This window comes from Marmota marmota, unplaced genomic scaffold (genome assembly GCF_001458135.2).
Source record: "Marmota marmota marmota unplaced genomic scaffold, marMar, whole genome shotgun sequence".
Taxonomy (NCBI): domain Eukaryota; kingdom Metazoa; phylum Chordata; class Mammalia; order Rodentia; family Sciuridae; genus Marmota; species Marmota marmota.
In genome coordinates, this window is record NW_026000142.1 from 24,885,947 (window position 1) to 24,953,356 (window position 67,410).

General features: G+C 36.6%; 1 protein-coding gene across 3 annotated transcripts; it reads left to right on the plus strand.

The window, feature by feature from the left end:
• Window positions 1-11,756: 11,756 nt before the first annotated feature.
• On the plus strand, window positions 11,757-55,654 carry Pus7 (pseudouridine synthase 7). Of its 3 annotated transcripts, XM_048786148.1 has the most exons (16): window positions 11,758-12,208; window positions 13,819-13,903; window positions 14,025-14,126; window positions 18,584-18,728; window positions 24,037-24,054; window positions 25,585-25,696; window positions 26,480-26,557; window positions 34,069-34,197; window positions 34,819-34,944; window positions 42,307-42,368; window positions 43,511-43,671; window positions 44,682-44,808; window positions 46,479-46,580; window positions 51,816-51,945; window positions 53,339-53,430; window positions 54,566-55,654. In XM_048786148.1, exons 1-16 carry the CDS (start codon window positions 11,808-11,810, stop codon window positions 54,700-54,702), a joined length of 2,007 nt encoding a protein of 668 aa, XP_048642105.1. In that variant the 5' UTR covers window positions 11,758-11,807; the 3' UTR covers window positions 54,703-55,654. The 3 variants fall into 3 exon arrangements, with proteins under 3 accessions (XP_048642106.1, XP_048642105.1, XP_015343853.1); XM_015488367.2 differs by lacking the exon at window positions 24,037-24,054; XM_048786149.1 differs by lacking the exons at window positions 34,069-34,197; window positions 34,819-34,944 and having other exon boundaries at window positions 11,757-12,208.
• The last annotated feature ends 11,756 nt before the right edge of the window (window positions 55,655-67,410 follow it).

Here is a 67,410-nt window from a genome sequence, read left to right on the forward strand (position 1 = left end):
CTAGGAGCTGATTGGAGGAAGAGCTTTCAACACCTAACATGCAAAGTTGCCCAGTGGAGGCCCCCCATCACCTGCTGATTGCCAGGGAGGAGGAATGGGAGTTCCTAGCAGCAAGGGTTGGTAAAGGAACCCGGGATTTGATAACTTCATAAACAAACTAATATGGAAGTACTGAAAGCAAAATGAATAAAAGAAAAGAATGGAGACGGACCTCAACGGATCAACGATCCTTTATTAAGCATCGGAGGGGCATATTTTTCAGGAGAGAAAATGGCAACTGGTTACAGTAGGGGTCTGAATTTTACAGGGTTCAGTGAAACTGAATCATAGCAGAATGTGTTGGTTGGGAAGTCTGAAGAATAACAGTAGACACGGGAAATTTTGAAAATCCAGGCCCATTGCCTTCCTTCTCTCCCTAGGACCCATTATCCTTTTTTACTTCGTGGGGGTTGGTTTTCCATGTCCTTCAAGTTCATAAAGATCAAAGCAAAAGAAAAAGCAACCTTGGAGGAAACAAATCCTTCAATGAGGAGAAAATTGAAATATACGTATTGGATATACTATGAGTTACAACTGCCAACATAAAATAAGAATAGGATAGTATTTTATTTTATTTTTTTAAACATATTATTTTTTTTTAAGAGAGAGAGTTGGTTTTTTTTTTAATATTTACTTTTTAGTTTTCGGCGGACACAACATCTTTGTTTGAATGTGGTGCTGAGGATCAAACCGGGCTGCACGCATGCCAGGCGAGCGCGCTACCGCTTGAGCCACATCCCCAGCCCTAGGATAGTATTTTAAAAGGAGGATTCAGAGACCAATTATACACACATACACACACACACACACACACACATACAGAAATGAAAAGCCCAATGCCTGAAAGATAGATGGTGGGAAATATCCTGGCGGGGCGGGTGGTTGGGGGGAGCCATTGAACAAAATAATTCAAGAAAGTTACACAAAACTGAAAATCATGTGTTTCCAAATTGAAATGCACCAACTGTCTTGCACAATTCATAAAAATTGATTTATTCCATGGCTCATCCCTCTGAAATTGTAGAACATTGGGGACAAAAAGACTTTCAGAGAGAGAAACTATTCACTAATCCAACTATAATGTATAAATATAAAGCTCTAATTAAAATAAGAAGAAGAAAGAAAGAAAACTGATCATTTACAAAGAATAAAAAATCAATCCAGAAAAAAAGGTCCAATCGATAACTTCAGTTATTCAGGAGGCTGAGGCAGGAGGATGGCAAGCTCCTCAACAACTTTGTGAGACTCTATCTAAAAAAATAAGGGAATGGAGTTACAGTGATGCTGCCAGTTACCAGTGCCGAGTTTTGCTTCCTCATGTGTTGAAGTATGACATTAGAGAAGCACGCAGAGGCAAGCATATAAATCAGGGTTTATTTAAAAAGGGGTAACAGACTTCTTCTGGGAAGAAGAAGGGGGGCCAAAGGTGGTATCCTAGTATCCCAAGAAGTGAGGGTGTTCTGCCTTTTTAATCTCCTAGGCTTCCTTTGTTCTCCTGCTCTGTTTTCCCCATCTTTCTCTTTCCTGTGTAGTGACTAGGCCCAAGAGATGTTCAGTGGGATCTCCAAAAGGTGAGAAGTAGATGAGCTGGAAGGGCCAAGGTGGAGTGATAGGGGCAGGAAGTGGGGTGTAATTAACAACTCCTTATAAGGAAGGACAATCCCTGGGACAGGTTACCTTAGCAACAGGTTAGAGCAGGGGCAGGTTATCTTGATAAGGGTAGAGGAAGGGCTCTGAAGGAAATAACATTTCTATTCCCCCATTTTCTGGATCTGACCCTTGCCTATCTGCCTGTCTAATTCTGGCTTCAATAGCACAGTAGTAAAGTGTTTGCCTAGCATGTTCAAGGCCCTAGGTTTGAACCCAGCACCACCAAAAAATAAAATAAAAAGGACTGGAGATTTAGTTCAGTGGCTAAAATTAAAAAAAAAAAAAAAGAAGAAGAAGAATCAATATTGTTGGATTTCTCAGAGCAACAAAGAGGACCAAAGAGTAATTTCATCAAATATCTAAAGGAAATTTATTTAAAACTAGAATGCTATATTTGATTAGTAACCCATCACTCGAGTTTGGGATTAGAATAAAGGCATATTCAGACATTCAAGATCTCAAAACTTGACCTTTCATTTACCTTTTCTTTCTCAGGAAACTACTGAAGGTTATGTTCCCCTAAAATGAGAAAGTAATCAATGAGAAAAGACATAGTGTCTTAGTCTGTTTTCTGTTTCTATAATACCACAGACTGGATATTTTATAAAGAATAAAGGTTTGGGGGCTTGGGTTGTGGCTCAGTGGGTAGAGTGCTCACCCAGTATGTGTGAGGCACTGGGTTCGATCCTCAGCACCGCATAAAAATAAAATAAAGATATTGTGTCCATCTATAACTAAAAAATATTTTTTTTAAAAAAAGGAAGAAAGGTTTCATTCAACTCACAGTTACTGAGACTGAGCAGTCCCAGATTAAGGGGTAGCATCTGGTAAAGGACTTGCTGGTGTAGACTCTGCCAAAGTCCCAAGGCAGCACAGACCATAACATGATGGTAAAAGCAGCTCAGATCTAAGAGTCAGAACAAGATGATCTTTATTAACAGATCCATTCTTTTAAAGGCCTTCCTGGTACACCTTCTTCCCCCCCACCACCCTTTTGTGGTCCCATGGGTCAAATTCAGAGCCTCTTACATGCTAGGCAAGCTCTCTACCACTGAGTTACATCTACAGCTCTGGTCTCACCTCTTAATACCTCACAAACAGGGATTAAATGTTAACACAAGTTTTGGTTGAAACATTCAAACCATAGCACATAGATGTAGGAAACAGGGAAATGAAGTGAGATTCCCTGTCAACAAGTGTGTACTAGGCATGGATTATTGCAGGTCAGAAGGCTCCAAAAGAAGCTTCTCCAGATAGATGAAACTGATAGAATACCTCGCCTAATCAAACATCTGGAGGGGGAAATTTAAACAATCATTAAGGAATAGGGGGTTGGCTTAGTAATAAAAAATAAACCAAGAGAATATTAACTACAGCAAAAATAAAAGCCTATGCAGGAGAAAGAGAAGTAATTATAGTTTCCTACTTGCCCAAGATGAGAGTGATAGTTACGTCATTATAATGAAGTAAACACAATCTAAAGAAAGCATAATATAACTATATTGAGCAAATGGAGGGATGGAAAATATAGTGGAGAAATGAGAAGGAAGGAAAACTAAGGCTTTTTTTGGCCATTATCAATAGATAATGCATAAAAGTGAAAAATTTAAAAATAGCAATACAACATGTTATATAGAGATGGAGATAAATAATCAGTTAAGAGAAGAAAAATGACTGCCTTTGAGAAGGTGGATACAGGTAAGAAGAGGGGAGGAATAAGGATACAGGTTTTGCTGTTTCATTGCAAACTTTGCAATGTGTCTATAGAATTATTTGCCTTTTAATCACAGACATGCATAAGTCTGATAAAAATTTAAAGATTAAATCAAAGGAGAAAAGACACTTCCCTGAACTCAAAATTTTGCCTCTGAAAAAAATCATAGACATGGAAACAAATAAGTTAGGATTGAGTATAAAGCTTAACAACAGAAATGTTTGTAATGACTGAGGGAGTACAGAGAAAAATTAATTGCTATCTGGGGTGTGGAAAAAGACGTCTAAGATGGACAGAATACTAGGCAATCATAGGTTGAAAGAAGATATATGATAGGCACTTAGGAATGCATATACTGCTGGTGTAGAGTTAGAAGCAAGATACTCAATATCGTATATAATATAAATGAAGTTTTAAAGTAGAGAACATTTGACTGTTAAATGACTAGTAAAGTGTGTTAGAGTAGGGGAGAGGCTTTGAATGCTTCTGAGTTATTTTAACAATAAAAGCCAATGGAGTCATCCATTTTGGAAAACAGAAAATTAAAGATGCACATTTCACCTGGACCCTATGTAAGGCAGGTTTGACTAACATGCAAACAATTTTTAAGTTTTAACCATGGACCCAGCCAATAGCCAAAGAAATGTGAAAGGTCTTTCCCCTAAACACATTTGTGAAGAGTTTGCACACAATCTCAGAAATTTTTAGAAAAATTTCATGTTTTTAGATCAGTTTTAGTTTATAGCACAATTGATAATTAGTTTCAGAGATTTCCCATATATCTCCTTCCCTGACACATGCATAGCTTCCTCCACCATCCACAGCCCTCACCAAAGTGGTACCTTTGTTACAATTGATAAGTTTACATTAATACATAATTATCACCCAAAGTCCATAGTTCACATTAGGGTCCACTTGGTGTTGTAGGTTCTATGAGTTCTAACAAATGTACAATGACATATATCCACCATTATGTTATGATAGAGTGTTTTCATTATCCTAAAAATTCTCTGTGTTCAGGTACAGCGGTGCATGCCTGTAATTCCAGAAACTGGAAAGGCTAGTTCAAGGCTAGCCTCAGCAAAAATCGAGGTTCTAAGCAACTCAGTGAGACCCTGTCTCTAAATGAAATACAAAATAGGGCTAGGAATATGGCTCAGTGATCAAGTACCCCTGAGTTCAATCCCTGATACCCAAACAAAACAAAACAAAAATTCTCTGTGTTCTGCATGTTCATGCATCCTAAACTAGGCAAACACTTTTTTTTTTTTTAATTACTGACTCCATAGTTTTCTTTCTTAGAATGTCCTATGGTTGGAATCATGCAGTATGTGGCCTCTTCAGATTGGTTTCTTTCAATTTGTCCTATGCATAGGTGGTTCCTCCATGTCTTTTCATGATTTGCTAGCTTTTTTTAAAGTGGTATGGGGTGGATACCTGGTTTGAACTCAGGGGCACTTAACACTGAGCCACATCCTCAACCATTTTTTGTATTTTATTTAGACAGAGTCTCACTGAGTTGCTTAGAGCTTTGCTCTTGCTGAGGCTGCCTTTGAACTCATGATCCTCCTTCCTCGGCCTCCTGAGCTGCTGGGATTACAGGCAGACACCATTGGCCTGGCTTATTTAATTTTATATTTTTTAAACATTTTTTTTGACGTTGATGGACCTTTATTTTATTCATTTATTTATATGCGGTGCTGATAATAGAACCCAGAACTCACACGTGCTAGGCAAGTGCTCTACCAATGAGCCATGACCCCAGCCCCTCATTTATTTTTAAAAAAATTTTAAAAATTTTTTGTTATGTTTATTTATTTTTATGTGGTGCTGAGGATCAAACCCAGTGCCTCATGTGTGTGAAGCAAGTGCTCTACCACTGAGCTACAACCCAGCCACATTTAATTTTTAAAAAATATTTTTTTAGTTGTCAATGGAACTTTATTTTATTTACTGATACGTGGTGCTGAAACTCGAACCCAGAGCCTCACACATGATGGCAAGTGCTCTGCCACTGAGCCACAATTCCAGCCCCCCTCATTTATTTATTTATTTGGTACCAGGGATTGAACTCAAGGGCACTCGACCACTGAGCCACATCCCCAGCTCTACTTTTGTTTTTTATTAGAGACAGGGTCTCACTGAGTTGCTTAGAGCTTCGCTAAATTTCTGAGGTTGGCTTTGAACTCGCAATCCTCCTGCCTCCGCCTCCCAAGCCGCTGGGATTACAGGCGAGCGCCAGCGCGTTCGGCTCGTTTATTTTTTATTTCTTTTTAATATTTTAGTTTTTATTTATAGTTGGACACACTACCTTTATTTTATTTATTTATTTTTATGTGGTGCTGAGGATCAAACCCAGGACAAGCGCTCCTCCGCTGAGCCACAACCCCGGCCTTCATTTATTCTTAATACTAAATAATATTCCACGGTCTGTATACACCACAGTTTATCCATTCACCTAATGAAGAATATCTTGGTTCCAAGTTTTGGCAATTATGAATATCCGCGTGCAGATTTTTGTGTGCCTAAGTGTCCAACTCCTTTGGGTAAGTAACCAGAAGAAAAATTACTGGTAACAACATATTTAGTTTTGCAAGAAACTGTCAAACTGTCTTCCAGAGTGGCAGAAACATCAGCAATGAGTGAGATTTCCTGTTGCTCCACAACCTCACCAACACTTGCTGCTTACAAGTCAAAACAATGAGTTATCGCTACACAATGATAAAGCGCCCCTGGATTCAATCCGCAGTATCAAAAAATAAAAATAAACAGAAGCATAAACTAGCTACCATCAGATTTCTTGAAGAGGATCCTATGGGAAGCAGTCAGGGTAAAAAGTGGGGAAATGGTCCTCTTGGATCCGCAACATTCGAGGGACCCATAGAACAAAGAGTACCTAAAGTGAAATCCCTAACAATGAATAAGGCAAACTCTATTTTAGACGTCCTAAAGATCTAATGTGCTCTTTGGTGCATTATAAAAGCCCCTTTTTTGCTCCGGCGCCACACCCGCGTACCAAGCAGGAGAGACTCAGCGGGTCAAAGGGCTGAAAGTTGGCCGCCGGGCGCGCGCGAGTCCCCTTGCCTGCGCCGCCAGCTCCGGGTGGGCGGGGCCTCGGGTGGGCGGGGCCTCCCCGGGGAGGGGCGGGGCTCGGGCTCCAACCCGGGGGAGGGGCCGGCAGGCCGCGGAGCGACGCTGCGCCGCGGGTGAAGACGTCCCGCCCGGCCGCCGCTCCTACCCGGCGCGGACCNGCTCCGGCCCACGGGCGCTGCTCCCGACAGCCGGCCTCTTGCTCCCAGCGGCCCCGCCAGTTGTCTGGGCGCCGCGCGCGCTCTCCTTCCTCCCGCCGTGGCTCAGTTCGCCTGAGGGTCCTCTTCCCACTCCTCCCCTTTCTTTGCCTTTCCCAGAACACTCCCAAAACTGTTCTTCCTCCGATGGGAAAACCTGCCTTTTCGCGAAAGCCGGCACAGCTCCTCACATCGCCTGGCCAAGCTTCTACAGGTCCAGCCCACGTGCTTTCGTCCTTGTATTCACACCTCAGCGTGGTTTTAAGCCCACTAAATGCCGGGCAGGCATTCGGGGATTACTCGATCTGTCTGCATTTCCCGAGCAGGGTCGGGTTAGGAGTGTTTTCTCCAGCCCCCTGCTCAGCGTTTGTTCAGTGAGTGGAGGGAAGTGCTGTCATGCAGGCTGAAACTCAGCCCAGAGTCCTTACCGCCAGTCCTGCACTGAGAGGTTCAAAAGTACATCGTCATTGCCAAAAAGAAGGGCTGGAGGGAGCTTAGTTTTTCAAATATCTGGCCACTTTTTTTTTTTCCATTCCGAAAACACAGGGTTACTGAGATCCTCTGTATTCGTGTGTGAAATAGTATGCCCCACTGCGGGGAGGCCGGAGGGGGGAGTGTCTTGACTATTGAGGGATCTCTCAAAAAATCACACTGAACACCAGTATAGAAAAGGGATGGGTGGTCATTCATGTTCAGTCATTAGAAAATAGTCAAACGTCTGAATTAGTTAATTTTTAAAAAATATTTATTTTTTAGTTTTAGGTGGACACAATATCTTTATTTTACATTTATGTGGTGCTGAGGATCGAACCCAGTGCCTCATGCATGCTAGGCGAGTACTCTACCACTGAGCTACAACCCCAGCCCTGAATTAGTTAATTTTTAAAAAGAATTCTTTCAGTTGTAGATGGACACTATACCCTTATTTATTTTTCTTTATGTGGTGCTGAGGACCGAACCCAGTGCCTCACACTTGCTAGGTGAGCTCTCTACCACTGAGCCATAATCCCAGCCCCTGAATTAATTAATTTTTGAACAAGTCTTTTTAAACAAACTTTTTTATTTGTTGTAATTAGTTATACATGACAGTAGAATACACTTTGATACATCATATATAAATGGAGTATAATTTCTCATTCTTCTGGTTGTACATGATTGTAGAATCCCACCGGTCATATAGTTATATATGTACATAGGGTAATAATGTCTGATTCATTCTATTATCCTTCCTACTCCCACACTCTCTCCCCTTTCTTCACTCCCCTCTTCTTAATTTAAAGTAACTATTCTTCCCTAGTTCCTTCCATTATGAAATACCATCCGCATATCAAAGAAAACATGTGGCCCTTGGTTTTTTGGGATTGGCTTTTTAAACATTTTTCCATTTCTGGGGATTGAACCCCAGAGCCTTGTACTCTACCATTGAGCTACATCCCTAGTCCTGTTTTTAAATTTTATTTTGAGACAGGATCTCCCTAAGTTACCCAGGGGGGCTTTAAATGTGCCATCCTCCTGCCTCAGCCTCCCAAGTGTCTGATGTTACTGACCACTGCAACCAATCAAGCCTGAACACATCTTTTTTTAAATGATGGGACTATATGGTATTAATGAAACTCAGCTTTTCCCCCAAGGAGGAAAGAACTAACAGTCCTGCTTGTATTTCCTGTACCTAAGTTTGCTCCTGCCCCAGGTCCTTAACAGATATTGACTCAGCTGCCTAAAACCCTCACAAAAATCTTTTCATGTCTACTTTTTCTTTCAAGTCCTTTACCCAAAGTTTACCCTCTTAGACTTCACCAAAGACCACCCCTTTTAGTCTCAGTCCCTATGCTCTGCTTTTTTTTTTTTTTTAATTTGTGACTTGTTTGTTCTTTTTAAAAAAATTTTTTTAGTTGTTGATTGATCTTTATTATTTATTTATATGCAGTGCTGAGAATCGAACCCAGTACTTCACACATGCTAGGCAAGTGCTCTACCACTGAGCTACAACCCCAGCCCTGTGGCTTGTTTGTTCTGAGATTAATTTTTATTTTATAATTTAATGTCCTCAAAGGCAAGGGCAGGAAATTTTTTTGTTTTTCTCAAGTGCCTACCATAGTACATCCTATACATTAGAATGTACTCAATAAATTATCAGTAGAATAAATACTTTTGGTAGACTTAACAATTTTGCATATTAAGATGTAGTATATGCACTGTCTTAAAGTGTTCCTCCTTGTAAAATCTAGAAAGACAATTTGCAGGGGCTAGAGGATAGGTGCATTTAAAAAATGGAAGTTGTGAGGATTTTGAAATAGGATTCAGACTTGTATAACTCTTTTTCAGATGTTCACTTTGGAAGAAATAATGTTAAGGTACTTTTGTCATAGTTGTATTAAAAATTGGAAAATGCTGAACTTGATTTTTTTTTCAAATATTTATTTTTTAGTTGTAGTTGGACACAATACCTTTATTTTATTTATTTTTTTATGTGGTGCTGAGGATCGAACCCAGGGCCCTGCAGGTGCTAGTAGAGCACTCTACCACCGAGCCACAATCCCAGCCCTGAACTTGATTTTTGATGTAGAAGATGTTGAAAATTTAATTGGTGAATCTAATATTTGGATGGATTTTTTAAATTAAAATACTGGTAAAATTATAATACTTATATTTGGGGGGAGGGGGTTACTGGAGATTGAACCCAGAGGCACTTTACCACTAAGCAACATCCCAAGCCATTTTTATTTTTTATTTAAAGACAGGGTCTTACTAAATTGCTTGGGGCTTTGCTAAGTTGCTGAGGCTGGCCTCAAACTTGTGATCCTCTGCTTCAGCCCCCCAAACTGCTGGTATTACAGTTATGTACCACTGTACCCACAAAATTGCAATACTTACATTCTCATTTGGCTCATTTACAGTACAAAGAGAAACATTTTAGAATTTTCTCTTTTTTTTAATATTTATTTTTTAATTGTAGTTGGACACAACACAATGCCTTTATTTTCATGTGGCGCTGAGGATCGAACCCTGGGCCTCACCGCCTCTACCGCTAAGCCATACTCCCAGTCCCCATTTTAGAATTTTCTGGAAAAAAAAAAATGTATAAAACTTTAAGTTCATGGGAAAGTATCAGTGGATCAGCATCTTCCTGGTTGTAGTATCAGTCTTCTGTAGAGATTTTATTAAGAGTTTAAGATATTATTATGCCACATATGGTGGTATACCCCTGTAATCCCTGCTACTTGTGGGTCTGAGAGACAGGATTAGAACTTCAAGACCAGCCTGGGCAACTTGATAAGAACTTATTCCAAAATAAAAAATAAAAAGGACTGGGGATATAGCTCAGTGTAGAGAACTTGCCATAGAACCAGGATTTAACCCCTAAGGGGGGGAATATTATAAAGCCCCCCTCTTTGTTTTTTAAGTCAATCACTTTACATCTGCAAGGTTGAAAATCTTGGGATTTTTCCTGAGTGCAACTGATTGATTTCCTTAGGCCTCTTACCTTGGTAGAGTCAGAGTTCAGTATTTCTGGTTGAATTCTTTTGGGTCTCTTCCATGTTCACAAGGTCACCTCTCTCCTCCCTGATTCCCCCCTAATTTAAAAATTTATCCCATTTTAGTTTTTTTTTTTTCATTTATAATAGTTTCTGCTTATGAAAATGACATTCATTTGAGTTCTTCTAATCCAGAAGTTTGCACAACTGTTCTAGAAAATATGTTCTTAGTTTCTAGGACCATAATTGAATTTAGCAAAACAGATATTAAATGATTTATAATCATTGATGCTATATACTTTTTTGGGGGGAGGTACTAGGGATTGAACTCAGGGGCACTCAACCACTGAGCCACATCCCCAGCCCAATTTTGTATTTTATTAGACAGGGTCTCACTGAATTGCTTAGCGTCTCACATTTGCTGAGACTGACTTTGAACTCGTGATCCTCCTGTCTCAGCCTCCCGAGCTGCTGAGATTACAGGCATGCACCACCCTGCTGACTCCCACACCTTTACCATTCTTAAGTGTACAGTTCAATAGTGTTAATATGTTCACATTATTTTCCGATTGATATCTAGAACTCTTTTTATCTTGTAAAATAAAACTCTTTACCCATTTATACAACTATAGCCCATTTCCCTTATTATTAAATGTGGTATGGCATGAATAGGCTTTCATCAATATATGCATTTTTATACTGTATTAAATACACTATTTCATCAGTTTTTGAAAGGATAATACATGTGTTTGAAACAATTGAAATAAAATGCCACAGTGGTATTCAGTAAAAGCAGCAAGTTTCACACTATTGTCACCATCTAACTAGATTCTGTCCCAGGAGTAATCACCTTCCCCAGTTTCTAGTCAGTTGTTAACTTATTGTTTAATTTAACAGGCTTCACTGTTCTTCATTTTTTGTTAATATAAAAGCACTGAAATGAGAATTTGTATGGCTAAAACTTTAAGCACTTTCTTAATTATTTTAAGATAAATCCTTCAGGGGTTGAGGTTATAGCTCAGCAATAGAGTGTTTGCCTAAGTATGTGTGAGGCACTGAGTTCAATTCCCAGCACCACATACAAATAAATAACAAAAATAAAGGTCTATTAACAAATAAATATTTTTTTAAAAAGGTCATCAATAACTAAAACAATATATTTAAAAAAGATAAATTTTGCAAAGAACTATTTTAGTTCAGGCATTGTGGTATACACTTGATCCTTGTTACTTGGGAGGCTGAGGCAGGGAGCAAAACTAGCCTAGAAAACTGTCTCAAAGTAAAAAATAAAAAAGGTGGGACTGTAGCACAGTGATTGAATGTTTGCCTGGCATGCGTGAGGCCCTGCATTCAATTCCCAGTACTGCCAAAAAAAAAAATATTTTTTTTTTCTGGATCACATATATATTTTTAAGGTTTTTGATGCACACAGTCAGACTCTGCATAGAAGTAATGTGTTTGTTTTCTATTTCTCCAAAAATATATGCCAACATCAAGAAAAATTATTTTAATAAATGAGTTTTTAGATCTTGTGAACAAAGTTGACTGCCTGTATGCTGAAATAACTATAGGTGATTGTTAATTTCTACTCTTTTCTCCTTCCTGAAAGGTTCTCTTAAATGTTTTCTTGGAGTCTTAAAGATGGAAATGACAGAAATGACTGGCATGTCTCTGAAACGTGGGTGCCTTGCTATGGAAGATGATGACAGTGCGGCCCCAGCTGAAGAGACAAAAAAACAGAAGGTCTCTGAATGCTGTCTGACCAAAAGACAAGATGGGCTGCAGAATGACTGCTTACCCAATAGAGAAAATATGCCTGGGCCACCAGAACCTGTAAGTGCCAAGAGAGGCAAAATGACTTCTGATGATCAGTTGGAGGAAGAGGAAGAAGAGGAGGAAGATGGCCTTTCAGAGGAGGGGGAGGAGGAAGAAGAAGCAGAGAGTTTTGCAGACATGATGAAACATGGACTTACTGAACTTGATGTAGGCATCACCAAGTTTGTAAGTTCTCATCAAGGATTCTCGGGAATTTTAAAAGAAAGGTATGGTTAGTTTATGTATAGTTATTTTTAATTTATTTCTTTAGAAAGAAGTGAATAATATATATGATCTTCCACTTAGCTTTCTGACCCCAAAGATTATTTATGCTTATGGTCAAAAAAAGAATAGAATGAAGGAGAGCTTCCTAAATGAGTAAATAGTCTTGAATTTTCTAATATTTAAAATATTAATATTTAAATAGAAATCTTGGTGTATTCTTATCAAAGGAAGATCCTTCCCAGAATTCTTGGAATAAAGATAAGTAATTCCCCCAGTGATATGCACTTTTAAATCAGTGGATAGATGCTGTTCACTTTGTTAAATTGTTTTAAAAGATTTCATGTTTTCCCTTGAATTTGATTTATAATCTTAAAACACTTTCACCTGAATATACCACATCTGCGTAGAAAGAAGGCAGTCTTGGGGCTGGTGATATGGCTCAAGTAGTAGTGCGCTCGCCTGGCATGCGTGAGGCACTAGGTTCGATCCTCAGCACCACATAAAAATAAAATAAAGATATTGTGTCCACCTAAAGCTAAAAAATAAATATAACAAAAAAAGAAAGAAAGAAAGCAGTCTTTGGAAGCAGATGGATCTGGTTGTGAATCTACTTCAGCCATTTAATAGATACTTAACTCCTCTAACCTCATTATCCTCCAAAAAACAGATCATGATTCCATGGAGTTGTTGAGAGGATCATAAATAAGAGATGTAAGATATTTAACATAAGAGATAATGTTGGGTGGCTTACCAGTAAACTTATTGACTTTTACTTTTTGGGGTAAGGGTCCCGGGTTGAACCCAGGGGTGCTTAACCACTGAGCCACATCCCCACCCCTTTTTTTGTATTTTAGAGACAGGGTCTCGCTGAGTTACTTAGGGATATGCTAAGTTGCTGAGGCAAGCTTGGAATTCGAAATCCTCCTGCCTCAGCCTTAGAGGCATGTGCCACTGCCCAGGTGACTTACTGACTTCTGATTTAATTAACCATTCATTTTATTTTATGATTCGGTTAAGTATGATCTGTCTGTAAAATCACAGGTTAACATTAATAAGCTTTTGTTTATATGTTTCTCAGTATTTTGCTCTGGAAGAATATTCTAGAAGCTTCTGATAAAACCTAAGGCACCATGTGATTTAACATTCAGTATCCCAGCAACTCAATGCTGAAGCAGGAGGATCACAAGTTTGAGGCTAGCCCAGGCAATTTATTGAGACTGTGTCTCAAAATTTAAAAAGATTGGGGGTATAACTCAGAGGCAAAGCCCCCCCTGAGTTTAATTCCCAGACTACAAAAAAAAAAAAAAAAAAACCCAAATTTCAAAACTTCCTATAACTTTACACTAAAGTTTTGTTTTTTTGTTTTTGTTTTGTAGTTGTAGGTAGACACAATATCATTATTTTATTTGTTCATTTTCATGTGGTGCCGCGGATTGAATCTAGTGCCTCACATGCTAGGCTGCACTCTACCACTAAGCCACAACTCCAGCCCCTGAATTTTTTTTTTTAAACCCTTTTACACAATAGTAAGACTTGCTGTTTATAAAATTTATTCTAAAATTGTAAGAACTAAAATGTTAAATCTTTAAAAATTTGTGTTATCTTTTATCAGATACTCCGACTTTGTTGTTCATGAAATCGGAAAAGATGGACAGATCAGCCATTTGGATGACTTGTCTGTTCCGGTGGATGAGGAGGTAGATGTAGCTCTCTAGCAACAGTCACCTTCTATACTAAAATAGAATTTGCTAGAGATCGTAGATATTGTGTCTTTGAATTCTGTTATGATTCATTGTGAATTCTGTGATTCTTTTATAGGATCCTTCAGAAGATGTATTTACAGTTTTGACAGCTGAAGAAAAGCAGCAACTGGAAGAGCTCCAGCTTTTTAAAAATAAGGAAACCAGTGTTGCCATTGAGGTAAGTAGTACAGAAACACTTGCAAAGGTTATAAGGGTTTTTGGTTGCTTCAATATTTGCGGTAGATATTAATAAGCATCAATTGAAAAACAATACAATGTTTAAAAATGAGTGACCTTGCCCTGTTTCATGTAAAAGGGCATTTATACTAATAAATAGTTTTTCAGGGTTAAATTATGCTATAAACTATAGCAAAAAAAAAAAGTTATCTTTTTGTTAAAAAAAAAATATGAACACAAATCAACAAAGAAATCTATTACTTAGAACCAGAAAATGACAGCTATATTGCTGCAACAGGGCTTCTCACCCACCCCCGTGGTGGCTCTAGCTTCAGCAGCTTCTTGGTCTCCAAATGGGGAGGGAGTAACTGGGTGAAGGAGGTAAGGACACACTTTCTTCAGCCCGTGTCTGCTTCTGCTGTTTGAGAAAAAGAAAGTTCAGCTACTAAATAGAATAGTAAATGCCATTTTATTTTATTTTATTTATTTTTAGTTGGACACAATACCTCTATTTCACTCATTTATTTTTTTTATGTGGTGCTGAGCATCGATTCCAGGGTCTCGCACATACGAGGTGAGCGCTCTACCACTGAGCCACATTCCCAGCCCAGTAAATGCCATTTTAAAAGCATTTTTTTCTTATGGAAATTTTATTCTCCTAAGTTAGTGCTATCCGGTGGAATCATGATGCCAGTTTTTTGGCTTGTTTTGTTGTTTTGTGGTACTGGAGATCAAAGCCTCACACGTGCTCTACCATTAAGCTATAATCCCAGTCCCTATATTTTTAATTTAAAATTTTCCAAGTTGCCACATCTTTTTTTAAAGTAAGAAAAAGTGAAGTTTTTACTGTAAGGGTATATTTAATTTACCCTATTATATTCAAAATATTATTTCATTATATAATCAATATTTTTAAAATTATAGAGATGCTGTCCTTTCTTTTTTCCCTTTATTGACCTGCTGGATTTTAGGGTGTTTGAAATTCCCCCTCCCATCACTTCCAATTAGTAAGAGTTTACTGCAACTTTTCACATGTCATAGTCTGATTCCAACACTCACCTTTCCTGTCCCTCCCCACCAAAATTCCGAAGAGTATGTGATATTACAACTTCGGGATCTCCAATTACTGAATTTACCCATAGACAACATCCTTGGCAATCCCACGTAGAATTCCTAGGAACAGGTTTTTAGTTTTTATGTTTCTGGGCCTCGTATTTGCTAGCACTCTATGTTGAGTGGCATCCCCAGCCCTAGAATAGGTTTTAAGAACAATCCAGGAGGATATTCCACGTTTACCTTACTTGTATAATACAGTGGTGTATCAGCTTCATAATACTCATTTTTCTGCACATATGACAAAATTAATTCTCATTTTAAAAACTATGTTTTTGCAGTCTGCTAAATTTTAACTTTTAAAGGGCATAAATTTTAGGCAAGTTTTCTCATCTCTAAAATGAAACTGAAAACCAGGTGCCATAGCGCATGCCTGTAATCCCCGCTGCTTGGGGGGCTGAGGCAGGAGGATTGCAAGTTCAAAGCCAGCCTCAGCAAAAGCGAGGCGCTAAGCAACTCAGTGAGACCCTGTTTCTAAATAAAATACAAAGTAGTGCTGAGGATGTGGCTCATTGGTTGAGTGCCCCTGAGTTCAATACCCAGCACCAAAAAAAAAAAAAACGGGGGAGGTGGAGGGCTGGGGATGTAGCTCAGTGTGAAAGCACCCTGGGTTCAGCTCCCAGTACAAAAAAAAAAAAAAAAAATCCAGGCTGGGGCTGTAGCTCAGTGGCAGAGCACTTGCCTAGCATGCGTAGGGCACTAAGTCCAATCCTCAGAACCACATAAAAATAAACAAATAAAATAAAGGCATTCTGTCCATCTACGACTACAAAAAATGTATTTTAAAAAATCCAACTAAAATGAAGAGGAAAGACTGAATTTTTGAGGTCTAAAAATGAATTCACAAACACAAACTATGATTCCAACTCATTGCTATTAGAGTTTCAGATCTAGACTCACTTATTGATATGAAAACTCATTGATCTATAATTAGACTGTTGTTGTTTGCAGTACTAGAGATTGAACCCAGGCCCTCATGCACACTAGGCAACCATTCTACCACAGAACCATGTTCCGAGCACTTTTTTTATTTGAGACATTTTATCTTTTATTTTCATCATGCTAAGTTGCCCACACTGGTCTTGAATTCACAATCTTTCTGCTTCGACCTCTCAAGTAGCTGAAATTACAGGCATGCACTACTGAGCCCAACCAGTTTGTTTTTTGTAAAGCATTGTCAAGTTTAGTCAGTAGCAGTTGTAGTCTTTTTGTCTTATAGATTGTAGATGATCAGCTGGTCATGAAATCAAGTTAGTATGTCTCGCGATCAACATTTTTTTGTGGGGGGATACCAGGGATTGAACTCAAGGGCTATATACCACTAAGCCACATCCCCAGCCCTATTTTGTATTTTATTTAGAGACAGGGTCTCACTGAGTTGCTTTAGTGCTTCACTGTTGCTGAGGCTGGTTTTGAACTCATGATCCTCTTGTCTCAGCCTCCCGAGCCATTAGGATTATAGGCGTGCTCCACTAAGCTCTGCTTTACAATCACCATTTTTTTAATTAATTTTTTAAATTTATATATGACAGTGAAATGCATTGCAATTCTTATTACACATATGGAGCACAATTTTTTCATATCTTTGGTTGTATACAAAGTATATTCACACCAATTCATGTCTTCATACATGTACTTTGGATAATAATGTCCTTCACATTCCACCATCATTTCTAACCCATGCCCCCTCCCTTCCCTCCCATCCCTCTGCCCTATTCAGAGTTTGTCTATTCCTCCCATGCTCCCCTCCCTACCCCATTATGAATCAGCCTCCTTATATCAGAGAAAACATTTGGCATTTGGTTTTTTGAGATTGGCTTAACTTCACTTAGCGTTATCTTCTCTAACTCCATCCATTTATCTGTAAATGGCATGATTTTATTCTCTTTTATTGGTGAGTAATATTCCATTGTGTATATATGCCACTTTTTTTAATCCATTCATCTATTGAAGGGCATCTAGGTTGGTTCCACAGTTTAACTATTGTGAATTGTGCTGCTATAAACATTGATGTGGCTGTGTCTCTGTAGTATGCTGTTTTTAAGTCCTTTGGATATAGACTGAGGAGAGAGATAGCTGGGTCAAATGGTGGTTCCATTCCCAATTTTCCAAGAAATCTCCATACTGCTTTCCATATTGGCTGCATCAATTTGCAGTCCTACCAGCACTGTATGAGTGTTCCTTTTTCCCCACATCCTCACCAACACTTATTGTTTGTCTTCATAATAGTTGCCATTCTGACTGGAGTGAGATGAAATCTTAGAGTGGTTTTGATTTTGCATTTCTCTAATTGCTAATAATAGTGAACATTTTCATATGTTTGTTGATTGATTGTATGTCATCTTCTGAGAAGTGTCTGTTCAGGTCCTTGGCCCATTTATTGATTGGGTTATTTGTTTTTTTGGTGCTTAGCTTTTTGAATTCTTTATATACCCTAAAGATTAGTACTCAATCTGATGTGTGAGGGATAAAGATTTGCTCCCAAGATGTAGGCTCTCTATTCACCTCACAGATTGATTTTTGCTGAGAAGAAACTTTTTAGTTTGAATACAATCAGCATTTTTTAATGGAAATAAATAAAATAGAAAATATCTTTGTATTCAGTACAAAGAAAAATGTTGGCATTTTTTGGTGAAGTCTTTTTTTTTTTTCAGTATGACCTGTACACCCATTTTTGCTATTAAGTAAAATTAAAATGTGTTTCTTAGTGTGAGATGCCCTCAAAAACTGAAATGTTGTGTAACCAATAAATTTACATTTTGTTTATATAAAGAATTTTCTTTATTTTGAACCAACGTACTAGAACCTCACTATAAAATAATTGAACATAGAATAACATTCAACATGAGGCAGCTGTAGACTAGACTGTCCAAGGGACAAAAAGGCCTGACTTGCCTACAAATTTACTTGTGGGCCCTAAAACATTTGTCTAGCAAAGACACTTATAGGAAGCATCTGTGGTCAGTGGCTCCAGAGTCTAGTAGCCTAATTTCACATCAGCTCTCTGCCCTCCCAACTATACAGCTTTGGACACATTCCACAATAGGTCTCAGCCTCATTTTCCTTATCTTGAAATAGATGTAATGATGGTGTGATAGTGAGATTATGGGATTAAATAAGACAGTGAATGTAAAGAGCTTGGGATAGTGCCTGGCAGATGGACACATGTGATCAGCAGGCCCTTATGATTTGCCATATTGTGGAGCTCTAAAATATTTCTGAAATTGTACTTAGGCCCTTTTCTTATTTTGCATAGTTAATGAGCCGTGTTTTTAACTAATTCATTGTATTATTTCCTTATTTAATGTTTGTTAAAGGAGTAGTGTTACTCTGTGTTTTTAATAGGTTATTGAGGACACCAAAGAAAAAAGAACAATCATCCATCAAGCTATTAAGTCTCTGTTTCCAGGATTAGAGACAAAAACAGAGGATAGAGAAGGGAGGAAATATATTGTAGCCTACCACGCAGCTGGAAAGAAGGCTTTGGCAAGTAAGTGTGTGAGTGAACCACTTTCTAGACCCTACTCTTTGCTTACCTTATTTATTCGTGTCCAAGGGCTGTTTTGCTGTTGTTCAGAGAAGGATACTGATCATGTCACACCTTTAAGAGAGGGTGAATATTGTTACTTCAAATGCCAGAGCAGCCTGCAGCCTCTCAAGTAGAGGGCATTTGGCCTAATAAGTTAGTAAAAATTGGTGGAAATTATAGTGGTGCCCAAGAGATTGTTAGAAATTTGGTATGTTCCCCAAAGAGCAGAGTGGGCTGAATAGCAATTTAAAGAAGTAAATGGAAGGGCTGTTGCTCATTCTGTATTCTTAATAGAGGAAAAAAAGATTTCAGATGAACAGAAATGCTCATCACCTATTCTAGGGCATATTTTATGCTTCTGCTTTCCAATTAAGATTATCTTCTTCACTCACACATAAAAAGTATGGGATATTTGGAAAGATGACCCCTTCACCTGAGCCTATCTTCCATTGTGTATTGTTTATTTGAAATGGGTCTGTTGTTAGTGAGTTACTTTGATATTCATGTCCTAATCTATCTCCTATAGCCAAGAAATTTTTCTGTTTGCATTAACCTTAAGAAAAATTAGGTAATGTTTTTTCTTTTTCCTATCAACTCAGTGGATAAAATTTTAATGAAAATAACAATATCAAAAAGTTATTTCCTCACCCTTCTCTCCTACCATTCCCCATTAGTGATCAGTTATTTCAAGGTAGATTTATTAGAACAAAACTCCCAAGACTGTATAAAATTCAACCCATTAGGGATCTGTCAATATTTTCTTAGTTTAACTTAAAACAGATTACTATGAATATATGAAGCCTTAATTGTGTATAACCATGGTTCTAGTGAAATGAAATGTTATAAAAAAAGGAAAAAAAGGCAGCAGATAAGGTCAATTAAGCCTAAGAAAATCATGTAGAGAAATGAGAAACATCGAGGAATTAGGGAAGAGAAAGTAATGATCAGAGGCCACTCTGAGTTGATATAAAAAAAAAAATAAGACCATGTGTTCTAGAACTGCTTGTAGCAAGAGTTGTTTATTATATTCTAGTCTGCAAACTAATGGCTTGGTTACCATATGTTTCTTTAATGTCTGGGTCATGTAAGAAATAGTACCTTAGTAGCCAGGAGTGCTCAAGAGAATAAGCTCCATAGGAAATAGCTTCAGTGATTTTTTTTTTTTTTTTTCAATTCTCCCAAGGGTGATGTATAGCTAGTAACTATTCTAGAAATAGAAGGGAGAAGGTATGGGGTTGGGGATGTGGCTCAAATGGTAGAGCGCTTGCCTAGCATGCATGAGGCACTGGGTTCGATCCTCAGCACCACATAAAAATAAAATAAAGATATTGTGTCTACCTACAACTAAAAAATAAATATTAAAAAAAAAAAAAAAGAAGGGAGAAGGTGACTTACTACATACAACAGTGCCGTAGGACATTGGTCTAATTCTTTCAAGGAATGCAGTTCAGGAGGCTATTAGGGAAATGGGTCTTAGGTAGGCAGCCACTACTTCTGTGAGCTGAGAGGAAACACAAGGTCTTGTTCTGCTTGTTTTGGTCATGAGGAAGCAGATTGGAAAAGGCAAAACATATTTTTGACTGATTGCTTCTTAGAAATGATCTTCATTTCATAAGGGATACTAGATTTTGTGAGAAGAGGAAGGAGTTTGCAAGCCAAGGTGGCCATTACAGTTTCTCTCCCTCTAAGTAACTTGTGTTACATCTCTCAGGTTCTGTCTAAATCAGAATTTCTGTGTTTATACCAAAAACATCTTTCATTTTTGTAATACAAAATTTTCTTTAGGTTTTCCAGCTGAAATGCTAAACTGTAGGACATGAATCACCCATTTCCATCTTCCTTTATATATACATTATTAGTAAAATATGAGTTTCTCACCTAAAAAAGAAGCATGAGTTGAGTATGGTGGCACATATCTGTAATCCCAGCTTCTTGGGAGGCTATGGCAGGAGGCCCTCAAGTTCAAGGCCAGCCTATCTCAAAGAAAGAAAAGAAACAGATGGACTAAATTTCTATCTTCTGAGTGCTGATCTCCCACTACCCCACAGAAGGCTGTTCTCTTGTCCAGACAGTTACTTAGGAGGCTGTATTCACCTTTTCCATGTCCAGCTTTCCCATTCACAAGCTGATAGAGTAGCCTAAGGTAAATGCCACTCAGAATGGAGGGAGAGCTGGTATCCAGAAACTATTGTTCATGGCCCTGCAAATAGAACCCAGTACCAATGACAGCTTGTCCTCCTAGGCTTTCTTGCCTTGTATTTGACTGTATTAGCTTTAAAAAAAAAAAAAAAAAGCTTTGCAATTTATTATGATTTAAAGCTCATTTACTACCAAGCCCTGATACAAATTATTATTGATGGGTTATGCATTATCTAATTTGCAATATTCTTAACCTAAACTTTTCTCAACTGTAATAGTGCTTCCTAAAACATAGAAGTGGTACCTTCTAAATCTCGGTTCCCAAACACCAAAAATAATGAACTATTTAAATTCAGGCATTTTTTTGTGTTTGTGTGTTAAGGTTGTCCAATAGGGTACATTTCTTTATCTACCAAAACATTTATTTTCTGAAAATACCATATAACTTATAACATTCATAAATAAGTACATTTAATTTACATTTTGAGATAGTATACATTGCAAATGTTTCTAAGAACTTGTTTTTAAAAGACTTAGGATTAAGAAAGACATTCTGCTCTGATATATTTATACACCATTTTTTTTAATACTTTCTAAAAATAAATGGTTCTCAGGAAGGATTGATCGTTGGACCTAGCAATCCACAGTCTTAAGAGGAAGAGCCTGGAAGGTACAGAGGGGCTCTCTGGGAGAGAATGGTATTACACAATCCATAGGAGTAGGAATACCAATAATAAGAATGGTTAACAGTGTGAAATGGCACATATAGATCTCACAAGGTGGGAACTGTGAAACAAATCTGTAACTTTAGTAACATGGAAGTCACTGGTGTCTTTTTACCAAAGCGGTTTAATGGAATGATGGATGAAGTTGGAAACCAGTTTACACAGCAGATTGAGATGGAAGGCAGTATATACAGTCTAGTCTATACAGACTGGCTTTTCAAACAAGCTATAAAGAGAAAGGAAAAGGAAGAGAACATGCTTAAAATGGAAGAGTCCTGAGTATATTTAAGTACTGAAGAGAAGAGACAGTGGAAAGGGAGGGCAAAAATTCAGGGAAGAGTATAATGAAATAATGGATATAGTAGGATCTCTGAAGAAGCAGCAAGGTTGGTATTCAGGGTGCAGTGGTAAGAATGGACTTGAATAAGAAGGAAAGAATATTCTGCATGCTACCCCATCCTATCATCTTTCTCAAGCTACATTTTTTTTCTTCTTTATCCATGGGGACATCTGTGCTCAGTACATGAATCTTTCTGAACATGGTTTCCCCTTTTTCTTGTTTCTATTTCTGCTAGTCTGGGGCTGCCATGGCAGACCCTCAGAAGGTAGAAGTAACCTTCTGGAAATAAGATGTATATTACCCAGCCTAAGAATTCTTTACATTATAAATTGGAGTATCTAAAAAAATGTTTGAAAGTTACCTTAAATTTATTTAAATTATAAAGCTAAGTATATGTACTTAGCATTCTAAGGGGTTAGAGTTTTATAAAGTCAAACAAATTGTCCAAAATAAGTTGGAACTCATCAATTTCTGTTATTCAAAATATTCCTAGTTAATCAATGGAAGTGTTTTACTATTTTGCATATTGAGTGCACTTTGAAAAAAAATATGTTTCTTATTGTCAGAGGAGATAATTTTATGCATGCTCAGTGCTTGGATTTACTAGTAGGGGATACATGCTTCTGAGTCAAATTCATACTCATATTTAGTTGTCATGGTTTCCATTAAGGGGTAATAGCGTTTAGTTTTTCATCTTGTAGGTGTAATTTATTTTTTACCATTATACTTAATTGTGAATATACTTAAAGGCTAGTATTTCAAGAAAAATGTAGCTACACTTTATCAACTTTCTTATACTTGTTTTTAAAATTTTTATTGAATGTGCATTCTCAAACATAGGCACACATAGAGGAAGTAGTGTATGGAAACTATATGTTCCCGTCAACCATCTTCAACATTATCCACATTCTAACAAAATCCACTATTATGTATAATTATAATGTGCCAATAAATAAATAAGTAAAAATAAAATAAAAAGAGATAGTTAACATTCTCTTGTTTTTGTTTCATCTATCCCTCTTTTTTTTCTTTTTTTCCTTATTGGAGCACTTTAAAGCAAATTCTACATAACTTGTCATTCCACTCATAAATACTTAAGTGTGTGTTTATTAGTAAGGGCTAAAACCCAAACTATTATCATATCCAGGAAAATCAAAATAATTTCTTAATATCTAATACCCAGTGCATGTTTAATTTTTCCCTGAGTATCTCAAAAATGTCTCTTATGTACACAGCTTCTTCAAGTAATGATAAAAACAAACTCAGAATACTTCACTCAGGTAGGGGTGCCATGGTGCATGCCTGTAATCCCAGTAGCTCTGTAGGCTGAAGCAAGAGGATCATTAGTTCAAAGCCAGCCTCAGCAACTTAGCGAAGCCCTAAGCAACTCAGCGAGATGCTGTCTCTAAATGAACTATAAAAAAGATATGGGGATGTGGCTCAGTAGTTAAACACCCCTGGGTTCAATCACCAGTCCCCACTCCCACTCCCCCCCCCCAAAAAAAAAACTTCACTCAATGGATAAGTCTCCCAAATCATCTCTTAAATCTCTTTTAATCTGTAAACTGGAGAATTTAGATATTTTCTGTACTAATCATTAAACATTTTCAAATTTAAAAAATCTTTATAGTGTACTGCAGCTTATTAAAAAAAAAAGCACAAAGCAAAACAATAACTAACTATTGCATTGGGCATGTCTTCCCATATTTAAGAAAACAAAGCTCTAAATGGGAGAAGCATTTGATACCCAGTCTTGAACCTTTTGCTAATTTCCACGGGTATAGATAGTGCACTTTTGAGGATGAACCAACATGCCCATTGTGAAAAGTTCGAGACAGGGAGGCTGTAGTAGGTGAGTTTTCTACTTTTTCCCTGTTTGCCTCCATCCCATCCCATTGTTAATGTCTGAATGGCTGTTGACCCATCACATAACTATCAGGTGCTGTAGGAGTCCTCAGTATAAACTTACCATGCGATCATTTGCATGTTCACCTCTAAATTACTTTAGGATTATTATAAATTAAACATTGCTCTCTTGTGCTCTTTATGCTGTGCATTTGGACAGAGGTCAGAACTGCAGCAGGTAAGAGCAGTTGGTGTTTCAATGTAGATTAAATGAAATGCCAATGGTTTTGTTGCAAGTGCTATCACCTTGCTTAACTGATAGTGAACTAACCAGAAGGAAAACCAAATGATATTCCTACTCAAAAGTTTCTGAGGAAATTGTGACCACTTCACATCAAGAGATAGTTGTAATACTTTTCTGTACAGGACAGAAAAGACTTACTTATCCAGGAGGAAAGTTAAATTTTCTAGGCATACCTACCATGACAGTTTTCTGAAATGGTTTATTGATTCTTTACATTGGTTTATGGCTTTTTTAATTGTAGCTAAAATCACTAACTTGTTATCAAGCAGCGTTTTTTGCTTTGATAAAGCCAGTTATGCAGTTAACCTCAGTATGAGGAACATCATAAGCCTCTGCAGATAAAGGATTCCATGAGTTCATGTGAAAAAATTGGGGAACAAAGACAAAGGACCATTCCTTAAAAGAAAAGGATTCTTTTTAGTTGATTGTGCAGAATATTATTTCAGTTTTTCTTTCTTGGAATTACAGAAGTCAAATGAACTAGATATGTTTTTCAAATAACTGCAGCTCTGTCACACAAGACTCATGAATATTGTACAGTGTCTGCAAAGTGCAGCTGTGGCTTGTGTTTTTCCCAAAGTAACAATTATTTAAAACACTCTTTAAACAGCTTAAATCTAAATTTTTAAATATATATTTCTAGATTACAATATAATTGAAATATTCAATTAAAAGAACAATCTTAAAAATGAGGTTCTCCTAGGTCATGCGGTATTTATCAGTCTCCAAAAGTTAAACAATTGAAGTAACACTAGCTCAGAAGTTAGCACCTAAGGCTTAATTTTTAAGAGTTTCCTGCCAGGTATGGTGGTGCACACCGGTAATCCTAGCTGCTTGGGAGGCTGAGACAGGAGAATCATGAGTTCAAAAGCCAGCCTCAGCAATTTAGCAATATATATGGCATATATTAACAATAAGCAATCAGTGAGACCCTGTCTCTAAATAAAATACAAAAAAGAGCTGAGTATATGGCTTAGAGGTTAAGTGCTCCCGAGATCAATCCCCAGTACTAAAAACAACAACAAAAAAAAGAGTTTCCTTTTCCCAGGAGTGACAGGTCTTGAATGATAGCTGTTCTCTTTTATCAGGGTGATCTTTTAGATCACTTGTAGACATAAACTTTTGTAATGGAAAGACCTTTGGAAAATCTATTCATGTTACTTAGATAATTTGTCATAAACTTAACTTCCATCCCTGCTACCATATGTTTGAACACCTGATCCTCACTCTTAGAAGAGGGTTGTAGATTCCATTGTAGCTGCTGTTTCCCTTTGGACTGCATGTGTTGTGGAGCCAGTTGGGCCCCCTGTCAGACAGGTGCTGATAGGAACTGTGGGCCTCGTCCATGTCTGTGCCTTATAAAGGTTGCTTGTTGATCCTAGTCATTTTTTACACAACCTACATTTTAGCTTTTAATTTAACTTTTACTATGGTATATATAACATTCACTTTTTTATTTTTAAGATCCAAGAAAACATTCTTGGCCAAAATCTAGGGGAAGTTACTGCCACTTTGTTCTGTATAAGGAAAACAAAGACACCATGGATGCTATTAATGTACTATCCAAATATTTAAGGTTGGTATTTTGTTCTTGTTCCTCTACAAAATCAGAGCATTAGTAATGTGTTTTTTGTTTTGTTTTGTTTTCATTCCTTGCTAATGGAAAAAGAACAGGAGCATAGATCAGTAGACAGTAAATGTACCTACCAGTTTTCTTAGGCAACAGGTAAATTAATTTTTTAAGCCCTGTGCCAATAATTCAAGAAGATAATTCTGAAAGTAAGTAATTCACATATTGAGAGTTATCGATTCATAAGATGGAAATGAAAATTGACTTTCACCCTTAAACCGTAGTTTGATGTGTTGCAGGGATTGGCTTTACCAAATGGGGAGCTCTCAATTCCTGGAAACTTGACTAGATGGAGAACCTGAGAAACCAGTCACGTTTTCTCAGAGAACGTGTGCAGAGATTATGGTCTTTAAGGTTGGGACAAGTGCCAAAGCTTTTTTGGTTTTGCTTTGTTTTTAATAGAATGGCTGTAGGCACCACAACAAATCTGTGTGCTGTGAAAATTTACCTAAATTTAAACATGGTAACAGTTTTATGTAATCTGGTGAATTGTTTATGATCAATGGAAGTGCACTGTTTGCTTTTTTTTTTTTTTTACTGTCTAGCCAAGTCTTTGAACAGTATCAGTTACTAATAACCACAGTGTTGTAAATCAAGCACTGTAAGAAGTTTCTCCCTATTTTACTCTTCCTCTGTTTATTTTAAATGTACTTATTTTGAAACTTAATTATGAGAAATATGATTTCTTAAGATATGTGACTTTGGATTGTTGTGTTTCTGTTTTACCAGAGTGAAGCCAAACATCTTCTCTTATATGGGAACCAAAGATAAAAGGGCTATAACGGTTCAAGAAATTGCTGTTCTTAAGTAAGTAAAGATTACTTGTCAGGATTTCTACTGCAAAAATCCTAGCATCACTTTTCTGAGTTCTCAAGTTTATTTTATGGGATTTACATCTTCTCTTCATAAAATAAGCAATTCCATGACATATATTTGTAGCTAATTCTTGGCATGTATTTATGATAAATGACTAGAGAGTATGACAATCTCACTTTTATATAGTAGGAGCCAACTTAATGATAAATTAGCAATTGCATTATTGACTAAAAGGGAATATGAGCTAGTAATAAGTTTTTTTAACCTTTATTTTATTTATTTGTTTGTTTGTTTAATGTGGAGCTGAGGATGGGATCCAGTGCCTCACATGTACTTGACAAGCGCTCTACCACTGAGCCACACCCTAACCTTGTTAATGGTTTTTGATAGGCAAGCCTAATTGCCCTGAAGAAAGATGGCACCAATTTACCACCTTTATTCTAATGCCTCCCAGCACAGTATTATAATGGGGGGTGGGGAGTCTCTTGTTGATTTGAGAGTAAAAAAATGGCACCTCATTATTTTATTCTGCATTTTTTGATGTGAAGTACTTGATTTTTTTAAGACTGAAGATACTTCTCATTTTGGTCAGCCAGCAGGTGTCATACCTGATCAGGATACTGCTCTGCCCTCAAAGAATTGTGCTGCCTTTATCATTTTCCTGTTGATTTCATAAAAAAACATATCAAGACACTTAAATTTTGGCCTTTTGAAAGCACATAACACTTATCTCACGGATACAGGCTACACCCTTAGTTTGCTTAATGGATCTGTGGGGCCAGGCAGATTGGCCTTTCCCGTGAGAACTAGTGAACAGGATAAATCCACTCTGCCACACAAGGATTTTAATTTTTGCTAAATTGATCAGTTCTGAGGATAAGCAACATTTCTTTTCAGCTTCATGTATCTCTAAAGCCGCCTAGTAATTTCAACAGGATCTCCAACAGGAACAGCACTATTCAGAATGATTTGTTTCTTTTTCTGCCTGTGCCTGCCAGTACTTGGGCCAATACTTCCCTGGCTTTGTTAAGAAATGTTTTTGTGCAACTTGTCAGTTAAATTGGCTCCTACTATATAAAAGTGAGATTGTCATACTCTCTAGTCATTTAAATTGCAGGAAATTTATAATCAAAGAACTTTATCTAAGATCATCAGAATTAAAACAGTGAGCAGTATAATGAAGACATTGTCAGCTCCACCCATATTTTCTCAGCAATATGACCATCAAAAATTGAGTATAACTATGGTATTTTGCTCTGCTGGGGGATTCAGAAGTAGATGTCTATTGTATGTTCAAAAATAAATAATATTATTCAGCCATAAACAGGAATGAAGTACTGATATATTTTGCTACAATATAAATCTTAAAAACCTTGCACTAAGAAGTCAGGCACAAAAGGCCACATAATGATTCATTTATATGAAATATCCCAAGTAGGGGAATCTATAGACAGAAAATGGATTAATGGTTATCAGGAGCTGCAGGGAGAGGAAACGGAGGGGATGGGAGTGACTGCTAACTAGGTGTGAAGTTTTTTGTTCATAAATCCATGGAAGCTGGTGTGATGGCACACACTTGTAATCTTAGTGGCTCAGGAGGTTGAGGCAGGAGGATCACAAGTTCAAGCCAGCTTCAGCCACGGTGAGGCTGTAAGCAACTCAGTGAGACCCTGTCTTAAAATTTAAAAGGGGCTGGGGATGGTAAATTACCCCAGGGTTAGACTTCCGGTACCAAAAAAAAAAAAATGTCCATGAAAGTTTTTAGAATTAGAAGAGTCTTGCACAAATTGTGAATATACTAAAAACCACTGAAATGTATACTTTATAATAGTTAAAATGGTGAATTTTTATGTTAATTTTATTTAAAAAAAAAAAAAAAAGCTTCTGTCAGAAACTATTGGGGCATAGTATCTATAGCTCTCTCTCTAGGACAGCCAGATTGCCAATTGGATTCCTTTTTGTTCTTGATCTGAATTATTCTGTCAGTTCCTGCAATGGACTGACCAAAAAGGAATCTGGTCCTCCTGTTCCTAAATTTATTCATACTGAACCTCTGCTTTCTTTCTGAATTCTTGGGGATACATATCCTGGATTAATTCACACCTTTGAGTTCTACTGTCATCCCCATACATTTGAACACTAGGGCCTGGTGCCTCCTAGCAACTGACCCACAGTTGGACTATACCTGCTTTATCCTTTTTTGAACTTGTCCTGGATTATGTGTGGACTTGGGATTGGACAGAGGACAGGGAAAATGGAGTACAAGAGTTGCCTATTTCCTGATTTCTCTGGCTGGCTTCCTACCCTTTTTGTTAATTAATGGGGCAGTAACATTTTTATTTTCCCTCAAGAAACCTGATCAGGCTGCTCCTGCATGTATCAAGCCAGGAAGCAATAGGGTAGTATATAGGGTATCAAGGGATTATCTTTAGCAAATATGAGACATTTCATCAAAGAAAGAATTCTGTGAGATCAGATTGCAAGTTGGTAGGATATAGATGAGTTTTTAACAATTTTATTTAACTTAGAATAATATATTTATAACCAGGAAGTAGGATAAATTTTTACCATTACTTTTTTCTTAGTTTTGGGAATTGAGAGGTCCACAGGGCAGGCTACACCCCTCTGTTGGGGTATTCTATGATGAGCTACTTTGGGACAGAACTCAGCCTTTCATGCAGGCACAGTGCCTGAATTTGCATCCAGACTTCCCCCAGGTCAGTATTCCCAGGCAAAGCGAAACATGGCTCCTGATAGCAGAAGTGAGCTCAAAGACCAACACTGGGAACTGCTGACAGACTCTGGAAGAGTGAAGTGTGTTCTTCAGCATAGTGAATGAAGCACACACGCCCTTTGTTTTGCTGATTGTCAGTATGAGTAGATGTCTTTTCAAAGGAAATCTGAATTTAGAAAAAATTAAAACCTAAAGCCAATTTTTTATGTACAGTGATGTATCATGGCATTATTTCATATGTTGAAAATTCGAAACAATTCCAACTGATTCTTCTTACATAAAATGAATACTTAAATAAACTTAATTGGATGAATTATTTTCCTAAGTTAAATTATTTCTCCTAATTAGGAAAAAAATCTCTTTATTAAAGTAGAGATTAAGGAATGCTGTCTTAACATGACAATATATAAAATGAAATGCCATATCTTAGTGGTGACATACTAGAAACATTTCATTTACAGCAAGAGGAAGATAAAGCTGACCTCACTATTGTCATTGATCATTATTCTGGACATAGTAGCTTATGCAAACAAACAAAATTAAAAAGTAAGAGGGCTAAAAATGAGAAGGAAAGTGACTAATTTTTAGGTTTTTATGGATGATATTGTTGTTATCTACTCAAGATTTGATTGAAAATTATACAAGATAAGAAAAATTAATACATAAGAATATACAACTAGAAATTTCAGAGGAAAAATGAAATCTATTACAAAGGAAAAAGAAAAAGAACCATTAGGATCAAAAATTTCTTGAAAGCATAAGATACCTATTAAAAATACACTTTGCAGTGCTGAAACATGAATAAAGAAATGATAAAACCTGTTCTTAGATACTTATAAACCTGTCTTCTTACTGAAAAAATGTATAAACAACACCCCCACTAATAAAAATACCGGTGTAAGTTTTCTAATTAATCAAGCTGAGCATAACATTTGTGTGGAAATGTTAAGATGCAAAATAAGCCTTAAAATTCTGAAAAAAATGACTAATATAGGAGGATTTGGGGGGCTTGGGCCATATCTCCGTGGCAGAGCACTTGCCTAGTGTGTATGAGGCACTGGGTTCAATCCTCAGTACCACATAAAAATAAACAAATAAAATAAAGGCCCATTGTCCATATACAACTACAAAAATAAAATAAGAAGGAGGAGGATTGGCCTCAGTATTAAAGGATATTGTAGAAATATAGCAACTGAAACAATTTTAACATTGGCAAATTATGAGGTAGAAAAATTATAGGCCTATATACATTGAAGGACTTAGTATGTATTCAAAGTAGAATTGAAAATAACAGAAAAAAATCGTTGACTCATTGTTGCTGAGAAAACTGGGTTGCCATCTGGGAAAAAAAAAAAGTAAAGTTGACTACCTACCTTAGTTTCATATGTCAGATAAATTCCAGGTGGGTCGAACATTTAAACATAAAGATAAAACTGAAAGTATTCTACTAAAACCTGGGGTGTTAAAAAGTAATCCCTGGGCTGGGGATGTGGCTCAAGCAGTAGCGCGCTCGCCTGGCATGCGTGCGGCCCGGGTTCGATCCTCAGTACCACATACAAACAAAGATGTTGTGTCCGCCGAAAACTAAAAAATAAATATTAAAATTTAAAAAAAAAAAAAAGTAATCTCTGACTAGGGACACCCTTTCTATTACTTGAATCAGAACTTTTTTTTTTTTTAAATCATGAATTTGACTAAAATTTCTGTATTTACTTCTCATTTTCAGAAAAGTGTTGTCAACTGTAGGGGGAATGGTAAGATACAGAAAAACACTCTTTCGGTGGACACTGTAATATCTTTGGTGCCTAAACAGTTGGCTGAAGTAAGGGTACTATGTGAGGGCAGATTTTTTACACAATTTCAAAAGTGTGCCTCTATAGATTACTAATTAAAAAAACAGGGTGAAGTACCTTTGCAGTGGAAAGACCTAATAAGCACCATCCTAATCAAATGATGAGCAAACTAAATCATTGTTTGGGGTTTTGGTACTGGGAATTGAACCCAGAGATGCTCCCACTTTATATAGAGACTGGCATCACAACGTTGTCTATGTTGGCCTCAAACTTGGATCCACGTGCCTCAGCCTCCTGAGTAGCTGAGATTACAGGCATGTGTGCCCTGCTGAATCATTGTTTTTGATATGTCATATACTGAACACATAATGAACAGGACCACAATGTCACCTAAGTAGTATTCCTACCAGTATGTTTACCTGACTTTACTCACAAAGAAACAGAAAAATCTAAATTGAAAGACATAGAACAGCTGACTGGATTATTCTAAAAGTCATGAAAAACAGCACGTTAGCTAGATCCAACATTTGCTCCATGGAGACCAAATAGGTACCACAACCACAATATGTGATCCTCTACTGGATCCTGAATTTAAGCATCTTAGAAAACAAAACACATAAACAGAACCAGCTGGATGCAGTGGTACACACTTGTCAACCCAGCTACTCTAGAGGGTGAAGCAGGAAGATTGCAAATTCCAGTTAGTCTGGGCAACTTAGCAAGACCCCATTGCAAAATTTAAAAAATAAAAAGTGCTGAAGATGCTTAGGATGTTCAGAGGAATGACACCAGTATCAGCTTGGCTGTGATGAGGACCTTAGGAATAATGGCAGTGGTAGGAGCGCATACAAGAGGGAGAAAGGGTATTGCCAAATGGGAAGCTAAAGAGTGATTCAGGAGTCAGGCATGCTATTGTCATGATTCTCTCTATAGATCCCAGAGAACTTCATTATTCCATTTTGAGGACAGCACACACAAACACACCCACAGTGACTTAAGGACTCCCGGCTAGGCTATACCTCTTAAAGTTTCAACACCTCCCATAATTTCACACTGAGGACCAAGCTTCCAACTTATGAATCTTTAGGGGACACACTTAAACCATATCCAAATCATAGCAAGGAAATAGAAACAGGGAGGAGGCAATGGGTATCTACATATTGGTGGTGTGAGCATAAATTGGTTCAACTTCTGGAGAGCGGTAAGAGTTAAAATTTTAAATCCACCCCTTCTACTTTTAGAGATTCTATCTCATACAAACACCTATATAGGTGCACAAAGAAATGTACGTGAGGATATTTGCTGTAGAATTGTTTGTAAATAGCAAAAGATGGATAGCAGCTTAAATGTTCATTGAAAGAAAGGCTAGGAATATGGGGCTAGGGTTGTAGCTCAGCGATACAGCACTTGCCTAGCAAGTGTGAGGCACTGCATTTGATCCTCAACACCACATAAAAATAAATAAATAAATAAAACAAAGGTATTGTGTCCATCTACAACTAAGGGGAAAAAAAGGCTGGCGGTATAGTTCAGTGGTAGTAGTGCTTGCCTTGCATGCTCAAAGCCCTGGGTTTGATCCCCAACACTAGAGGAAAATTACCTGCACTCGTACGTCCATTAAAGGACAATGCAACAGCTGTGTAGCTGTACAAAGGATGAGACAGCTTCAGAAAAACTGTGTGGATAAAGCAAACCTCTAACAGGCATTCTTTAAATGACTAAAGCAAAATGCTCAGCTTTTTTTTTTTTTTTTTTTTAAATGTTTCGGTGCTAGGAATTGAATCCAGGGCCTTATGTAGCCTAGGCAAACATTCTACCACTGAGCTATATTCCTCAATCCAATATCTGTGTACCCAAATTTGCTTTTTAAAAGAGAGGACCTAGGGGCTGGGGCTGGGGCTGGGGTTCAGTGGTAGCGCACTTTCCTGGCAGGTGTGAGGCACTGGGTTCCGTTCTCAATAATTTATTGAGAATTATTCTCTATAAATAAATGAGAAAAAGGTCTATCAACAACTAGAAAAAAATTTTTTTAAAAAGTACCTAGGTACTCGTTAATATGGGTGTGCTTACTTTGTGAAAATTTATCAGCTGAACATGTATGATTTATTTTTTCTGAACAGAAAGTTCAGTGTATGTGTATATATATATATATATATATATATATATATATATATACACATATATATATATACACAAAATATTTCTGGAGAAATATATTAAAAAAACTTAATATTGACTGTCAGTGGAGCGGCATTGGGGATTGAGATAGGACAAAGGCTTTTCAATGCAGGGTTTTGTTTTTCTACATAGATTTCCTATTGAAGAAAACAAGGAATTTTTAATGAACTTTTTATAATAGCATAGGTAACATTTATATTAAATGGTAGCAGCAGGGTACAGATTTGTGGGAGGGTACCAGCTATATATGTAACTTTAACATGTGTTTAAAAAAAGAATGGGAAGAAATTCAAAGTTAGATTGAACAGATTTTTTTCCAGGGGATGAACCTATGAATTTTTTCTTGCTGCATTTTTGTGTTTTCCAAGTTTTCTGTAATAAATTCACAGTATTTTTCTGATAGATAAAAATGTGACTGACCATTTTTTAAATGCTTTTTACCATTCTTTATAATTATATGGGAATGCCACCATCCCTTTACTCACTTCCCCCCATAAAAAAATAGAAAATTTCACAAATATTGTTGTTCTCTTACTCATTAGTGTATTAACTACAAAGGATTTAAGTGTGTAAAATATGGCCTAAGTCATGTTATTCCCATAGAAGCAGGCACTGCTGTGTTGACAGAACAATCCAGAAAGAAAAGAAAATTGTGTTACCCCAACCTTCTGCAGTGCCTGTCTTTCCCAGCAGTCACAGCTGTGGCGTAGTCTTGTTTTCTGTAGTAAGGTGTCTTAGGCTATTTCAGTTAGACAATAACTCATGATTTTCCTTCTGCTCCATTTTTTTTTTTTAAGAATAACTGCACAAAGACTTGCCCACCTGAATAAATGCTTGATGAACTTTAAGCTAGGAAATTTCAGCTATCAGAAAAACCCTCTGAAATTGGGAGAGCTTCAAGGGAATCACTTCACTGTTGTTCTCAGGTAAAGAACTGAACTGAAGGAATGCTGACCAGAGATATCGTGCCTGGTCATCTTGAATCTGTTCATAACAGTTGTTAATCAGGTGTGGGTTCACTGGTATTGGGCCTGAGGGGCCCCTGAGGTAATTGCTTCTATAGTATTTATACTGGAAAATAATCTCCATTCTCCTTTTAAAAGCTTAGCACAACCTTTGGAAAAACAGTCTTCTTCAAATACTGTGTTAAAAGATAGCCTGTGATTTCATTTCATTGAGATACCTGAAAGAGGCAAATCTGCAGAAAGTAGAGTAGAGGTTACTGGAGGCAGGGAGGAATGGAGAGTTATTCTTTAATGGGTACAAAATTTCAGTTTGGGAAGATGCAAAAGTAAGTAATAGTGATAAAGATTACACAATATTGTGAATGTACTGAAAGCTATTGAATTATACATTTAAAAATGACTAAAATGATAAATTTACTGTTAAAAATATATTACCACAATTAACAAAGAGCCCTCAGGAGAGGGAGAGAAAGTACAAGGGAGCAAAGGAGATACATAGATGAGTCACAGTCATTTATAATACACATCCCTAAATGTGTTTGGCTGTAAATATTTTTTTCTGGATAATTTGGGCCCCTGCAGAAATATAACAGGAACTGATGACCAAGTACAACAAGCTATGAACTCTCTCAAGGAGATTGGATTTATTAACTACTATGGAATGCAAAGATTTGGAACTACAGCTGTCCCTACATATCAAGTTGGGAGGTTTGTATTTAATTTTGTGGCTTTTATCTAAAAGAGATCTCTTATAAAAAAAAAAAAAAAGTAAGGTTTTTGTTGTTGGTGTTTTAAATTATTTCTAGATTTCTTCATGTTTAGGGTGACTAAATTGCTGATCCACAACCTCTTTTAATTTAATTTTTGTTCTGTTTTAAGATAATGCATACACAAGATTAAAAAAAAAAATTCAGAGTTCAAAAGAACATGACCTGGGAAGTAAGTTTTTTTCCCACCCTCAATAGCCCCTTCAGGGATTCTGTTTTTATTTTTAAAATAAGTGGCCCAGCAGTTGTATGACTCTTACCCAGAATAGCCAAACTGAAATGATGTATTTTATGATCTCTGTTAGCAAATGATTCCCAGTGTGTTAAACTGTGACCTGTCCTTCACCCAACCCTTTAAAAAAAGTGGTAAAGTAGGGTAGACATCATATCAATAAATATTTAGATTATAAACCTACATTTGAAATCCTGCTAACCAGCAGAGATTATGTTCCATAAAGTAATTATTCATATGAGTCAAAATTGTAGTTACAGGTTGGAAGTGATCCAAGAGTTGTCATGCCTTATGTTTCAACCCTTCATCTTAGCAAAGATGAAATTTAGGCTTAGAGAGGTCAATCCAAACTCATTTGTTACATAGCTATAGTTCTGGAAATAGATCTTTCTTGACTTCTGGTCCATTTATTTTAGCAACTAACTACACAAAATTGCATTTGTTTGTGTGATTTTAGAAGCACAAAATGATAAATTCTATCATGTATTTCTTTTACCCTTTTTCCCCTTAGTTCTGGGGATAGAACCTAGGGATCCTCTTCCATTGAACTATATCTTCATCCCTTTTTATTTTATTTTGAGACAGGGTCTTGCTAAGATGTTGAGGCTGGTCTCAAACTTGCCAACCACCACATGCTTCAGCCTCCCAAGTAGTTTTAAAGCAGTGTTGTGAAGGATAAAAGTATAGGTTGAGAAGTCAAGCTTGGATTATCATCCTTATTCATCTGTAAAAAGGAAATAATACCAACCTTACAGGACAGTGAGATGTTGTTTATGCAGCACTTATTTCTATTCATTTTATATAGTAAGTATTCAGTAAATGGATATTAATATTTTAAAATTATAGCATCTGAGGATGGTGGTGTTTACCCATAGTTCCTGCTACTTGAGCAACTGAGACAAGGATTGTTTGATCCTAGGAGTTTGGGGCCAGCTTGGGTTACATGGACCCTGTCTCTTTATTTTTTTAATTTTAATTTTAATTATTATTATTTTTTTTGTGTGTGTGGTGCTGGGGATCGAATCCAGGGCCTTGTGCTTGAGTGGCAAGTACTCTACCAACTGAACTATATCCCCAGCCCCTGTCTCTTAAAAAAAAAAAAAAAATTAAAGTTTACTAACCATAGAAAAAAATTGTTACCAAGATGATAACTATAGAGAAAAATACTTTATCAACCTTGCTAATGGTTACAGGACATGGATAAACATAGTAAAGTTACTAATTATATTATGAGACAAACATTTAGGAAGGATGTATCAATCTATACATTTGTAGTTAATTCAGCAGAAGGAGAGCCATTAGACTCTGTAATTTTTGCTCTCCAAAGATAATTGATACAAATAGCTAATTAAAATGAGACCAGATTTATCCAGGATCAAAAATTGTATAGCATGCTTAAAGGTCAGTACAGAATCAGTTCAAAATTCCAAGCCATTTCCATAACCTACTTCTTAAAAATACATAAAAATGAGGGGCTAGGGTTGTGGCTCAGAGGTAGAGCGCTCACCTGTCACATGCGAGGCTTTGGGTTCGATCCTCAGCACCACATAAAATAAAGGTATTGTGTCCAACTACAACTAAAAAATAAATATTAAAAAAAAACATAAAAATGATAATACACCATGATCAAGTGGGTTTCATTTCAGGGATGCAAGATTGATTCAACATAAGCAAATCAATAAATGTAATTCATCACTTAAACAGAATTAAGAACAAAAATCACATGATCATCTCAATGTTTGCTAAAACGTACTTTGATAAAAATCCAACATCCTTTCATGTTAAAAATGCTGGAGAGGGGCTAGGGTTGTAGCTCAGTGGTAGAGCACTTGCCTGGCATGTGTGAGGCACTGGGTTGGATCCTCAGCACCACACAAAAATAAATAAAGGTACTGTGCCCATCTATACAACTAAAAATTAGTAAAAACATACAAACAAACAAACAAACAACAACAACAACAACAAAAAAAACAACACTGGAGAAGGTAGGGATCAAAGGAAGTTTTCTCAACATTGTAAAAGACCATTTATAACAGACCCAAAGCCAATATCATACTAAATAGAGGAAAAACTAAAACATTTTTTCTAGGAACAAGACAAGGCTGTCCACTCTCATTACGCCTTTTCAACATAGTCCTCAAAACATTAGCCAGAGCAATAAGGCAGGAAATCAAAGGGATACAAATCAGAAAAGAAGTCAAACTATGTCTGGTTGCCTATGATATGATCTATCTGGGAGACCCCCCCATCAAAAAAGAATTTTGTGTGTGTGTGTGTATGCTTCCCTACCTTCAAAGAAACCTACTATTACTACTATAGGACCTCCTGAGGGAATAAACAAAGTCTCAGCTCATAATTTTAAGAAGGAAGGATGACTTCCAAATATATACAGAAAGAATTCTTATTTGCCGTAGTAAAAAGACAACCCATTCTAAATCGGAGCAAGTAGTCTGAACAGACCTTTCTCCACAGAACATAGATAAATGACCTTTTAATAAGCATATAAAAAGATGCTCAGCATCACTAATCATTAGATAAATGCAAATCAAAACCATAATAATATACTGCTTTATCCCCTACTAGGATGGCTAAAATTAAAAAAAGAATAACAAGTGTTGGCAAGGGTACAGAAATTGGAACCTTCATACATTGTTGATGGAGATATAAAATGAGACAGCCATTTGAAAAACTGCCTAGTAGTTCCTTAAAAGGTTAAATAGAGGGCTGGGGTTGTGGCTCAGTGGTGGAGTACTCGCCTAGCAAGTGTGAAGCACCAGGTTCAATCCTCAGCACCACATAAAAATAAAAGACATTTTTTTTAAAAAGGTTAAATAGAGTTACCACCTGACCTAGCAATTGCATGCCTAGGTATACATACCAAAAAGAACTGGAAATATTACATTCACACAAAAATTTTCACAAATATAAATTTATCATCCAAAAGCGTAGAAACAACTGTCATTAGCTGATGAATTAATAAATGAAAAGTGATGTACAATAGAATATCATTCAGCAACAGAAAGGAAGGACTTACTGCCACATTCTATAACATGAATTATTTTTGAAAACATGAAGTGAAGAAAGCCAATCACAAAATGCAACATTTTGTGATTCATTTGTATGAAATGTCTGGAATAGGCAAATCTTCAGAAACAGGGCTGAGGCAGGGCCAATAGGGAGCTAATGAGATAGGATTTCTTTGGGGGTGATGAAACTCTTCTAAAATTGTGAGATATGGCACAAAAGGCCACAATGGCAAAAGCCATTGAATTTGTACACTTAATGGGTGAATTATAGGGTATGTAAAGTCTACCTCAATAAAACTTTTTTTAAAAAGGTGAAGTAAATCCTCACATATCTTGGTAAATGATTCTAAACAAGGGTGATATGACTATCAGTAATCATAAAATAGTGCTGGGAAAACTGGAAAGTCACGTGCAGTATACCAAAGTTGACTTTTCCCTTATATATAAAAGTTAACTTAAATGGATCAAAGAAACATAAGAGCTCTATCAAAACTCTTAGAAGGGGCTGGGGATGTGGCTCAAGCGGTAGCGCACTCGCCTGGCATGCGCGCAGCCCTGGGTTCGATCCTCAGTTCCACGTACAAATAAAGATATTGTGTCCGCTGAAAACTAAAAAATAAATATTAAAAAATTCTCTCTCTCTCTCTGTCTTTAAAAAAAAAAAAACTCTTAGAAGAAAATCTATTAGATTTGTTAGTAGTTCCTTAGGTATTGCACCAAATACAGTCAGGAAAGAAAAGAAAAAATGGATAGTTTGTACTTACCAAAATTAAAACAATCAGTTGTGGTGGCACATACTTGTTACCCAGCTATGTAAGAGTCTGAGGTAGAGGATCACAAGTTGAAGGCCAGCATGGGTAATTTAAATTTAGGCAAACTGGCCTCAAAATAAAAAATAAAAAGGGTTGGAGTTGTGTATAGCATTTGTGCATTAAACAACATTATCAAAGAAAGAAAAGGCAGCCTGCAAAATGGAATAAAATATTTGCAAATTATATATTTGATGAGACTTGTGTCTAGAATATAAAAAGGGCCACAACTTAACAATTTAAAAATAATTAAAAATAATCAATAAGTACATTAAAAGATGCCCAGCATCACTAGTCATTAGGGAAATATAGATCAAAATTACAATGAGATACCACTTTATACTCACTAGGCTAAGTAAGTGTTGGTAAGGATGTAGAGAAATTGGAACCCTTGTGCATTGCTGGTGGGATTATAAAATGGTTTAGCCACTATGGGAAAGGATGGCAGTTCCTCAAAAAATAAAATATAAATGACCATATGATCAAGCATATCTACTTCTGATTATATACCCAAAAGAAATAAAAGCAGGAGTGAACTGATGTTTATACACTCATGTTCATAATGTCATTATTCACAATAGCCAAAAGGTGGAAGTAACCAAAGTGTCAGTGAACAGATAAAAAAACAAAATATGATACATGCACTCAAGGAAAATAATTTATCCTTTAAAGTGAAGGAAATTTTGTGGTGTGGTAGCACAAGTTCAAGGCCAGCTTCAGCAACTCAATAAGACTGTGTCTCAAAAAATAAAAAGAGGGCTGGGGATGTGGCTCAAGCAGTAGCGTGCTTGCTTGGCATGCGTGCGGCCCGGGTTCGATCCTCAGCACCACATACAAACAAAGATGTTGTGTCCGCCGAAAACTAAAAAATAAATATTAAAATTCTCAAAAAAATAAAAATAAAAAGAGATGAGGCTGGAGATATAGCTCAGTTGGTAGAGTACTTGCCTTGCAAGCACTAGACCCTGGGTTCAATCCCCAGCACCACACACATAAAAAATAAATAAATAAAAAATAAAAAGAGTTAGAAATGTAGTTCTGTAAGTAAAGCACCCCTGGGTTCAATCACCAGTACCAAAAAAAAAAAAAAAAAGGAGGGGGTAGGAATTGTTTATATATGCTATAACATGGATATACCTTTCAGACTGCTAACTGAAATAAGCCAGTCACAGAAGGACAAATAATGTATGATTCCTTTTTTTTTTCCCCTTCTCCTGGTACTGAAGATTGAACCTACGGGTGCTCTATCATTGAGCAACATTCCCAGCCCTTTCTTTTTTTAACCTGGGACCTTGTGCATACTAGGCAAGCACTCCACTGCTGAGCCACATCCCCAGCTTCTCAGCCCTTTTTGTTTTTTATCTGGAGACGGTGTTGCTCAGTTAATAAGGCTGGTATTGAATTTATGATCCTCCTGCATTGGTCTCCTGTGTTGTTGAGATTATAGGAGTGTGCCACCATGCCTGGCTGATTGCTCACATGAGATCCTAGAGAAGAATCATAGAAAATATAATAGTGGTTGACAGGTGAATAGGGAGTTATTGTTTAACAGGTACAGAGTTTCAGGTAGGAAAGATTCAAAGGTTCTGGAGATGAATGGTAGCGATGGTTGCACAATAGCAAACGTGTAAAATACCACAGAATTGTACACTTAAAAATGGCTAAAATCATAAATTTGTGTTTATTTTACCATAGTAAAATAAAACAATGTGGAGGAATGAAAGATACCTGGGTGCAGTGGACTTGCCTATAATCCCAGTGACCTGGCAGGCTGAGGCAAGAAGGTCACAAGTTCAAGGCCAGCCTCAGTAACAGTGAGGCCCAGAGCAATTCAGCAAGACCCTCTCTCTAAATAAAATTTTTTAAAAAGAGAGCAAGATAGAGAGCTGGGGATGTGACTCAGTATTAAAGCACCTCTAGGCTCTAGGCTCAATCCCCAGTGCCAAAAAAAAAAAAAAAAAGGAAGAAGAAAAGGACAAAACATCTTCATGTGTAGTATACCAGATAACCTTTCATAAATCAGATATGTACATATTTAATATAAAAGTTGATATCTTCACAATATATGGTAGCATCTTAAAGATATTGAGAAGTCATGCAGTTAAGAATTATATTATACAGGTAGTAAATATTTTCGGCTTTGTGTGACATATAGTGTTTGTTGCAACTGATAAGCTCTGTGTTATAGTATTAAGCAGCCATAGACAATATGCAAATGAACGAGCAAAGCTGTTTTCCAGTAGATCTTTATTTACAGTCAATGACCAACCAAATTTGACTGCAGGCTATAGTTTATATAACAGTTGATGCTGAATAAAGGTTTTTATCATTTAAGCCTTTCTATTATATCCGGCAGACCAGTGCCAAGTACTGTTAGTATGAAATTTTAAACTCTTTCTTGAAATGGTGCTGAAAGTGCACTGGGTGTAGCTTAGTGGACAAACACTTGCCTCATGTGTACAAGGCCTGGATTCAATCCCCAGCACCATAAAAAAAAGAGAAAGAGATGTTGCTAAAAGCCTGTCCAGCTGAGTAATTTATCACCCCAGGAGTACAAAATGTGGATGTGTAACCGATGTGATTCTGCAATCTTTATACGGGGTAAAAATGGGAGTTCATAATCCACTTAAATCAAATGTATGAAATATGATATGTCAAGAGCTTTGTAATGTTTTGAACAACTAATAAAAAAATAAATAAACAGGAAAAAAAAAAAAGACTGATGTAATATGACTTGTTCCAGGACTAAGGATGGTTAACAACAGGAAATCCATTAATATAATTACAAGAATTATAACTTCTAAAATCAACAAAAATAAAGATGTTTATATTTTGGCAAGAATAATAAAGAAGGATTAATTGTATTTATTCTGTTTACCTGGATAAGAAGGTATTTATTAACATGGAGAGTTTTTTTTTTTTTTTTTAGAAATTAACAACAAACTTTTATTCACATAAACATACTATGTATAATGAATTAAAATCAACTATATAGTATTTATATTGTTACAGCTTTTGAAACTTTAATGTTATGAGTAAGCATTGTCCTTAATTTTATTCTCTCCTTATTTCTAAAGTCCTTTTGCATTTACATTTGAAATCAATATTATAGTTTTTCTGCTAATGTTTAGTAAAATAATATGAAGTTAGTATGATTTGTTAACTCTGCAAAGATATGGGCAGACAAGATTCACCTTAATGCAAAGTTAAGTAAAATAAATACTTTTTAATTTTAGAGCTATTTTACAAAATTCCTGGACAGAAGTCATGGATTTAATACTGAAACCCCGTTCTGGAGGTAAGAATAAAATTCATGTTAAGAAAATAGATAAGGGGGTGGGTTTGTAGCTCGGTGGTAGAGCATTTGCCTAGTACTTGTGAAGCACTGGGTTCAATCCTCAGCACCACATAAAAATAAATAAATAAAATAAAGGTATTTTGTCCATCTACAACTAAAATTAATAAATGTACAATTTGTTTCTTTATATTTTTTTTTACAAATCTTATGTATATATTTCCAATTTTAAATTTATATCCTGGTTTTAGCTCTTTAACTTATCTAATTTATTAATTTAATCAGTGAATATTTTAAGAATTAAATTTATTTCCCTTCATTCGCTACTAAATATCTGAATATATTGGGATCATATTCATGTGGCTATTTTGTTAAGGTATGGTATTATGAAATATAAAATCTTGGCAAAACACCCTAAGAGTTTTTAAAGAGTGCACTAAAAATTTTCAGAAGTATCTCTAAAAGCCTGGCACAGTAGCGCATGCCTGTAATCTCAGTGGCTCAGGAGGCTGAGGCAGGAAGATCTCTAGTTCAAAGCCAGCCTTGGCGACAGCAAGAAACTAAGCAACTCAGTAAGACGCTGTCTCTAAATAAAATACAAAATATGTCTGGGGATGTGGCTCATTGGCCAGTGTCCCTGAGTTCAGTCCCTGGGATCCCCCATCCCACCACCACCCCCCAAAAAAGAAAAGAAAGTATCTCTAAAGCTATGCTATATAAAAGGGATTTAAGTAGAATTTCCTAAATTGTCAAAATAAGTATATTCATTTTAGGTAATTAAGCTAAGAAAAATAAAATCTCAATTTAAGGAAAGTAACTCATAAAACTTGACAGCACAATGGAAAAGGAGAAGGAAGGACTACCAAGTTTTTGTCTTCTGTTGAATGAACTATGGTGATAATGAATAAATAGCTTTTGTTGTTGCCCTGGGAGGAATGTCAATAGAGTCATATAATTCTGTACTCTTGCTGCACATTTCATTTTTTCCCTTTCTGGTGCCTGTCCCCAGGTGAGCAGAGGCTCTTCATGGCACCTTCATCACAACTAGACTTTTCTATCTAATGTTGTGTTCCCCAGGAAGCATGTTAAGTTGTGAAGGTTGTCCTTTGGATAAATAGTTAAATCATAGTTTTTTTTCCCCACAGCTGAAAAGGGGTACTTGGTGAAATGCAGGGAAGAATGGGCGAAGACCAAGGACCCAGCTGCTGCCCTCAGAAAACTACCTGTCAAAAGGTGTGTGGAAGGGCAGCTGCTTCGAGGACTTTCAAAATATGGAATGAAGAATATAGTCTCTGCATTTGGCATAGTGAGTGCGATTTGTGAAGTCAGGCAATGGCTTGAAGTGGTTTAATGCTTTTTAAACTTTATCTTGGAAGATTTTACTAAATTTTGAAAGAGCAGAAACTAAAGAAGGATCCTTTGGTGATCTCCAAGAGGTATTTTACCTGAGTGATCTTTGTTCAGACCCTGAATGGTGATGAGCAGGCAATCTTAGCAGTATTTACTAACATTGAGGGCACAAGAAAAGTATTAATGTGGAGAACTTGATCTACTTTGGAAATTTAAGTGGGTTTTTGAGAAATTCAGAATTCATTGTATAGTCATTTCTTGATCATCATCAGAACTGTAAACTGCCTAAGGAAGAGAATTGGACAGTAAGCCATCTAAATAGTTATGTTAGTCTGGTTTCATCGTGGTGGGTCAAGAGGGGATAACATTTTGGCAGGTACAGCCTGTACCACTGATGTTTATGTATAATCCAGGACACTTTAAAGTTTAACCCTTAAGCTTAAGCCTTAGTTACTTTTATCCAAATGTATCGAAAAAACAGGATTCTTTCTGAAATTTGTTGTCATTAAATCATTGTAGGTGTTCTCCTTCTGTAGAATTATGGAGGAGAAACTACTGTTTGCTGTATAATTGACTATTTGATTTCAAGGTCCATATTTCAGGGTCAGTAGCATACCTGACCTCTGTGTAGATTCCTTGAGTTTGAAATTTGATTTGAATCTTCAATTTAGGGTATAAATTCCATAATGTTTGTTTTAGTTGCATGGATGTATGCATTGTAGATATAAAATGTGAAAAGCTGCTACTGATTACTGTTAATGCCCTTTAGTTTGAGGTCTTCCATCTCTAATATTCAATGCTCTGTTTCAAAGCTACTGTTTCTACAGGGTATTAAAAATGAGAGATTTAAAGTATAACTTTTTTGTACTAGAATCATTAGTAAACAAACAAGATATTTTGGAAACTGCAGTACTTTTTATATTCAGAATATCTTTTTCTTTCCTATTTTTTTCTCCTTCCCTCCAGATACCAAGAAATAATCGTTTAATGTATATTCATAGCTATCAAAGCTATGTGTGGAATAACATGGTGAGCAAGAGAATAGAAGATTATGGGCTGAAACCTGTTCCAGGGGACCTTGTTCTTAAAGGAGGTAAAACAGCATATATTATTGTTCAAACAAACAAGAAGTCAGGTATTTGTCATTTGTGGCTTTAAAATCTTGCCTGGAATTTTTTTTTTTTTTTTAAAAAGAGAGAGAGAAAGAGAGAGAGAGAGAGAGAGAATTTTAATATTTATTTTTTTTTAGTTTTCGGCGGACACAACATCTTTGTTTGTATGTGGTGCTGAGGATCGAACCCGGGCCGCACGCATGCCAGGCGAGTGCGCTGCCGCTTGAGCCACATCCCCAGCCCTCTTGCCTGGAATTAAAAATTAAAAAGAGCTGGGCGTGGTGGTACACAGCAGGATTGCAAGTTCACGACCAGCCTTAGTGACTTAATGAGATCCTTTCTCAACAAAAAGGTGGTGATGGGGTGGCTGGGGATGTAGCACTCCTGGGTTCAATCCCCAGGACATTAAAAAAAGAGAGAGGAAGATGTTTAGTAAGTTTGGAATGGGTCTCTATTGAAAAAAGTATACATCTGGTTTAAGTAAGCATGTGACTTTCTAGGCCTCCATTTTCTCAACTAGTATGTGGAATAGCATTTAGAACAATGGTGGCTAAAATTCCTTTCCAAAGGTTAATCTGGGTTTAGCAAATATGTAATACTCCTAGATGTATCTGAGCCTCTCATCTTGTTGTCATCCAGTTTAAAAGTGTTTCTTCAGATCAATACCAGACTGGAGCTAACTTACATGTGGGCCATGATAGAATGAGCATTTAGTGCATACTGAGCCCAAAGCATTCATAAGACAGCACTCATACCCTCTGCTGTGGAGTCCTTACTGTGTGCCAGGTCTTACCCTAAACCCTTTACCTTCATCTTCTAGTTTAAACCCTCCCAGTACTACTAAAAAGTAGTACTTTTCATGGAGGTTAGTCACTTGTCTTATGTTTCACAGCTGGTTAAAAAAAAAGAAAAATCTGGGCTCCAAAATCAAGTTTGTTTGATTTCAAGGTCTATATTCCAGGGTCAGTAGCAACCTGACCTCTATGCATTAGCTTGTTTTTTCCCTAATGTATCACCTTTTTTCTCATGCAGTACTGGTTATATCCAATGCTTTTTTTTTTTTTAATTTATTTATAGTTGTAGATGGACAGAGTTCCTTTATTTTATTTGTTTTATTTTTATGTGGTGCTGAGGATTGAACCCAGTGCCTCACGCATGCTAGGCAAGTGCTCTACCTATAAGCCACAACTCCAGCCAAAATCCAATACATTTTAATGTTCCATGTGCCATATATTTCATCCTCTAACTACAGACTGATATTTATATTGTTTATTCTTCTGGGAGAGTACATATTTGTATGATAGCTTTCCAAAAAGTATTTTGTAATATTGTTTAAGAAGAATAAAAAAAATTTAAAAAAAAAATGAAGGATAAAGTAGCTGATTTTTAAAAGTAGACATTTCCAGAAGATGAGCTGGGAGATGTTTTAAAACTATTCATTGAAAATTCTATGAAATCTTTAATTTTTATTTCTTAGAGTAGAAAAAAACAAAAGAGTATGGATGGTATTGGTATATTTATATATCTTTAAGCTTCCTAGGCCCCTTAACTTGTAAAAGTTGACTTCTGATTTGCTTACATGTATATAATTTTAGGAGCTTGAATTCATGAAAATAATGCCTTTTTTTATTGTTTATTTGTGCATTTGCAGCCACAGCCACCTATATTGAAGAAGAAGATGTTGACAATTACTCCATTCATGATGTGGTAATGCCCTTGCCTGGTTTTGATGTTATCTACCCAAAGCATAAAAGTAAGTTCTCTGGCACTGGGAATATAGCTCAATTTGTAGAATGCTTGCCATACATGCACAAGGCCCTGGATTCAATACCCAGCACCGAAAAAAAAAAAAAAATTCTTTGGAGAAAGTAGTCTAACATAATTAAGCAACTGGCAGCCAAGAGTAAAAAGAAGAAAAAAAAAATCAGTACCTAAAATATAATTTAAAAGATTTATTTCCATCACGCTTAAAGAGATATTTAGATTTCAAACATATGTAAACTGTGATTATTTATGAAAGTCTCCAAAAAGGGATGCTTTCAAATGAACAATTTAAAGAAACTAAAGCCAGGAATGGTGGTACACACCTGTAGTCCTAGCTATTAGGGAGGCTAAGGTGAAAAGATTGCTTCAACCCCAAGTTTGAGATCAGCATGGGCAACATAGCAAGACCCCATCTCAAAAAAAAAGAAAAAGAAACTAGATGGTTATAGTAGTAACAGTTGTATTATCATTATTGTTATTTGCATTACTTAAATCTTTAAAATTTATTAAGTATAGGAAGAGTCTGAACTTGAACTTTATGATCTTTCTGCCTTAGACTCCTGAATCATTAGGATTACAGGTGTGTTCCACCACACCTGGCTTTACATAATTTGTTCTTCTATTGCATTGAGATAGTAGATAGATAATTCTACCTCAGCATTGCTTTTTAAAAACTGTTAAGTGCCAGGCATGGTGGCACATGCCTGAAATCCCAGGGGCTCCTGAGGCCAAGAGAGCAATTTAGCAAGGCCCTAAGCAACTTAGACCCTGTCTCAAAATAATTAATAAATAAATAAATAGGGCTGGGAATGTAGCTCAGTGGAAAACACCCCTGGGTTAAATCCTCAGTAACAAAATAAAACAAAAGTATACAAGGGGCCTGGCACAGTGGCCCATGCCTGTAATACCAGTGGCTCAGGAGGCTGAGGCAGGAGGATCATGAATGAGTTCAAAGCCAGCCTCAGCAACAGCGAGGTGCTAAGCAACTCAGTGAAACCCTGTCTCTAAATAAAATATAAAATAGGGCTGGGGATGTGGCTTCGTGGTTGAGTGCCCCCAAGTTCGATTCCTGGTACCCCCCAAAAAAAGAATAGAAGGGACTTGGGATAAAGCTCATAGCATGCATGAGGCCCTAAGTTTGATCTGCAACACTGCAAAAGAAGAACAAATTATGTAAAGCCAGGTGTGGTGGAACACACCTATAATCCCAATGATTCAGGAGTCTAAGGCAGGAAGATCATAAAGTTCAAGGTGAGTCTTAAACTTAGTGAGACACTATCTCAAAATTAAAAAGGACTTAGGGGGACTGTAAACACCATGGTAGAGCATCCCTTGGTTTAATCCCTAGTTCCCCCCCACCACCACCACCACACACACACACACACATAATTTAAGTAATATATGATAATGGTATTTAAAAAGTCAATAAATATAGGAGTTTATAAACTGACAAGTTAGCCAGGTGTGGTGGTTCATGCCTGTAACCCCAGCAACTCAGGAGGCTGAGGCAGGAGGATCGAGAGTTCAAAGCCAGCCTCAGCAGCTTTACAAGACCTTCAGCAATTTTGTGAGACCCTGTCATAAAAAGGACTGGGAGGTGTAGCTCAATGGTAAAATTCCCCTGGGTTCAATACTTAGTACAAAAGAAAGGAAAACATAGAATTCTATACTTTTATTCTATATCTATTCCCCAGAGGCTGATAAGATAATTCTTTTGGGTGTTGGGGTCGTGGCTCAGTGGTAGAGTGCTCGCCTAGCACGTGTGAGGCCCTGAGTTCGATCCTCAGCACCACATAAAATAAATTAAAAAATAAAGGTATTGTGTCTAACTACAACTAAAAAATAAATATTAAAAAAAAAAAAGAATTACTTCTGTACCTTCATGGATGCCATTTGAGCAAGTGGACATTAGAACATTGGAACAGGGATTCAGAAATTGAAAAAAGAAAGCAGCTCTGACCATGGGTCCAATTTAGTGGAAATAACCCTTGAAGTTACTCCTGTCCAGGACTAATCTGTGGGTGGGGTGACTTTTTTTTTTTAATATCTTTATTTTTTGTTTGTTTATTTTTATGTGGTGCTGAGGATTGAATCCAGTGCCTCAAGCGTGCTACGCAAGTGCTCTGCCAGTGAACTACAATCCCAGCCCCATGGGATAACTTTTTTTTTTTAATATATATTTTTAGTTGTCAATGGACCTTTATTTTATTTATACGTGGTGTTGAGAATCAAATGCAGTACCTCACACATGGTAGACAAGCACTTTACCACTGAGCTACAACCCCAGCCCATTGGGTGACTTCTTATTAAAATATTTTTTCTTTCAAGAGACCAGAATTATTTTCCTTTTAAATGTTGTATTTCTTGAAACTTTATGAGTTAGAAAATTATTAAAACTAATGCTCTTCTTGGCTAATGCAAATATTCTACAAGGATTAAATAGGACTCTTTCATTTGTATGTTGATTAAAGCAACCCCGTTGCTGTACTGTAACACTTGCACAGGCTGACTTACTGAGGGAAAGGAGTGGATGGGGGGAAGTGAGGTGGGTAAGGGAGAGGTGTAATCTGTCTGTCCTGGTCAGGAACCAAGAACCTTGAACTAGTGGAAGACGCTTAAGATGCTAAAACCCACACTTTCCCTTTGTTTTAGTCAAGGTCCTCCAGAGAGACAGAACCAGTAGGATATATAGAGAGATAAGAAAAAGAATTTATTAGGAGAATTGGTCCACTTGATTATGGAGGCTGAGAAGTCTCAGAATAGGCTCTCTGCAAGCTGGAGAAACATAAGTGGTCATAGGATGGTTTAGTCCAAATCCAAAGGCTTGAAAACCAAGGAAGCCAGTAGTGTAACACTGAATCAGACTGAAGGTCCAAAAACCTGTGGGTGTTGTGATAGGGGTGCTGGTATAAGTCCTAGAATCCACAGACCAGAGAACCTGAAGTTCTGAAGTTCAAAGATATGAAAAGAAGGGTATCCCAGCCTAGGAGAGAGAGGGAAATCATTTGCTAGTCTGCCTTTTTAGTTCATCCAGGTCATGTCCACAGTGAAGGCAGATTTTCCCCAGTCAGTCCTCTGACTCATGCCACTCCTCAGGAAACATCCTCACATACACTTGGGATAGCCCAATCAACCTAAAGAAAAGCAAAAATCACCTGGGTTTTCTTTTTAGCAGAAGAGGGACAAATTCAGTGCCTACTGAACATTGAGAATAAGTAATGCTTTGCCAGCTATTGGAGTATCCCTTAATCTAGTCAAGTTGATACTTCAAATCAACCATCATAAGAAAGATGGCTACAGGGCTGAGATTGTACCTCACGTATGAAGCACTGGGTTCGATCCTCAGCATCACATAAAAATAAATAAATAAAATAAAGGTATTGTGTCCACCTACAATTAAAAATATTAAAACAAAAAGAAAGAAAAAGATGGCTACAACTGTCAAGATGAAGAACTTGGCTGGTACCAAAAAGAACATACATTCATCAAAGCCTTTGACAAGTCCATCCATAAAATTTTATAGCCAAGATGGGGATTTATATGCTGGCCAGGTGGTATTTCACCATTTGGATATGTAACATCTGCACACCTTCTATCCAACAGTGTTTATTTAGGGATTCCTGTTGTCTTCAGTGTGTGATAGAGGCATCTTTCCTTGTCTCTGTACTATCCAACTTTTTTTTTTTTTTTTAAAGTACTAGGGATTGAACCCAGGTGCACTTAATCACAGAGTGGCATCCCTAGCCTTTTTATTTTTTATTCTGAGACAGGGTCTTGCTAAATTGCTTAGGGCCTCACTAAGTTGCTGAGGCTGACTTTGAACTTGCAATTCTCCTGCCTTAGCCTTCCAAGTCACTGGGATTACAGGCATGCACAATAATACCCATCTCTATCCAGCATTTTTAATGAATTTCTTGTATAAAGAAATACGGTCATATTTATAAGTAGTGTAAGTTAAGCAAATGTTTAAGAAGAATTGTAGAAGGCATTTAATAGGGTAAAATGTAAATTCTAATATTTATGCCCACTGATCAAATCAACAGAAAAAGCCGAGTTTGATACAGTAGTCTCTATATAAAAAGTTTAAAGTAATTTAAAGTTGTTAACTTTAAGCCTGTTAAAGGATTTGATGGAAAACACAGAATTGTAAAGTGAGGGCAATTGACAGAACCATTATTTAGTCTAATGAAGATGTGACTTAAAGGTTCGACTTTTATGAATACATGTGGAAGAAAGTTCCACTGTGTTCCAGAGTAATCAACAACAGTTATAAGGGAACAGGTCTGGGGTTGTGGCTCAGTGGTAGAGTGCTTGCCTAGCATGCATGAAGCACTGGGTTCAATCCTTAGCACCACATAAAAATAAAATAAAGATATTGTATCCACCTAAAACTAAAAAATAAATTTAAAAAAAAGTTACCAGGGAATAGATTTCAGTTTGGAATAGGAAGAACTTTCCTTTTAATTGGTTCATTTTAGTTATATATGACAGTGACAATGGGATCCATTTTGATATAGTTATACAAGCATGGGATATATCTTATCCTAATTAGAAAGAACTTTCTAATAATTGTGTGCCTCATAAAGAAGTAGTTCCACTTGTTATGACAACTTGTAAGTGAACATTAAAAAACTGTCTCTCTTGAGTAAAAAAAGATTTTCCATCAGGTGCGAGGGTGAGACAGATGGTTTTTCAGGGTCTCTTATTTTTATACGTTTATTTATAACTACCTCTTCAGAGAGTGTTTGAAGCCTATGTATATGGTTTCTTCTGACTCTGAGCACAAATTTATGGTTTAGCAACTTTGGGTGAAATGACATTTGGTAGGTAGCTTGAGAACCTTATACCACATGTACTATGGCTAGCTGCAAAGATAGCCTACAAGTTGGCCAAGCCAAGAATGAAGATATCTTCTAGTCCCCATTACTAAGTCACTAAGTGTTATTTATTTATTTGTTTGTTTATTAGTTGTAGTTGGACACATACCTTTATTTTATTTATTTTTATGTAGTGCTGAGGATTAAACCCAGAACCTCGCACATGCTAGGCAAGTGCTCTACCACTGAGCCACAACCCCAGCCCCACTGTTTTGATTCCAGAGAGCAGACTTAGTATTATAAAATAAGGATGCTAATTGAATTTACATGTTACACTAGTTTTAGTCTACATTAAGCTAACTTGCTGACAGAATTCATTTTAACTAACTTTTTGTATTTTGTATTAGTTAGCGAAGCCTACAGGGAAATGCTCACAGCAGACAATCTTGATATTGACAACATGAGACACAAAATACGTGATTACTCCTTATCAGGGGCTTACCGAAAGATCATTATTCGTCCTCAAAATGTCAGTTGGTGAGTAATAGTCTGGAATGAAGTAGAACTGAATTACTACATAAAGTATTAAGTTTTTTCTTCATTTATATATTTTTCAGTGCTTAGAACCTAGCATGTAAGTATTTAATGTTATTGTTGTTCTTAGTACTATTATCACTACTGCTACCAATTGGTATTTTTCAAATCATCAGATTAATGAAGGATGAGGGATGTGGCTCAGTGGTAGAGCACTTGCCTAGCATGCACAAAGCCCTGGGTTCAATCCCCACCACTATAAAGAAAGGAAAAGAAATTTAGTGAAAACAACTCTTAGATGTTGTTAACATCACTGAATTATTAAAGAAATGTGTAAAGATTAAACTTTTTTCATTATTTCTAAAAAAACCAAGATTCTTATACAGAGCTATCCCTGAACAAATTACTCAATTAGCTGTGAGTTTTCAATATCAGTCCGGTTATTGTAATATTGTGTTTCCACAGAGAAAAGGATATTTGTGTCAATTAATTTTAAAATACTTTAATAGTATTATCTAGAACTTTATTTGATAATTTTAAAATGAAATCCTGAATTATTTGCCAGGAAATTCTCTCTCCTTCCTTTTCTCTGGCTGTGGGCAATGAAATTTATAGAGTATCTTTTCCAAGGTATTGATGGTAGTGTAACCACTCTGGAGGAAATGTAAGGCCATGATTAATTCAATCACATCTGTACAAAATAAAGTTTACTATGTCTCAACTTCATATAAAATAATTTCTATCACAGGGAAGTATTTTGTATCATTTCCATTTGCTGACATTATCTGTCATCTTACTGTATGATAATATGGAAACAATAGTCTTGTATAAAATCTGACCTTGTTCTGTTATTGAATAGTTCTATTTATATATTTATAATTATTTACAATAGACTTATGTGTTTTTCTTTTGGGGGAGGGTATTGGTGTTTGAACTTAGGGGTACTCAACCACTGAGCCCATCCCCAGCCCTATTTTGTATTTTTTATTTAGAAACAGGGTCTCACTGAGTTGCTTTGCACCTGACCGTTGCTGAGGTTGGCTTTGAATTTACAATCTTCCTGCCTCAGCCTCCTGAGCTGCTGGAATTACAGGCATGTGCCACCATGCCCAGTTGATTTATGTGTTTTTCTTGCTAAACAAATGATGATGAACACCTTTGTGGTGGTACATGCCTGTAATGCAGGACGCTGAGGCAGGAGGATTACAAGTTTGAGGCAGAGGCAATTTAGTAAGACCTTGTCTCAAAATAAAGTAAAAAGGGCTGGGAGTGTGGCTCGGTGGTAGAGCATCCCAGGTTCAATCACTAGGGCCACAAAAGAGAAATGTTGATAAGCAATTTAGTACCATTTATGACAGTTCATATTCACTCCTGTCTTTAATTATATATTTTAAAGGGAAGTAGTTGCATATGATGATCCGAAAATTCCACTTTTTAACACAGACGTGGACAACCTAGAAGGGAAACCACCACCAGTTTTTGCTTCTGGTAAGTCCACTCAATCTTCAGTTCTTGTGTCAACCAACTTTTACTTCATTCTGTCATTTAAAAGTGTAAATTCTGGGGCTGGGGATGTGGCTCAAGCGGTAGCTCGCTCGCTTGGCATGCGTGCGGCCCGGGTTCGATCCTCAGCACCACATACAAAGATGTTGTGTCCGCCGAGAACTAAAAAATAAATATTAAAAAAAAAATTAAAAAAAAAAAAGTGTAAATTCTTTTGAATAAATTGTTCTTACGGGCAGGAGTTGTGGCTCAGTGTAGAGTGTTTGCCTAGCATGTACGAGGCTCTGAGTTCGATACCAGCACCACATCAAAGCAAATAAATAAAATAAAAGTATTATGTCCNAAAAAAAAAAAAAAAAAAGCACAACACTTCTGTGAGAGGAAAAAAATTGAGCTTTAAAAAAATAAATAAATAAAATTGTTCTTACAATCATCAACACCACCTGTCCACTCTATGATTTCTGTTTTGGGTTTCATCATCTTAGTTTTGTAATTATAATTGGAGGCAAGTCACTAAAACAGTCAATCCCACTGAAAGTGAATGAATGTTATAGATTGTTGTGGTTTTAGGTGATAGAATCTTTCCTCCTCATCTCCCACAGAGAGGCAATAAAGTGAGTGAAAGTTCACAGGTTATCATGTCAGATTCTTTCTGTTCTGTATTCTGTCCCCTTTCTTCCTCTTCCAGTCCTAATTGGGATTTGTTTTGTTTTGTTTTGGGGGTTTTTTTACATGCATTTTTCTCTTGTGCTCTTCTATAATCTACCCTTTTAATGAAGGTTCCTGGATAGAATTATTGTATAACTTCAACTAGTTCATATAGTCAACTAGTTCATTTATTTATTTTTTATTTATTTATTTCATTTATTTATATGTGGTGCTGAAAACCAAACCTAGTGCTCATGCATGCCAGGCAAGTGCTCTACCACTCAGCCCCAGCCCCAGCCCCATTACAAATCTCTTACTTCCATGGTTTCATTCTCTTTGAGCCCCTATGGGAAGTAGAAGCCTAAGGAAAGGAGCACGGTTCTTTGTATTTGTAGAGAGATTATCTGATTCTATACAGTCTATCTGCAGCTACTGTCATTTTCTGACTATTCTCTTCTTTCTTCCCTTTCAGAAGGCAAATACAGGGCTCTGAAAATGGATTTTTCTCTTCCTCCTTCTACTTATGCTACCATGGCTATTCGAGAAGTGCTAAAAATGGATACCAGCATCAAGAACCAGACCCAGATGAATACAACCTGGCTGCGCTAAGTAGTACCTTATCCATAGATGAGAAAATGCAGACAACTGTTTGCTTACTGACTTCCTGTTCATTTATCTCTTAATACAGACCCAGATATGGATTTTGAATCTTTGTAGTAAAGGATTCTTTGTATTTTTTAAAGTTTTTATTAGCTTAAAGAAATAATTTGCAATATTTGTACATATGAACAAATCCTGAGGATCCTAATTTTAGCACAGAGATTATAAATTAGTCAGAATATACTTTAGGTGCTTAAATCATAATAAAATATCAGCTTTACTGGCTTTATAATATTTTGGTTTAAAGTAGAAGTTTTAGGTTTTGCTGAGTACATGAAGACAACAGGAATTTTTAACATATCATGAATGGAATGCACAACAATGCATTTTAAGAGCAAATGCAACAAAATAAATCTTGACTATGGATAAATAATTTGAGAGTCCCCATTTATAGATATAAATACTCTCATTGTCATTATGCATCTCATGTGCTGGATTCAGGTAAGCATTTATATACTTTATAGTTTGCGATGGCTTTTGCATTTATTATCAATGCCTTGCAGGAGAGTTACAGGAATGGGGCCTTTTTTCTTAAAATGTGTCCATTTTTATTGGTTAAGATCTACTTTTTACTCTAGGTGCCTTTTTATGTTCAGAATTCTTTCCACCAGATTGGCATTTGCTCAAAAATAAATAATGTCACAGAAGAAAACTTCTAAATTTTACAAGGGCTCCTTCTAACAGCAGCATTTACCCGTTGTCATTAACTGCTTAGGTATTTACATTTCTGGCATTGCATAAAACTTTTCTCTGGTGTGAAAGGATAAATATGCCTTTCTAAACTTGTTTAGCATAATTGTATCAGTTTTTATTTTCTGTCATTTCTAGAGTCAAATGTTATAAATACTTTTAAAAACTCCTTTTTACTGATTATGTAAATAAATAAATACATAAAACTAAATGAAAATGAGAATTTTGTCCCTGACTAAAGGTAAGAAACTAAGTGAATGAAAGAGCTTTAGAAATGGTTTTGACAGAGCTAGGGTTGTGTTTCAGAGGTAGAGTGCTTGCCTAGCATGTTGAGGCACTGCACATAAATAAAGCTCCATCGACAACTAAAAAAATAAATTAAAAACAAATAGGGGCTGGAGTTGTAGCTCAGTGGTAGAGCACTTGCCTTGCAAGTATGAGGCACTGAGTTCGATCCTAGCACCACATAAAAACAAATAAAGGCATTGAATCCGTATACGACTAAAAAGAAAATTAAAAATGGTGTTAACACAAAAGTGTGTCTTGATCAGGTGTGAGATTTGAGAATAATATAAAAAACTATCAAGCCAGGCACGGTGGCACATGCCTATAATCCCAACAGCTTGGGAAGCTGAGACAGGAGAATTGCAAGTTCAAAGCCAGCCTCACAACTTAGTGAGGCCATAGGCAACTTAGCAAGACCCTGTCTCCAATTAAAAATAAAAAGGGCTGGGGCAGAGGAGCTGGGGTTGTGGGTCAGTGGTAGAGCGCTTGCCTAGCATGTGTGAGGCACTGGGTTTGATCCTCAGCACCACATAAAAATAAGTAAATAAAACAAAGGTATTGTGTCCATCTATAACTAAAAAAAAAAAAAATTAAAGAAAAGGAAGTGGGGCTAGAGATGTGACTCAGTGATTAAGAGCCGGTGGATTCAATCCCCAGTACCAAAAAAAATTTTTTTAATAAACAAATAAAAGACAATGGCATGACCAACTGACTTACTGTTAGACTGGACTAAATATTATCCCTCCAGTGGTATCACTCCCTCAACTGCCAGTGTGCTTTCTGAAATAGAAAAGAAAGGAATGGAGAAGAACTGTCATATCAGGAACATTACTCCATGCAGTGTGAATGACATTTCTCCTTTTTCTGGTGATGGAAAGAAGACTGAGAACAAACAATTCTCGACCCAATCAGTGAGTTAATCACCTGATAGGATTAAATGAGTGTTGACCGAAGGTATGTGGGGTATGGCTGGAATAGATGGGGACTGGGCATGTGGCTTTGGAGTATATATTTGTAGCTGGCAAGTAGAGATGTCTCTCTGCTGTCTGATCATCATGTGAGCTGCTTCCCTTTGCCACATTCTTCTGCCATTATGTTCTGTCTCACCTCGAGCCCCAACGAATGGAGCCTTCTGTCTATGGATTGAGATCTCTAAAACTGTGAGTTCCCAAGTAAACTTTCCCTCCTCTACAGTTGTTCTGGTTAGGTCTTTTAGTTGTAGCAGTGAAAAAGCTGACCTAAACAAACCCTATCTCAAAATAAAAAATAAAAAGGGCGGGGGATGTGGCTCAGTGGTGAAGTGCCCTTAGGTTCAATCCCTGGTACAAAAACAAACAGATTAGTAGTGTAAACCATTTTTGTTTCAGACATGAAAAAGTTAAGCATAGTAGAGGAATTATGAGTGTGTTCATATTCTAACCTTCATTTCTTGAAAAGAAAGTGCTCTCTGTTCAATGGAATCTGCTTTCTCACTTTGTGGGGCTATATTCCTATAGGATAGGACTGCTTAATTTTGGATGATGAATACCAAAGAAATATGGACACTGTCTCCAGAGGAAGAAAAGTGGGGAGTGTATGCAACACTTGCTCACAGATCCCTTAGAATTTAAGAGGCTTCAGGGCTGGGAATATAGCTCAGTTGGTAGAGTGCTTGCCATGCATGCACAAGGCCCTGGGTTCAATCCCTAGCACCGCAAAAAAAAAGAAGAGGAGCTCTTCAGTGTATTCAGATTACGATCCCCTACTATAGATAAGTTCTTTCCAAACTTGGAATCACTTGTCAGTTTTCATAAATTGCAGAATATATTTCAGGAAGTCTTAGAATCTGAAATACTGCATTTCTAACCAACTCCCAGAGGGTAGACATGCTGTTGGTCTCTACACTCTTGAAGTAGCAAGCAAGATTCTAGACCTGTAGTGGCTACATGTGGCTGAACTTGAATTCAACTAATGAAATCTCTTTAGCCACAGTAGCCACATTTCAGCTGCTTCACAAATACATGTTAGTGGCTCTGTACTGCATAACACTACCCTAGTTACCAAATGAGTCACCCAAGATACAGAGAAGAATCTGCTTGATCGGGTGTGACACCTGGTGATGCCAATGACCAGAGGCAAATGCCCACTGAATATGGGTGCAAGTAATGAGATTCAGGGCTTACACTGATTAGGAGTTCACCCTTGAAATAGATACCTTTCTAGGAAACTTCCTTAAACTCACTCCAGGATCAACTGTAGTCCATTCTTTCTTTTCCACCCTTGCTCTCAACCAGCCGTTGGACATGCCCTGTCTGACCTTATTTGTCCATACAGAAAATTTATCCCCTAAAAAGTCTTAACTGTTAGAACCAAGTTATTTGCTAGAACTTCTTAGGAAAGCAGCAGCTATAAGAAGCAAGAATGGGTAGAGGGGCTGTTGTGGCTCAGTGGTAGAGCACTTGCCTATAAGAGTACAGTGTTGGTTTGTGTTAACAGCTTTTCTACCTGTGCTCTTGAGAAGGTACCAGTATGTAAAAAGTTGTCATAGGAAACTGTAATAAAAGTTATCCAAAACCTTTGTTTCTTAATACATATTTACTGTCCCATCAGAAGCTATCCATGTTTCTCTAGAGCAGCTCTATACAGTAGAACTACAATGTGAGCCATGTACAGTATTTTTTAGTTGTGGGGATTACATTCTGAGACTGTCAGTGGATACCTAAACCTCAAATAGTAGCAACCCTATGGATGCTCTTTTTTTTCTTTATACAAACATAAATGCACAGTAAAATTAATAATAAAATAGAACAATTATGCCATATGCTCTAATAAAAGTTATATGGATGTGATTTCTCTCCCCGCCAGTATTTTATTGGTTGAATACAAGTAACTAAAATTGCAGAGAACAAAACCAAAAGGGGGACTACTGTATGTAATTGAAAAATCTTTCTAGTATCTCTACATTAAGAATATGAAAGAAACACGTGAAATTAATTTTATGTATTTTATTTAAATCAGTATACCCTCAATATTATTTCAAGTTTAATATTAAAAACTAAATTTTTTACATTCTCTTTTTTTGTACTAAATCCTCAAACTCTGATGGGTAATTTACACTTAAGGTGTACCTTAATTGGACAAGCTGTGTTTCCAGTGCTCAGTAGCCACATGTGGCCACTGGCTACCATATTGTACAGTACAGATCAAGAAGATAATTTATTTGTTGCATGTCATCAATATAATGGCAATTTTGCCTTGGATATTAAGGTTTAATTTGTAAACTTTTGATATATAGGCTAGAAGTAAGGCTAGTTAAATGTGATTTTGAATTGCATAGTGTGAATAAGTTTTATGGTGATTAGGAGTAAATATTTTTCCTATAGGAGCACACATCAAACATGATTGTTAATAGGTTCTGAAATATTTCAGGATGCTTGAAATTTTCTTTAAGCAGTTAAGATGACAGCCTGCAGCTCTCTCTCTCTTCTATAAATAATGCAAAGCAAATCCCTGTGTAGCCTCTTTGGATTTTTATTTTTTTTTTTTTTTTTTTTGGAATTTTAAAATATTTATTTATTTATTTATTTAAGTTCTCGGCAGACACAACATCTTTGTTTGTATGTGGTGCTGAGGATCGAACCCGGGCCGCACGCATGCCAGGCGAGCGTGCTACCGCTTGAGCCACATCCCCAGCCCCCTCTTTGGATTTTTAAATTCCAAATTCATGGAATATAAATTGAGGTTTGGGGAATGAGAATAAGAATAGAGGCAGAAGTAAAAGAAACTTGTGTGAGTAGTTAGCACATAAAGCTGAGAACTCAAGTTATACAAAATGGTAAGGCAATTTAGGCAGGCCTAAGCTTCCGATTTTATTTGGTTTTGTATTTATTAATAATAGCTTTATTGAGATATGATTCACATACCATATAATTCACTCATTTAAAGTATACAAATCAAAGGTTTTTAATATAAGTTGGAGTTGTCCAACTATCATCATATCAATGTTGCAGTATTTTATCCCCCACTAAAAGAAACCTCATACCTATCACTTTGTATGCTTGCCTCAGCCCCAGCCCCTGGAAACCACTGCTTTCTTGGCAAGAATTACTTGCAGTCTCTGTAGATTTGTCTATTCTAGTCACTTGTTCAGGTTTCATCCATGCTGTAGCATGTATCAGTATTTCATTCTTTTTTATAGACTAATAATATTTCATATATGAATATACCACACTTTGCTTACCCATTCACCAATTAATGAACATTTGGTTTGTTTTCACCTTTTTACTAAATAATGCTTTTTTTAAAAAAAATAATGCTGTTAAACATTTTTGTACAAGTTTTTGTATGTGGTCATATATATTTCTCTAGGACACACAGGAGTAGAATTGCAGTCATATGGTAGTTCTTTAGTCTTTGAGGAGCTGTCAGCCTGTTTTCTAAACAGCTGTAACCTTTTATATTCCCACTAGGAATGTATGAAAGGTCCAATTCTGGTCCATTCTCACCAACACTTGATATTGTCTTTTTTTTTTAATAGCCATCCTGGCAGGTATGAAGTCATATCTGTCATTTAGGTTTGTATTTCCATAGTAACTAAGTTAAACAACTTTTGTATGTATATTGGCTATTTGTCTATATTTTTAAAGAAATATCTATTGAGAGCCTTTTGCTCATTTAGTGGGTATTTGAATTTATGTTGTTGAATACTGGGAGTTCTTTATATAGTCTAAGTATACACCCTTTTTCAGATATATAATTTAGCAAATATTTTCTCCCATTCCATGGATTGTCTTCGTGTTCCTGAGGGTTGATGTTAAAGGCTGTAGAAGATGTTCTTGTTTCAGATATCATTTGTAAACTTGACCACAGCTTTCCAGGATGAAAACACGAAGTACTTTTGTTTCAGTTCATATCTATTCTACCCACAGCATTTGAGAACCGTATGCATACAAGTAGTCACCTGGGGAACATGACTTTACTAGCTGCATTCCTCTCATTCTCTCATTTTCTATACTTTTGTCTTCTTGTTTGCAAAAATAATTTCCATCATATAGCTTACTACCTGTTTTGATCTAGACAAAAATGTTTCACTACCACAACACTTCATCAAGAAGACACGGAGTTACTCCATTTGTCAAGGGAAGCCACCTTTCTTTAACTTGACCCTTTGCTTCGTTGATCTTTTTCCTAATAGTACATGTCTAATAAAGTGGAGCTAAAGTCTGTTTCTTTCCTATGCCACCCTAGCTTTTTGGGCCCCTGTGCATTAATTAGGAGGAAGTCATGATGCAGATAACTTCAAAAAGTGAAAGTCCAAAATTAGAGATAGCTTTATTTAAATACAGCACAACTCATTGACATATCTAATCAGCTTTCCTGTAGAAGAACATACATTATTCATTCCATAAACGTTTACTGCATTCCCAGTTTGTGAAAAGCACTGTGTTGATATCTTTAGGTAGACCTTGTCCTCAAGGAGCTCCTGAAATGAGTTTGTCTAGTATCATCTTCCTGTGCATATACCAACTGATTGCAGGAGGAAAACCAGCCCAAAAGCATGCAGTAGGAGGCTAGGATGGGGAAGCCCAGTAGTATAATGAAGTTATGGAAAATGAATTAGAAAGTGGAAAATTTATTAAGTGGATCATCAAAAGAATGGAGATCATTGTTTTTCACATTGAGAAAAGTTTGTAACATTTAAGAAGTTAAGGGGGAGTGTGTGGGGAGAATGGAGGAACTTTGGTTGGTCAAAGAGAAGAGAGGAAAGGGGAGGGGGTGTGGAGGCAGGAATGATGGTGGGATGAGATGAACATCATTACCCTAGGTACATGTATGACTGAACATGTGATCACATGCAACACTACATCATGTACAACCAGAGAAATGAAAAGTTGTGCTCCATTTGTATACAGTGAATCAAAATACATTCTGCTATCATGTACGACTAATTAGAACAAATTTTAAAAATTCATGGACAAAAAAAAAGAAGTTAAGAATATAGTCCTGGGCTGGGGTTATAGCTCAGTGGTGGAATGCTTTCCTAGCATGTGAAGCACTGGTTCGCTCCTCTGCACCACATAAACATAAATTAAAAAGAAAAACATATTGCGTCCAATTATACAACTAAAAAAAAAAAAAAAAGAATATAGGTCTTGGAACACTTGAAAAAAAAGAATATAGTCCTTAGGACTAGAAACAGCTCAGTGGTAGAGCATTTGTCCAGCATGTGCCAGGCTCTGGATTTAATCCCTAACACCACAAAAAGAAAGAAAAAAAAAGGGAATTCACAACGTATTTTATATTTTCAAGCAACAGACTTTTCATTACTTTCCTCAATTGTTTTTCTGTTTTTCTATTTTCCATAATTTCTGGTTTAATTTTTTATTATTTCTTTTCTTTGTATGCCTCAGGCTTAAATTGCACCTTTTTGTAGTTTCCTGTGGTGGAGGGTTAGATTGTTGATTTTAGATCCTTTTCTAACATATTAATTTAATATACATTTCCCTCTAAATACTTAATGTATCCTAGAAATTTTGATTAGTTGTAATTTTATTTTCATACAATTAAAAGCATTTTAAAATGTTTCTTTTTAATTTTTTTTAATTGTAGATGGACAGTATATCTTTGTTTTATTTATTTATTTTTTTATGTGGTGCTGAGGATGGAACCCAGTACCTCACACATGCCAGGCAAGTGCTCAACCACCTAGCTACAAGCCCAGCCCCTTAAAATGTTTCTTGCTACTTCTTGACCAATATGTTTCAGTCTTATTAATTATCTCCAAATATTTTGAGATTTTCTAACTATCTTTCTAATCTTTATTTCTAATTTAGTTACATTGTGATCTGAGCACATAATTTTTATGATTTCTGTTTTTAAAAATTTTTCAAGTAGGTGGACGTAGTGGCACACATCTATAATCCCAGAAGCTCAAGAGGCTGAGGCAGGTGGATGGTGAGTTCCAAGCAACTTAGCAAGGCCCTAAGCAACTTAGGGAGACCCTCTCTCAAAATAAAATATAAAAAGGGGTGGGGGTGTGGCTCAGTGGTTAAGCACCCCTGGGTTTAAAACCTAGTATTGAATCTCTGGTTCAATCCCCACCCCTCAAAATTAAGTGGTTAGTTGGTGCTATTCAGGTCAACCATACCTTTATTGATTTTTCTGCCATCCAGATTTACTAATTAAAGAAAGGTGCTAAAGCCTCCAGCTGTAATAGTGGATTTAACTTTTTCTTTGCAGTTCTATTAGTTTTTGCTTTGCTTATTTATATTCGTGCTCTGTTGTTAGATGCATAGGTGTTTAGGACTGTATATCTTCTTGGAGAACAACATCATTGTGTAATGCCCTTACTTTCTCCCTGGTAATTTTCCCTCCTCTGAAGTCTGTGATGTCTGACATAAACATAGCTACTCCCAATTTTTTTTTTTTTTTTTTTTTTTGATACCAGAGATTGAACTCAGGGTTACTGAACCACCAAGCCACATTCCCAGCCCTTTTTTTTGTATTTCATTTAGAGACAGGATCTCATTGAGTTGCTTAGCGCCTTGTTAAGTTGCTGAGGCTGGCTTTGAACTTGTGACCCTCCTGCCTCAACCTCCAGGGCTGCTGTGATTACAGGTATGTGCCACCATATCTATCCCAAATTCTTTTAATATTAGTTTGGTGTATGTTTCTCCATTCCTTTGCTTTTAACCTTGTCTTTGTATTTTAAAGGATTTTCTTTTATTTATTTATTCTTATGTTTTGCAGTGCTGAGGATCAAACCTAGGGCCTTGTGCATGTTAGGCAAACACTATGCTGCTTAGCCACATTCCCAGCCTTAAAGGGGTTTATTTTGTGATCCACTCTGACAATTTCTGTCTTTTCATTACTGTATTTAGATCATTCATTTACATTAATTATCAACACAGTAGAACTATAACTACCATATTTTTAACTGTTTCCTATTTGTTTCCCTAGTTTTTGACTGCCCTCTTCTCTTTTTCTCCCTTTCCTGGTTCTAGTAGTATATTATATATGATTTTGTTTTACCTCTCTTAGCATATCAATATTTTACTGCTTTTAAAAATGTAATGATGGGCTGGGGTTGTAGCTCAGTGGTTAAGTGCTTGCCCCGCATGCGTGAGGCACTGGGTTCGATCCACAGCAACACATAAAATAAGTAAATAAGTAAAATAAAGATATTGTGTCCATCTACAACTAAAAAAAAATTTTTTTTAATGTAACGAAAGGGGGCTGGGGATGTGGCTCAAGCGGTAGCACACTCGCCTGGCATGCGTGCGGCCCGGGTTTGATCCTCAGCACCACATAGAAACAAAGATGTTGNATTCCTTTCTACCACTTTCTCAAGCAGTGAAACTTTAATTTTATTGCTTTTACCTTTCCACATTCTGCCCAATTCATTGTTATTATTTTTTAAACTTTTTTTTTTTAATTTTTAATATTTATTTTTTAGTTTTCGGCGGACACAACATCTTTGTTTGTATGTGGTGCTGAGGATCGAACCCGGGCCGCACGCATGCCAGGCGAGCGCGCTACCGCTTGAGCCACATCCCCAGCCTTACTTTTTTTAATATTTATTTTTTAGTTGTAGTTGGACACAATACCTTTATTTTGTTCATTTATTTATTTTTATGTGTTGCTGAGGATCGAACCCAGGGCCTCACATGTGCTAGGCAAGCGCTCTACCACTGAGCCACAACTCCAGCCCCCATTGTTATTATTTTTGAACAGATACCTGTTAATTCAACTAAGAAAGGTAAGCCAGGTATGGTGGCACATACCTGTAATTCCAGTAATTTGGGAGGCTGAGGTGGAAGGATCTGAAGTTCTAGACCAGCCTTATTTACTTAGCAAGACCCTGTCTCAAAATTTAAAAGAGGCTGGGGTTGTGACTCAGTGGCAGAGCACTTGCCTATGTAAGGCACTAGGTTCAATTCTTAGCAACACATTAAAAAAAAAAAAAGAAAGAAAGAAAAAATTAAACAAACTACATCCACAAATACAAAATAATAGTAAATAAATAATTTAAAATGAAAAATGGGGGGATGCTGGGTATGTAGCTCAGTGGTAATAACCTGAATCCATATTACATAAAAGTAAAAAGATGTATTTTATATCATTTCTTCCTTATCCAATTCTTTCTTTCTTGACATGCATCCAAATTTTTGACATCTATCATTTTCCTTTTCCCTAAGGAACTTAGCACTTAGGTGAGACAAGAAGATTGGGGAGGCCATATTTGGATAATTTTCCTTTCCCAAGTTAGATAAGGCTCTGGTAAAGTTTTTGCCTCGTTGAATAGGCCTTTGTTATAGATAATACTCTGGGCATATTTCAAAATGCCCTTTACTTCTTTCTCTGCCAGAAACACAAGTGTTTCTTGGTTCTCTATACTGAGAACTACTGAAAGTAAAACCCATTCCAATTCCAACCTTTAGGAGTTCCTCATTGTCACGCCATATCTGGGCCATATCCAGCCTTTAATAATTCATCAGAATTACCATTGAAGTATTTCTGCCAGTTTATGACTTCAGCAGCTCTGTTCCAGATAAACTGACCTTATCTGTGATTCTCTTTGTGTTCCTGTCTCTCCAGGTTCTAAAGTGATGGTCTGCTTTGCTACCTCCTTTCTCTGATGGATCCCAGAAAAATCGTTAGTCATTGATTTTCAGTTTGTTCAGCTTCTTTTTCTTGTAAGGATGTAACAGCTTGCAAACTCTTTTACATGCCAGTACTGAAACTCCCATGTCCCTAATTTTTTTAATTAAATATATAAATATTATATTTAATTATTATATAATACTATATATATATGTATTAGTCCCTCTTACTTGGAATAAATTTTATGATGCTAATCCATCTCAGTCATCATCGTATTACTCCTAAACCACCTAAAATAATTTGTTAAGAATTTGAGGGGGGGGCTGGGGTTATGGCTCAGTGGTACAGTGCTCGCCTAGCATACGTGAGGCACTGGGTTCGATCCTCAGCACCACATAAAATAAAATAAAGGTATTGGGTCCACCTATAACTAAAAAATAAATATATATATATAAAAAAAAAAGACTTGGGGCTAGGGTTGTAGCTCAGCAGTAGAGCTTCCTAGCACGTGTGAGGCCCTGGGTTCGATCCTCAACACCACATAAAAATAAATAAATAAAATAAAGGCACTGTTTCCAACTGCAACTAAAAAATAAATATTTAAAAATAAATTAATTAATTAAAAAAAAAGAATTTGAGGGGCTGGGGTTGTGACTCAGTAGTAGAACACTCACCTAGCATGTGCGAGATGCTGGGTTCAATCCTCAGCACCACATAAAAATAAATAAATAAAATAATTGTGTCCAACTACAATTAAAATAAATTAAATTAAAAAAAAGAATTTGATATGGGGGAAAAAAGAGTTTGACAGTTTGATGTGGGGACTCGAAGTGTGCTTGCTTAGTAGTAGTGTTTCACATAAATGAGGCCCTAGGTTCAATCTCCAGTGCCAAAAAAAAAGTTTGTTGTGATTTCTTATTTATTCTTTGTTTCTATGTGGGCATACACCCAAATATATACATGTTTTATATGTGTGTATTTGTGTGTGTGTGTGTGTGTGTGTATATATATATATATACATACACACAGTTATATGTCACTTATTGAAGGGGATATATTCTCAGAAATGCATCATTAGACTATTTTGTTGTTATACAAATAATATCTACTTACACAAACCTAGATGGTCTAGTCTACTGTACATGTAGGCTATATGGTATAGCCTGTAGCACCTAGGTTACAAACCTGTACAGTATACTGTACTGAATACTGTAGGCAATTGTAACAGTAATTATGTCTCAAGCATAGAAAAGGCACAGTAGAAATATGGGATAAGAGAGAAAGGGTGGCACACTTGTATAGGTTGCTTATCATGATTGGAGCCAGCAGGACAAGAAATCGCTCAGGGTGAATCAATGAGTGAGTGGGGAGTGAATGTGAAGGCCTAAGACCTTACCTGCACTATCGGAGACTATATAAACACTGCACACTGAGGCTGCACTAAAATGAAAAAATATATTTGGGGACAGGGGATGTAACTCATTGGTAGAACCTTTGTCTAGCATGTAGAAAGTCCTCACAATGCACTACAAAAATTAAAAAATAAAAAAAAAAATCTTTTCTTCAATTATAAATTAAACTTAGATAACTGTTAATGTTTTTCTTCATAAACTTCTAATTTTTTTTAACTTTTTGATTCTTGTAATACCACTAAGCTTAAAATACAAACACATAGGGCTGTGTGTGGCTCAGTGGTAGAGCGCTGGCACAAGTAAAATACTGGATTTAATCCTCAGCACCACATAAAAACAAACAAAATAAAAATTAAATGTTTTTTAAAAACACATACATTGTATGGCTATAAACATTTTTTTCTTTGTATCCTTAAACTTCATTTACTTTTAAATTTATTATTTAATTTTTTTTTTAACTTTTTAAGTTTTTTATTTGTTTTACAAAACTGACACAAACCCACACATTAGCTTAGGCCTCTGGAGAGTCACTGTGTATTTTCTTTCTTTCTTTTCTTTTTTTTTTTAAGACAGCATCTCCCTAAATTGACTTCAAATTTGTAATCCTCCTGCCTCAACCTCCCAAGTTGCTGGATTACATCCAGGCACCACCATGCCCACCTCCCTACGCACATATTTTTTTTTTTTT

Bases quoted from the DNA above. Each gene is read 5' to 3' on its own strand.
- Pus7 (XM_048786148.1), top strand. From the start codon at position 11,808: ATGGAAATGACAGAAATGACTGGCATGTCTCTGAAACGTGGGTGCCTT. The intron at 14,127-18,583 runs GTAAGTAGTACA...TGTTTTTAATAG, and splicing joins AAACCAGTGTTGCCATTGAG to GTTATTGAGGACACCAAAGA. The intron at 25,697-26,479 runs GTTGGTATTTTG...CTGTTTTACCAG, and splicing joins GTACTATCCAAATATTTAAG to AGTGAAGCCAAACATCTTCT.